The sequence below is a fragment of the Solanum verrucosum genome, unplaced genomic scaffold, assembly GCF_900185275.1.
Source record: "Solanum verrucosum unplaced genomic scaffold, falcon-dt-bn FXZP01000217.1, whole genome shotgun sequence".
Classification (NCBI taxonomy): domain Eukaryota; kingdom Viridiplantae; phylum Streptophyta; class Magnoliopsida; order Solanales; family Solanaceae; genus Solanum; species Solanum verrucosum.
This window is the reverse complement of record NW_026020032.1, coordinates 394759-466847: the sequence shown is the minus strand read 5'-3', so window position 1 is coordinate 466847 and position 72089 is coordinate 394759. Positions and strand designations below refer to the sequence as shown.

General features: G+C 31.7%; 4 protein-coding genes and 1 pseudogene across 4 annotated transcripts; 1 reads left to right on the top strand and 4 right to left on the bottom strand.

Moving 5' to 3' along the window:
* The first annotated feature begins 2883 nt into the window (after positions 1–2883).
* Positions 2884–5432, top strand: LOC125821475 (cyclic dof factor 1-like). Its single transcript, XM_049500893.1, has 2 exons — positions 2884–3191; positions 4154–5432. The coding sequence occupies exons 1-2, from the start codon at positions 3060–3062 to the stop codon at positions 5348–5350; spliced, it is 1329 nt and encodes a 442-aa protein (XP_049356850.1). The 5' UTR covers positions 2884–3059; the 3' UTR covers positions 5351–5432.
* Positions 5433–11358: 5926 nt separating this feature from the next.
* LOC125821423 (transcription factor MYB3R-3-like) lies at positions 11359–13369 on the bottom strand. Its single transcript, XM_049500841.1, has 3 exons — positions 12851–13369; positions 12118–12627; positions 11359–11663 (listed from the first exon to the last, which is right to left on the bottom strand). The coding sequence occupies exons 1-3, from the start codon at positions 13323–13325 to the stop codon at positions 11359–11361; spliced, it is 1290 nt and encodes a 429-aa protein (XP_049356798.1). The 5' UTR covers positions 13326–13369.
* A 29987-nt stretch (positions 13370–43356) lies between these two features.
* LOC125821464 (TMV resistance protein N-like) lies at positions 43357–49894 on the bottom strand (annotated as a pseudogene).
* A 2448-nt stretch (positions 49895–52342) lies between these two features.
* Positions 52343–53330, bottom strand: LOC125821478 (transcription termination factor MTEF1, chloroplastic). Its single transcript, XM_049500896.1, has one exon. The coding sequence runs from the start codon at positions 53297–53299 to the stop codon at positions 52343–52345; it is 957 nt and encodes a 318-aa protein (XP_049356853.1). The 5' UTR covers positions 53300–53330.
* A 12178-nt stretch (positions 53331–65508) lies between these two features.
* LOC125821484 (expansin-A1-like) lies at positions 65509–68088 on the bottom strand. The gene is made up of 4 exons (XM_049500902.1): positions 67947–68088; positions 67588–67722; positions 67183–67495; positions 65509–66347 (listed from the first exon to the last, which is right to left on the bottom strand). Exons 2-4 carry the CDS (start codon positions 67715–67717, stop codon positions 66041–66043), a joined length of 750 nt encoding a protein of 249 aa, XP_049356859.1. The 5' UTR covers positions 67718–67722; positions 67947–68088; the 3' UTR covers positions 65509–66040.
* Between the last annotated feature and the right edge of the window lie 4001 nt (positions 68089–72089).

The following is a 72089-nucleotide window of genomic DNA, read 5'->3' as shown; positions in this document are numbered from 1 at the left end:
ATACAACGTTTTACCTCACACTGCCAAGGGCCGTCTTATACCTTGCCGAGGGTATAGAACCTAACTCACTAAGTGGATCCACTAGTCTATGCTAAAAATCACTAAGGGTTCATCTAAAAAGTATGACTATTTTCTATCCATGATGGCTACATGGTTTATGGAGGCTGTGGGTTCTCTGAATGCTCCCCCATATCGGTGCTCAATACTACTCCCAAAATATGATACTAGCTCCTTATGTTTAAAAATATAACTTCCTGCTGTGGTTTGAGATAATTGCTCAAAACTTAGCTCAAAGGTTATCTTGGAAATCAAAGTTTCCTCTCTTGCTTCATTTAGAAAGCGATTACTCTTTTCTGAAAACTAGCCCGAAGGCTCTTTGGAAATTAAGATTTCCTTTCTTGTTTAAATGTGAAAACATTTTAAACCCTTTGGGAATACATTGTCCCCATATATTTTTGAAGAAATGGACTTCAAACTTTACTCTTTACTCTTTACTCAACTCGAACTTTAATTCTTAAAACAAAGTTAAAACATTTAAAAGAGACTTTTGGAAAAGTCTAAGAACTTCTCTTGACCTTGATCTTCACTGTTTTTGACTTGACTCTTAACTGGTCCTTGAATTGAATTATGAATTCAAGGATTGTGATTTGTGATTGGAAAGATCTTATGATGTTTAGAAATGATTTTAGACGGCTAAACATGAGAAAAGACCAAAAATCAATATTTAAGGGTGGGTCCGCGACGCAGAGGGATATTTAATTTTTGGTTTCGAAAATAACTTTTGAGGAAGAACGGTCCGTGACCGCTCCGCTCCGCGAAATGATTTTTCTCAGTTTTGGGGAGTGGGTCCGCGACGCGGAGGCATGTCCAAATTTCGACCGACTAAATTTCTTCGTTTTCCAGCTCTAAACCCTCTAAACTCCATGGGTTCTTTCCCAAACACTTAAAATTGATGTTCATAGTACATCAGATTCTACTCAAAATCAAACCTAAAATCATGAATTCGGATCAAACAACTCCTCAACGATTTCAACAAATCAATAATTTAATAGAACTTCAACAAACCCATCAAGAACTCAATTTCTAAGCTTTCAAGAACTTAAATTTGCTAAAATAAATAATGATTGGCACATGGGTGAACTAACCCAATGCTATGTGATCTCACATACCTTATAGGGATCACCCCCGACGAAATCCACAAGCTAATCTTGACGAATCTTGAACGTTCTTCTCCTTTCTCCTCTTTTCTCCTTTCTCCAAGCCCTAGCATGAAAATCATTTTTCTAAAACTGACTAAAATTTGACTTTACCCTAATTAAACTTCTAAAACGAACTAATTAAGTTGGATAAGAAAAAGACCAAACTACCCTTTCAAAATCCGGATTTGGACTTTCCTATTTCCAACAGCCCAACTTCCAAAGGGAATAACTCACTCATACAAACTCGGAATCGCGCAAACTCAGCAGCGTTGAAAAGATCATTCCATGATCTTTCTTACCATATCTGGAAGTACCTCTAACTCATCCTGAGCTAGAAGTTATGGCAGTTTGAAGTTGGCCAAAACTCAAATTTTCCTAACTTGAACAAATTTCCAGATTTTCATTATTTCCAAAAATGACTATTTCCAGTTCTTAGCTTCTTCCTAGCTATTTCAAATTGCGAGATATTACATAAATCTCACTCATGAACTTAAACAATGAACAAACACTCTCAATGAATAGATGAGCTTAAAGGGATATGAAGGCTAGAACCATGTTTTCAAAGACCTAAGTCAACCGCGAGCCCAAACCTCCCTACTTTATCTTCACTTCATCCTGATAAACTTGTTGGACTATCGATCATTTTTTCCTTTTTAATTAGATGAATTATATCATTCAAGAGCTTCTTTAGTCCTTTTGATTAGTTGCTTCACAAAAAATTGTAGGTGTGGCAAGGTAACAGTCATGGTTTAAGTGGATTGAGTACATGATGTTTTTCCAATCTTATTTCAACAATTCAGTCCGCTAGTGATATTGTCTATTTTGGATCTAAGTTCGCACGACCTTAAAACACGTCACTAGTATGTAAGGTCAACTTACTTATATATACAATATCTCTCATCTGTTTTGTTAATGTAGGACTTCTTATCCTAAATTGGAGTGTCACAAATACCAATTCTTATGGATTTAGCGTCCTCGTTGAGATTTGTCCTACCACATTGAGTTTGTCTAAACTCAACACTGAGATTTGCCCCATCCTATTGAGATTGTCTAAACTTAGTTGAACTTTGTCTCACATATCACATCGAGAGTGACTCTATACCATCTGTAACAATCCAATCCGCTAATGATATTATCCATTTTGCCTAGGTTGTACAACATTAAAACGTGTCACTGATGTGTAATAAAAATATATTTTCTCTAATAGTTTAAGTTTTTAGATGAGTAGATCACACACTTCAAACATAATGACTTTTGATAGAGAATCCATTTTCATAACTTTTCTAATCCACCTTTCTACAACATTCTTATCCATGATAGTAAAAAAAATTAAAACAGAAATAGATATTAAGGCAAATCTTTATTTTCTCTTTAGTATTAGGCCAAATCTATTTGAGAAAAAAATTGGGAAAGTAGTTGCTGACATGGACAAATAAGAAAGGGAGAAAATAGTACCAAAAGCACTTGCCTTTTTACTTTTGGTTTTGGGTACAGAATCAAAAAAACAGCAAACAAACCACGCAGACCTAAAAAGAACAAAACCAACTCTCCCCTCCCTCAAACCAAATGTATCAAGATTTCTCTATTGCCACATACAAATTTGTGGCTACAAATCCCTCTACCTTTAGTGACGTGTCCACCCCACCCCCCACCTCTAAAACCCTTTTTCTTCTTCATCTATAGTCCTCATAGTCCAAAACTTATAAGACACCAAACATCAAAGAAACAAAACAAGAAGATAAAAATTTGTTCCCATCTTACCCTTTTTCAAGTAACACAAACTACTTTGATTTCTTTCCCCCCTTTTGTGTTGTAACAAAAAAGAAGGAAAATCAAGAATTGAGAAGAAGTGTCAAGAAAATGTCTGAAGTTAGAGATCCTGCTATTAAACTGTTTGGTAAAACAATTGGTATGACACAACAAGAAACCAATTGTGTTTATCTTCATGATGATCATACAACCTCATCCCCTCTTTCAATTGATGATGATAAGGTAAATCTTTTTACCAAATTGTTTATAAATATATCATGAGTTAATAAAAATGGAATTTGGGTCACCAATTTTAGTTATAAAGTTTGAAACGTTATCTTTGATATATCTATTTGACCATAAAATTTGATCAAACTTTTAAAAATATGATCTTTTTAGGACTTGTCTCATTTTTTTTCAAATAAAAGTTCAAATTTTCCAGTTTCAACTTCAAAATCTACGACTAGACGGAGTTTTAGTATTTGGGTGAGTTTTGTTTTATGAAAAGATTGGATCTTTCTTGATACCATAGCTTAAAATGGAAATGTAAAGAAAACCAGTTTTAGGAAAGACCCTGTTTTGGGAATTGTTTTCTCATTATTTTTCTGTATTTGAATTTGGAAATTTACTGTTTTGGGATTATATTTTATTTTATTTTTTCAATTTAGATACCATAGAACTCTGATGTTTGATCTGGTGATGTTAATCAACATTTAAAATATATATATATATGATCTTACTTTCCAAGATATTTTTTTTATATGTTTTTGGAGTTAAGTAAGTTAAAGTTGTGTAATTTGGAAAGCACAAGGATTATATGCCCTGAAATATTCAGATCCTGAGGGTGTAGCGGAAACAGTCTCTCTATCCTAAAAAGATAGGCTAACGTCTACGTACATCCTACACTCTTCAGATCCTATTTGTGGGATTACACCGGGTATGTTGTTGTTATTGTAGTTGTATATATTCAGATCCTCTGCCTTGTAAAACTTTTGTATTTATGGTGATCATATTGTTATGTTTTTTATCAAGTGGAATTGTTAACAACTGCTAGGAGTGGAGATTTAGGCGTAACTGCCCGGATCGTTTGCCTTGTTCAATTGCTTATGCTAAAATGATGAGATCGTCGTCTTTTCAGTGACGAATAGTTTTGATTTGTTGTGAGAGAGCTCAAACTGACCTGTTTTTTCTTGTCAATTGATCAGATCACTTTAGAAGGAGAATTTACACAAAGCAAACAAGATGATGAACTTGTCGATCCAACTGCAGACTCGTCGATTGAACCAGAAACATCATCTGGTATAAGCGATGACATCAAGATGCAGGATGCAGATAAAGAAACATTATCATCAAAATCTATCGAGGAGGAGGATTCGAGTGAGGAAAAGGCACTCAAGAAGCCTGATAAATTGATTCCATGTCCGCGATGTAATAGCATGGAAACAAAGTTCTGTTATTACAACAATTACAACGTCAACCAGCCTCGTTACTTCTGCAAGAACTGCCAGAGATATTGGACTGCTGGAGGGACAATGAGAAATGTGCCTGTGGGATCTGGTCGCCGAAAGAACAAGAGTTCTTCCATTTCAAATTATCCTCTTCAAGCAGGTCGGGTCGAAGCAGCATCTCACGGAATGCATCTTCCTGCTTTAAGGACAAATGGAACTGTCCTTACATTTGGATCAGATAAACCCCTTTGTGATTCAATGGTTTCTGCATTGAACTTAGCTGAGAATTCACATAATATGAATCGAAATGAATTCTATGGATCCGAACGAAGAATGCCTGCAGTTGGGAATGATCAATCAAATGGAACTTGTAGTACAGCCTCAAGTGTAACTGACAAAGAAAGCAGTGCTGGTACTCATGATTTAGCAAATTGGAATAATTTCCAGCCATTTCCTCCTCAAGTACCGTACTTTCAGGGCGCTCCGTGGCCTTATTCTGGCTTTCCAGTATCATTCTATCCAGCAACACCGTACTGGGGCTGCACCGTAGCAAACCCTTGGAACGTACCTTGGCTTTCTTCTGATCAATCATCAGTCCAGAACAACAGTCCTACTTCACCAACATTAGGAAAACATTCTCGGGATGAAAGCAAGATTGATCCATCACAATCACGGAGAAGAGATGCTAATTTGCAGAATAGAGAAGGCGAGAGATGTGTACTGATTCCGAAGACATTAAGGATTCATGATCCAAATGAAGCGGCTAAAAGCTCTATATGGTCAACACTAGGTATCAGGAATGAGAAGATTGATTCGGCTCGTGGTACAATGCTCTTCAGTGCCTTTAATCCAAAAGCTGATCATAGAAATCGCGAACATGACACTTCTTTTGCCCTGCAAGCTAATCCAGCAGCCTTGTCTAGATCACTTCATTTCCGCGAGAGCACACAATGATAAGACTTACAACATGGTTCATGGTTGCCTAGTACCAATCATTGATGTTAGTGCAGCTAGCACCTAATCATGGAAATAGTCTCTTGAAGAAATGCAGTAAAGCTGCGTACAATAGACCTTTACCTTTGTGGACTGGCCCTTCCTCGGACCCTGCGCATAGCGGGTTCTTGTGTCTAGGAGGAGAAGGAGACAGTATGCACAGAGTCTTCAAGTTTTATAGTTTTGCAGTACTATGTGTTACCTTGTACATTGACCTGTAGAGTTATTAATAGATAGAGATAAATAAGATGCAGCTGAAGTTTTTACTGACTTCTCATATTGATAGTTTTATTCTGAATATTTACATTATTTTTATGATACTAAATCTATCATATTAATGGGCTTTGTACTTCTTGCAAAGATTCACTTTCTTGGATAAGGAAATAAATCCTATTACACTCTCCTAATATTATGGTTACTTTCACTAATTATGTTGCTCAAATCCTCCAAAAAGGCCACCAACTTATATCGTATTTTCAAAAAATTGCATAATTTTGAAAGATCTAACACACATCCGATTTCATTTTTGAAAGATCCGAACAACATAACTTATGTTGAAAGTAAAGAACATCAAAGGTTGTTGTATCCGACAAAAGAACATCTATTTCCACAAAAAATACAGATTTTTTGTATTCAATGTTTATATCCCAAAATATGTGTTGTTTCATACAAATACTTATTGTTTAACCATAGTTAAGCGTTATGTGTTCTCACTTTAATTTGCGGCTGTTAAGATTAACTAGTTTGACATAAACACCAGATATATATTGACAAAAAAATGAAAAGATCCATTCTAAACATCACCACCACCAAGTATTTAAACTTCAACCACAAATCATGATAATTTTTAGGGTAAACATTATATTAGGCAGAGCATATAGGGTCAGCAAACAAACAGCTCATTGAGAAAAAGAGAAAATTGACTATAAATTGGACATTTTAGGAAGGAAAAATAACATAAGGACATGTCAGGTCCCCCAAATTTTGTGTAGATAAAGTAGAATTTTTTTCTTGATAGAAAAAATAAAGGTGTCAATGCATCTTTCACTTTCATGGCAAAAAGGATCTATTCTTAATTCCTTACATATGCTAAAAAGGTGGAAAATTTGAGGATAAAGTTCTCTTTTTCTTCTTACTTTTTGGTTTCTTTTTCCAAGTATATAACTTTATATTATAACCAATGAGAGATAGACATATAATATATGGTTTATCCATTAGTTGACAATAAGGTAGATATATGTCATGATTTGAATAATAAACTATACATTAAAAATATTTAATGTTGGACCGGCCAGTTGTATGTTTTCCTGACTGTTCTTTCAAGTTAAGACACCAATATTTTCATTACCCCCATTAGCTTTTTGAACCACATATTTTCTTTAAAAAATGTGTTGTTCTATGGGACCCTAGACCAAAGTGCATGTTAAGCTTTAAATTACTTTTAGTTTCTTGGATCTAATTTTAGTGTTTTTCCTTCATTTAGGACATTTGTTTGATTTTAAAGAGAACCTCATTTAATTAGAAATGCATAATATTTGTGTAAATGAGAAGAAATTTTGGTGGACACGTGAAAAGAAGATGTACAGATGCACCAGTAAGGAAATGTGAAAGATTGACTATAATAAATTGTAGGAGAGATAGAGGTAGATCGAAGTAGAAAGGGAGTGGGGGTGTTGATTAGACAACACATGACACATATTTAACTTATCGAGGACATGATGTAGATAAGAAGATGTGAAGGTCGAGGATTAGGATAAAAAGGTAATAGGTAGTTGAATATTGTTATAGTACTTTTATGTAGAGACATGGTCTAGTCTCTTCTTCTTCATAGTTAGTAATATTAGTTTGTATTCGGGAAGTGTCTTTTTTTCCAATTTTACTATTACATGTTGTTTCATTTGCTTTGCTCATCTTCCTATTGACGGTCATTACTTTACTTCCATTACTACTTTGATGATAACACTTTTTTTGAGACAAAAATCTACCGAAAACAATCTTTCTACCCCATAAAGATATATAGACATAAGATTTACTTATATCATATCCTTCCTAAACTTCACTCGTAAGATTACACTAAATTAACATTCAATGTTTATATCGAAATAAAATAATTTAACCTTTAGAGTAACAATTAAAGAGAGAATATATATATATATAAAATGTATCATTTACCCATAGCTTTTTAATAGATAAATGAATGTACGCAAGACAAATGTGATGAAAAAAATAGAATTTGAGTCCAAGCCTTTCGCAAGGCTTACTCCACTTGTGAGAATTTTGTTTTTTTGAATCTCCTCATTTTAAACTAAAGATAGGTAAAATGTATCAAAATATTTTTTAGTTTTATGATCTTAAATATTTTATGCGTAAAGTTAAAAAATAAAGAATTCCCAAAAAGAAAAGACACTCTTTTTTAAACAGACTAAAAAATTAAGAAAAGCTAATGGAAACAAACGAAGAAGGAAGTTAGAAGTAGTTGTAATAGATCCATATCAACTTCTAATAAAGAAATGGCCCAAGCCCTGCAACCTTTGAGCCCTATCAGCCCATGCTCCAAGACCTACTGAAAGAGCCCAAATTAGACTAGTTTTTGAGAGTCTCACTCACAAAATAATTATTTATATTTTAAGCAAAATACATATTTAAACATAATTTCAAAATTCAAAAATTCAAGTTTCGGGGTGATTGGACACTCACATAAGTTTAGGGGTATAATTAACAACCCCTTTTTCTTTACTCCTTTTAACCATTCAATTTCACCTTGCTTCTTGATTAATTATATTGGAAGTCTGTTCTGACTTTGATATCATGTAAAAATATGAAATTTCGGTTTAACTCAACCAAAAAAAAAAAAAATTATAAGAGGATGATTTTCCAAGTTAATAATAGAAGATGAAAGTACCTATCCTTCACCAATGTGGGAGACTCAACAAATACTTGCACTATGATAGGAAGTACCACTACTCAACAAACCTCAAAAAATAGCTTTATCGCTATATCAATATAATTTAACTATTTTATCCTGAGAGGAAATAATCTTATACATCCGATACTAGGAGAGAGTTTTTTTTTCTTTCTTCGGAAGAAAGAAACATTAGTTGGATTATCTTTATTTGAAACGTATACAATTTGTATTGTGATTATATCATTTCACTATTTTAATCTTCATATTACTAATACACATTGTTATTCTTCATTTATTTCACATAAAATAATATATACACTTTATATAACTTATTTAGGTACTTAATCATTATTTAGGCAATTTTTAAAAATCATACAAAATTAGTTAGGCAATTTTAAAAAATCATACAAAATTAGTTAGCACTTTAGTTTTTTTTTTCTCTTGGTATTGGTGCAAGTAAGGACCTTGCTTGATTTTGTTGCATGGAGGGATGGAGTGGACAACAACGTAAGAATAATGTGTTGCTTTCATGTGAAGACATTACTAGGTACGTAACGTACGTAACATGTAAAATTGCATGTAAAACTAATAAAAACTTGTCAAATATCAAACAACAATCTAAGGGTTCAAAATGTTGGTGTCTTCCGGCGGCAAAGTAGTGGTGGAATCAAAATTTTCAGTAGAACATTCAAAATATGGGAAAAAATAAACACACAAAAAGCTATAGGGGATTCAATATATACTATGATTAACAGTTTCGTCGAAGAGATAAATATATAAAGAATAATCAGATGTGGAAAATGCTTCTTGACATTGTATATCATATTATATATTATGTATATCAGATATATCACATTTAAACTTTCATGAATACCAATATAAAATTATATAAATAAATATGGTTATACACTTCTACTATATTAGTTCATCATTATAGAATATATTTAGCTCTCAATATGAGGATTTTAACCTCTGTTATTTCTTAGTTGCTTAGATTAATTTTAGAAACTTCCCTCCTTTCTTTTTATTTCCTCTTCTTCCCTTGGAAGATTTGTTACTAGTTTGAAATAATTATAACAATGAACTCTTATATTTGTACGTATAATCCCATTTATCCATTTCGGGTGCTAGCTCATAGTTCCTTCATTTTAACTGTTTCTTGTAGTAATTAGATTACAAGTGTACACGTAGCTCGCACCAGCGACGAATTTAGAATTTATAAAATATCACTCTAAGTAAACAACATAACATTCGATCAAATGCTTTATTGTAGCAAAACTACCAACAAATAGTATCATATCAATTCAACGACATATTTATACATAAAATATTTAATTTTAAAACGAAATTATGAATTCACGTACATCATATTTTAACCTATAAATTCACCTCAAGTAGCATAACACATGTCCCGTGTGTATGTAAAAAGATGAAATATGTAAGAAAGATGATTAGGTCAGTAAAAGCATGTGTGTCACAACTCATTTGAAACAGAAAGTTGAAACATGCACATTTTGCAATCTCTTTCACTCACTGCTCCACCAAATTTTATGCGTATTACAGGGAACTACCTGTATACATGCCCCCCCCCCCTCCACCCCACTACCCCCGCACCCCCTTTCACCTTTTTTCACTTTTCATTATTCATTCTGCGGTAATTTATTTGTCTTACTTTTCCGCTTAGTCCGTCTTTATCATAATGTCTTTCACTTTATCCGTTGCATTTTATGTAGAATTATTTGACTTGACACGGTGTTTAAGCAAAAAAAAAAAAATTTTAAAACTTGTGGTTTAAAACAATTCTTAAATATTTATGTAGTTGAAAATCATTTCACTAAGAATAAAATAAGTATTTTAAAGTTAAATTGTTTCTAATTATAGTAAGATGGCCTTTTAGTGGGATGGACTAAAAAGAAAAAAAAATTCACATAAAATGGAATAGAAAAAGTAGCTTTTTAAAAAAATACTTTAATTTTGACTTTTCAGACGTATTACTATGCATTCCACCTTGCATACAAGATATCAGAATCACACAAAATTTGTCAAATTTAAGGCAATAAACTTCAAAAAAAAATTATAGGTCTAAAAGTTTAAAAAATATTTAATTATTTTTAAAATTTTTTGTGTATTCAAATTGGGACAAAGAAAAACTATGTATGTATCTTACATAGTGCATAATTTATCTTAAATACCTTTATCCAAATTCTTAGCTTCGCCACTCATGATACATGTGAGTTATAGAAGCGAACCCTAAATTTGAAGACGCTGGTCTTTGAGTGTACCAATAGTACCTTAGTTCATGGGTGCACTGTTTACTATATCTTAGTTTCGGCAAGTTTTTCAAAACAGATATACATATGATATTTTTCGACGTTAGCGGGTGCACATGCACCCCCTCCTAAAGGTGTGGGTGCGGCTCAGTATGTGACATTCTTTTCCGACTAAATCTGAATTCACATACATGATATATTGTTGTATGATGAGAGGGGAGGGGGGAGGGGTGGTTGGGTGAGGAATTGTCTTGTATTGAACTGTTGGAACAGTTCCAAATAAGCACTCTCATGTTGGTGACATAAAGATTCTGCTGAGGCCAATGTATGTTTAACAGTTACCATAATTGAATGCATAAAATAGCAACTTATATAAAGTTTTTGGTGTTCAGGACCCCTGAATTTCTGCCTGTTTTTTTGGCAGGCTCATGAGAAAAGGATGTCTTCAATTTCCCCACTTTTCTTGCTTTACAACCCCCCCCCCCCCCCCCCCCTTAAAATTTAATTCAATGACCAAAAAATTATGAACTTTATTGTGGTCACACTATTTGATCTCACTACTAAAACAAATGTGAAAAAAGGCAAAGAAGTGACAACACCTTGTTGTTAACAGTTTGCAAAGTGGAGTTTTTTTTTATACTTTTTGATATTTCAGTGTCACAAATTGACACATAATAACAGAATGAGAAAACTAAAATACTTGTTACATGCTCTACTAATACTGTTACCATCTCATTGTAAAGACTCAAAAGGTGGGGGGGGGGGGGGGGGGGATTGGGACCTTTTTCAATTATTCAAATGGCTCCTACTCCAAGAAAGTCTATAAATGGTGGTGTTGGTGGTGCAATTGTGGTATTATCACTGTTGTTGTTGCTTCTTTTGTCCTCTTTTACTAGTCCTTGTTCTGTTGATGATGATGAAATTTGTGTAACACAAGGAAACTGCAAGACATACTGTGATTGATCTTGTTGCATACTATTCATCATCATTAATGAATTAGATGGATGTTGGTGGTGTTGATGAGTAATTTCACTTTGCCTATCCCAAGATCTGCCTGCTTGTTGGTTTAGAATATTCATCATCTCATTCCCACAATGACCTTCAACCAAATCAAGAAAAACCAACATTCATAACTAACCATAAAGAAACATACAAATTTGTCTATTGTGTCAACCTTATGTTGCTCTGACTCTCCAAAAATGATGTCGCACCGTGTCAAATCCTTCAAAAATACACTACTTTTCAAAAAATTAACACACCCGTCGATATTTTTGAAAAGTTCGGGCAACATGAAGTTGCAAAAAGCACTAATTCAACACGCACCCGCACGCACCCGTCGACATTTTTGAGGAGTTTGAGCAAACATAGTTTCAACTTGAAATTGCAAAAAGTTTAGATTTTTATCATGTTCTAAATCAAGATTCACTTTTTATGACTTCAAACTTCTAGAAACTTGTATTTTTTTTCAAGTTCAACCAAATATGATCCAAAAAGTGGGAGGAATTTAATGTCAAATGAAACAATTGTTTAAAGTGAAAGACAGATATATATACCTGCAGGTAATGAGTCAAAAGGGGGAGCACAAAATGGTGAGTATGGAGAATAGAGAGGCACATTATTGGTGCTACTAGGAGTTGCTGCTGCTTCTCCAGCAGAAGCAGCCATGTGGGGTGAGCCATTTGGTCCATAAACAACCCAACCATTTGGACCATCATTATTCATTTTCATACTACAAGTGGCAGCAAAGTGGTTAACAGAATTTTGGCCACTTGAATTTTCTACTTCTTCAACTACTGTAGTTGTTGATCTTCTGTAAACAAATTGTCCCATTTTTCTCCTCCTATAAGCACTTGATTGTTCTCTATATTTTCTAGCCATTATTACATGCCAATGGTTCTTCACTGCATTGTCTGTTCTCCCTGGAAATAGTCTTGCTATCATTGCCCATTTGTTACCATACAATCTATGAGCAGCCATTAATCTTTCCTCTTCCTCTTCACTAAATGCCCTTCTGTTGATTCTTGGATCTAACTGGTTAAACCATCTCAATCTACAACTTTTTCCTTCACACCAAAACAAGAAGAATAAATGAAAAGGGGGCATTATGAATCTTGAAAAAAGATACAACATCTAACATAATGAAAAGGGGGCATTATGAATCTTGAAGACTAAATGAGATTTCTCAGGATAGAGTATACACAGACGTTAGACCATCTTGGGGAGATAGAGAGACTATTTCCGATAATCAACTAGAATCTTGAAAAAGATGAGATTTTTATTTCTTACCTGACCTTCCTTCTAACTTTTCTGCAATAAGGTTCCAATTCTGAGGGCCATAAATAGCAACAAGTTCTTTAAGCTTAGCATCTTCAGCTGGTCTCCAATGACCTCTAGCACAAAGCTTTGATTGTCCATTCTCTGTTTCCTTGCCATTATTACCACCACAACCACTACTACTACTATTATTATTACTGATAAAAGTACTATGCATTGTAATTGGATTCTCTTCATTGAAACAAGAAGCATTAAGATCAATAGTCTCATTATTTTCTTCACTATTTTGGGCTTCATCAAGACTCTGAGAAGAAAAAAAAGACCCCCCTTTATTCAAGAATTGAAAATCCCAAGAACCCCTCCTCCTCCCTTTACCCTCATCAAGACTTTTTGGAGTGTTTATAGAGAGTGAATTCATATCAGCAAAAAACATTCCCATTGAAGTACCCATAGGAGAACAAGAACAAGATGATGATGTTGATGACATGAGACTTTTTGTGCTTAAAGATTTGATCTCTACAACATTCTTGAACAAAATTCAAGAAAATGAGATAAAGGAAGAAACTTGACTACTATTTCTATATCAAGAAAACAACCCCACTGAAGTAGCTAGCAACCATAGAAGAAAAGCAACAAGAACAAGAAAATGATGTTGATGATGACATGAAACTTTTGGTGCATAAAGATTTGATCTTTACAACACTCTTGAACCAAAATTCAAGAAAATGAGATGAAGGAACAATCTTTACTACTTTTTGTATATCAAGAAAACAACCCCATTGAAGTAGCTAGCACCCCATAAGAGAACAACACCAAAAACAAGAACAAAATGATGATGTTGATGATGACATGAGACTTTTGTTGCATAAAGATTTGATCTTTACAAGATTCTTGAAGAACAAAATCAAGAAAATGAGATAAAGGAACAATCTTTACTACTTCTCTATATATCAAGAAACAGATAAAAAGTGTGTGTTTTTTCTTCTCCTAACAGAAAACCTCAAAAACCTCCATTTTTTCACAACCCCTTTTTCCCCTTTGCTTCTTCTCTGACTCTTTTGAGGGATTTTGTTATTGTGTTTGTGTTTGTGTGTGCTTTTGTATGTGTGTTTTGACAAGAGAACACATAACAAACCTGATGTTAACTGACCCCAAATGGTTACCCTACTTATATAAATGTATAATATAAAGTTAAAAACTATTTTCTTGAAGAAACAAATAATGATTTATTCATTTATTTATTTATTTCATTTATATCGACAGCATTATTGCTGCAGCATGTCTGAAATAAGCAAAATTAAAACGTTTGATATGTGTATATTTTAGTCACATAGGACATTTTTCTTTATTATTATTATGTAGTTTTAACTAGGACATTATATTATAATAATAATGTATGAAAAAGGGGCTTTTAAGAATGAGTTGTCGGTCAACTTTATTAAAAATGTAGTACTAATTCTTAATCTCATTTTAAACGATTAGAAAGGACAAAAATAAGACATAACATATGTTTGATGAAATAATAAAAATATAAAATATAATGTGTTTGTTTGAGCATGCAATTTAAAAAAGAAATAACGACCTAAAATTTATGACATTATTAAAGTTATAATTTTGACTTTATAAATTCTAAATTCTAAAATAACAAATTTAAGTGTTACTCCCTTCGTCCCTTTTTAGTTGTCCACTTTAGAAATGGCACACAGATTAAGGCAACAATGATTAGCACAGTGAAGTTATAATTTTACCCTTATGACAACTTTTCACTTCAAAATTACAACCACTTATTTGAATTCAAGTGAAATAAATTGGAGGGAAACAACATACACTTTTACAATTTTCAAGAAGTGTAAATAAGGGTATAATAGGAAAAAATTTGTTGTCCTTTCTTGATTTGTCAAAATAGACAACTAAATAGGGACAACCAAAAAAGGAAATATGGACAAGTAAATAGGGACGGAGGGAGTAATAAGTTATATTCAAATTCTTAGTTTCCATACCGACTTATAATTTAAGATAAATTATATTTGTTTAGTTATAATCATCTCATTATATATATAAAAAAAATCATATAAAGTGGTATGAAAAAATAATTATATCCTCTCCATTTCAATTCCTTTGTCTCGAGTCTTTTCTTTTTAAAGGCTAATACTCCCTCCATTTTCTTAAATTTCGTTCTAAATCAAACTAGGTCATTCTTTTTTAAACAGATGAAGTAACTATTCTTTATCAATTTTATTTTTTTTCACATGACATATTTATAATCATAAGAGTAAAGAATATTTAACACATTTTTTACTTTAAAATCACAGGATTGAATTATTATTTTTTAAATTTCTATCTGTATTAAGTCAAAACAAGATAAATAATTAAAATAAATAATATACTAGTAGTAATAATTATCAAAAAAGCAAAAACATGTCACTTGCACGTGTGAGATTGAGTCAGAATTTCCTAATATTGTTTTTTTGTTATTGTAATTTTATAACAATGTTGTCATAATCATAGAGTAAGGTAGGTGTTGGGGGGTGGGTGGTGTGGTAGGGATAGAAATGGGTTTTAGGCTGTCTCACTCAATGCTGACATGAAAGACTCATATGGGGTTCATAACTGCTAACCTGGTTTCTTACACCTCTAAGACACATCAATTATCAAAATGAAGCTTTGTCACACCCACCCCACCCTCTTTCTTCACTCCAGCTAAACACCAACTCAAATTAAAAACTAGTCAAACTTCCAGCTCAATCTATATATCCAATCAATGTCCTCTAGTTGTTTTTTACTTCTATACAATGTATTATAGGTAATCGTTCATAAAGAGTGAGATTAGTATCACGCAACTTTAGTTTGATGGTAAGAATGTAATATTTGATGAGTGCATGTTACGTTGTAGGTTTGAAATATTATTGTTTAGTACTCTATTTGATAATAAGTAGAGAAGAGTAGAGGGTGAAGTCATTATCGATTGGGTTTTGGACGGTGCGATAGTGAAAGGAATTTCTCCATTATTGAAGATAGAAATATGGTATTAATAAGTTTGGGAACTTTGGTCTAGTGGTAAGGATGAAATAGGTAAGTTGATATTTAAGTGACCAGAGAAAGGTAAAGGTATACACATGACTAGTTTGAATTTTGAATCATGTGTTATTAACATTTAGAGATTTCTCAATTTTAAGAAAAAATTAAAAAGTATAATTAGTACCAAAAAACATAATAGTATTACAATAAAAAACTATTTACACCTTGAACGGTGATCAAGTTAAATTTTTTACTAAGAAGTATTACAATATAGAAAAAATTAGACATACGTAGAAAATTAAGAGAGATAACATATAGTATCTATGTAAAACTAACATAATTAAGGTGCACAGACTCTTTCACTTTTAATGTTGTATTTGTATTGAATTTCAAAAATATATTCTCTCCATCCATTTTTACTTCTTCAATATATTAAAAATAGTTGCCCAATTTTACTTGTCCAGTTTTAAAAAAATCAAGAGATAATTTTAATATTTTATGTCTATTTTATCCTTATTATTAAATACTATTATTTTTTAAAAATCTAACACGTACCAATTAATATTTTTTTTAAATCCACGTAGAAAAGAAACCCTTTAGTAATTAATTTGCTGTTTTAGTACAGTTGATAGCTTTCCCATGGACACATTTGGTAAATTTGGTAAGAGATTAGACTTATCTATATAGACTCATCAGTTAAAACCTTTTTTTTTCTTTTGGATAATCATGTTCAGAATCTTTACTTATTCTACTCTGCTTAAACTTAAAGTTGAGTTGTTTGATTGTTTACATCACTTCACCCTTAATATGAGGTCTTCGAATTTTGGGTACAAACATTTTTTTGTTGGAAGGGTCACTTTCGAATGGACTCTGAAATGTATAATTCGAATTTAGTCGGAGCTCTAATACGGACTTCAGATACTGGGTTGAAAATAAAAAAAGTATTCTAGGTCACAATTTGATACTCTTCCACTGTGCATCTTTACTTGTCTATTTTGAATTTTACACGTTTAAAAAATAATTACTAAAAATATTTTATCAGAATATTCATATTAATTGATGGACATTCTGTCACGACTCAGACCGTCGTGATTGACATCCACACTAACCGTCCGATGGGAGAACCACTACTACAACCCAAACTAAGCAACTAAACCAAAACTAAGGCAATTAAGTTACGAAAGCAAGTTAATTAACTAAACAAATGCGGAATTAAATACCTAGAACGTAAAAGTCATTGTACCAAAACTCTAACAAGATTCATAAGTCTAAACGAGAAAATCATCTAAAGAACTAATCTAAGTCTGAATATGATGGACTAGACAAAAAAGAGAATTTAAGGCAGCCCGGAAGAACTGGCTCACCCTTGAATTCGAATCAACGATCATTGATCTTCTAAACGAGGTCTGTCAATAGCCACCGAAAGATGTCATGTACTCAACAAAAATAAGAGCAAGTGCAGTATCAGTACACAATCACAGTGTACTAGTAGGATCATGCGGCTATCCCACTAAGTGTAACATACATTAGTCAATACAACAATATAATCACACGTACATATCGAACATATACAATATCAACATATACGAACAATGAACAACTTCACGATTCTCACATATCACAGTTAATATCAATCATCATTAGATTTGAACGAATTCATCACAAGTAGATACACAACACAATTCAATGGTCCTCTCACGGAACCCAACTCAATGGTCCTCTCATAGAACCCAAATTCAAACAGTTAGCATACCTGAACGTGGTATTCGATCCCATATTTATGCCGAAACGTGGCAATCGATCCCATAGTTATGCCGGAACGTGGCAACCGATTCAAATTAGTTATGCCGAAACGTGGCAGTCGATCCCATATTTATACCGAAACGTGGCAACCGATCCAGTTAATGTGTCGGATCATGACACCTGCTCATTCAACAAACCATAATCACAATGTATATTCTCCACAATCATACAACAAGAGATGATTCATGGCATACAATTATTCAATTATTCTCATTTACAACAAGTGTGATCAATAATGCAGTATTCACATACATACATGTATCATAATGAAGCAAGAACAAACATACATCACACAATCATAGAATCACAACCATCACCTACTTCGAAACAAGCTTGAAACCCTAAGAAACCTGATCCTTCCCTTTTCAGATTCGTTTCGCTTGTTCTTGGTCAACAAATAATCAATATAATGCAGGAACCAATAAACAATTATTAATTACCCGAATTACCAACAAATCTAACAAACCATAGATCAACCCATGATCCCAATTATCCAATTAAGGGATATTTCCACCATAGATTCAAGATCAAAACTCTCCCCCATCAATATTCACCCCATTATGTTATGTTCTACGGATCGAAAATTGATTCAGGGAGTGAAAAACTTACCTTTAACCTCAAGAATGGTGAAAAATAAGTAGGAATCGCCTGGGGTTCGTTCCTTAGCTCTAAAAGTCGAAAAGTGCATAATGAGGTCATTTAGGAGTTTATTAACGACTTTAATTCGCGTCGGGCCGGCCACAACGGCCACTACCCCGCCACAGCGGTGACGCTAGAGCAGCAATAACTCCTGCCAAAGCAGCATTCTTGAACCAGTGAGCTTTTCGTTTTTCACCTACGATTTTAAGTCTCGTCGTACCCGCCACATCGACCCTAATCCCGTTGTAGTGGCTCCGCCAGAGCGGCCAAACCTAGCGCCAAAACGAAACAGAGAGCTATTTAAAGAATTTCAAAATTCCCTTTCACAACACACTTCTAACTCACGACACTCAAAAAATACCCTTTGCGCTAAGATCGATTTCGGGAGTTCTACTCGCTCGAATTCAGTTTCGTAAAGTCGTACAAATTCTTTAACAAGTTAACCATCTACTTATGCAATCAAAACCATAATCACTCCACCCGATTGTTACCAGATTTCCCTACACCTTGGTGACTCCGATTTTCTTCCAATCTGGACAAGGTTGGGGAAATTCAAATACCATGAAAAAAGTTTTTTCGGCCCCAAATTTTCTCCCGTTGGCATTTCTATAACGACAAACCCGGTCGTTACACATTCTTAGGTCTTGCGAAATAATTTGAAGATTAAGTAATTAATGTTAAAGGTTAAAGAGAAAAGAAAATTATTATGTTTTCTAAATATGTTAAAAGGTGACAACTAAAAAATATATTTTTAAAATATAAGACAAATAAAAAATGATTGGAGGGATTAGTAGAAGATATAATTAAGTTTCCAAATTAGGCATAAGCAAATTGATTATATGAGTGATTATCAAAAGTTGCTACAATCATTTTCATTCTTGTTGCTATATTAGGACTTTAATATATTCTTTTTATATTATATGGGGAATTGAACACTGTGGTGTTGTTGGGATTTGGAAGATTTATAGTAAAATTTTAAGACCTTTAGCAGTCAATTAGTATAATTATTAGCCCATCGAAGCACTTTATATAAGTTAATCAGATTATAACAAGCTAACATATTGAGTTTTTTATTAATTAAAAAATAAAAATATTTTAATGCAATATAGTAACTCTATAGTAATTCCTCTATTCATGTTTACATGTTTATATTCAACACATATTTTTCTTGCTGAAAAAATATTTTAAAAATTAACAGAATAATTTTGGTGATATATCAATATCACAAATAGAAGTTAGTGTGCGGAACCAAAACTTTATTAAAAAGTTCAATTTCTACTCTATATATAAATATAATTTAATCATATAAATAACCTAATCTTTTGTCGAGTGATTTGATTCCACCCGATAATTCATAAAGAGCTAGTAAATTATGGTACTTGTTTCTCCTATGCTAGCTTGATTCTAGTAATCTACTATATATCCCATGAATCAATGATGAAATGTCACAACAAAGCAACCTAATTCATTTGTCTTTTATTTCTTGTTGATTATTGTATTTTTATTTTTGTTTTGTTGATTATTGTATATTGAAATTTGAAATGTATCCGGTGTCTATTTGTATGTAACATCAATGATTAGTCCATCCTTCTTGAACTTTTTATTTAAAGGATTTAAATATATATACTATTCCCACCGTCTCATTTTATGTGATATTTTTCGGATTTTAAGATTCAAACAAATTTATCTTTGACCTTAAGTTTTTCATTATTGAATTATCAATTATTGTGACTTATAGTAATTTTTACGTAGTTTACAAATATATAAATTTCAATTTAAAAAAAATGAAAATTACATGTGCAAATTTCCGATCAATTACTTAAATTGTTTGACTCTCGAAAAATGAATAGTATCACATAAATTGGAACAGAGGGAGTATCAAAATCTCTTTATAATAATTTTATTTATTTGAATTATTTTAGTTGTCATAATGAAATATTATTATAAAAAAAAATTGACTATACTAACATTATACAAAAAAAAAATTAATATTATATCAATACGATTTTACTATAAAAAAAAAAACGTATATTTATGATAAACTATCTTTTAATTTTTTCAACTAGAAAAGTAAAATAATTAATTATTTTTAGTAAATTCTATAAGTAAAAATGGACAAAAAAAAAAGTAACATTTTAAATAATTTAAAATAATAATATAACAATCAAAGCACAAAATTTCTTTGTTACGATTTTTGTAGAAAGATGCAAACAACAAAATAAAAAATATGAATGAAAATTTGTATCTTATAAATTTTACTAATCATAAGTCTTTATATATGCACAAACATAAAATAGCAGACTTCTCCTTAAGAAAATTTACTAGAAACTGAATATTCTACTAAATATGTCACGACCCGAGCCTACACCCTGGACGTGGCTGGCACTTGAAGACCATTGCTGGTCCCCAAGCGAACCCTCATCCTGGCTGACTACAAGCGGAAAACTGATTCAAGCATACAAAGCTTAAAAACTGAAATAAAAGTTCGTAAAACTTAAATACAAACTTTAAGTCCAAAGAAAACTCTGTATAATAAAATATATACAACTCGCCATAAAAAGGCAACTTTAGTCTTTAAAACATTTAATAAAATAAATGATACAGACTTCTCAACTATACTGACTATCTATGAAGCCTCTAACTGATAAAGATGGAAGTCGGGACAAGACCCACGACATCCTAACAACTGATATAACTGAAAGGTAAATGAAATCCTCCGAAAGCAAGGAGGCTCACCATAGCTAACTCGAACTCTTGGATGTATCAACGAAGCTCCTGTTGATGATCCTGAATACCTGTGTCTGCATCATGAGAAGATGCAGGCCAAATGGCTCAGTACGTGGAATGTACGAGCATGTAAGGGAATTCTAAAACATAAACATAAGCTTGAAACTTGATAAAAAGGAAACATATTTGCCTCTTTTCAAACTTACTCAACTCAGAAGTACTCAAGGATAAGGTACTCAAGGATAAGATTAGATAGTCAACTCAAGGATATGATATTCGACTCAAAGATATGATATTCGACTCTGGATGCTCAACTCTGGATACTCAACTTTGAATACTCAACTCAATATGACTGAACTCATTTCAATATAAAGCAATTTAAAACAAGTGCAATATAAAGAAATAAACTGTTTAAAAACATGTTGTCAAATTTGTGTGTATGCAAGGATACAACATAACTCTGAAATGTATATAAAAATACAATAAACTGATGTATATAAAAATACAATAACTTATGTGGGAGTTTCTCTAACCGACAACCATCACATAAGAGCTATAGTGATGATACAGCGATCTACCTCACGCTGCCAGCGCATCCTATACTCGGCCAAAGGTATAGAACCTGAACTACTAATGGATCCACTAGTCTATGTGAAAAGGGTTCATCTAAAAAGTATGACCCTTTTCTACCCATGATGGCTACATGGTTTATGGGGGCTGTGAGTTGTCTGAACTCTCCCCCATATCGGTGCTCAATACTACTCCCAAAATATACTAGCTCTTATGTTTTAAAAACATACTTTTTTTCTGCTGATTTGAGATAATTGCTCAAAAACTTAGCTCAAAAGCTATCTTGGAAATCTCAGTTTCCCTGCTTGCTTCATTTAGAAAGCTATTACTCTTTTCTGAAAACTAGCTCGAAAGCCCTTTGGAAATCTCAGTTTCCGTTCTAATTTAAATGTGAAAACATTTATAAACTCTTTGGGAATACTTAGTCCCCATATACTTTTGAAGAAAAGGACTTCAAACTTTACTCTTTACTCTTTACTGAACTCAAAACTTAAGTCTTTAAACAAAGTTAAAACGTTTGTAAAAGACTTCTTAAAATATGGTTCATACCGAATTATGGACATGAACTACTAAATGCAAGGTTTTCAATAACCATAGATAGAACTCAAATACTTGGAACTCAAGAACTTCAATGATACTACTAATTTCAAGAATGCTCAACTCAGAGGGTTCATGCGGAATTATGAGCATGAACGACTCAACTCAAGGACTCAAAGATACTTCTCTTCTTAAGACTGCTCGACTTATAGGATTCATGCGGAATTATGGGCATGAACAATTCAACTCAAAGACTTTATGGGTAACATGTAATAGTCCCATGCTTAGAAATATAATCTCAAAGGGGATTAGGAACTCAATACTCAAGACTTAGAACTTGAAGATACTACTCCTCTCAAAGATACTCAACTTCTGGAGTTCATGCGGAATTTATGGGCATGAACGACTTGACTCGTAAGTCTACATAACATTATGAAACTCATGTATGTGACTCTTCTCATTCTCTGACTTACTTCCTCAAAACTTAGTTCAAATCGATAGTTGATCTCAAAGGATTCACAATTGAACTCAAAGGCTTTCTTGAACTCTACTCTTAACTCTCTCTTGAATTTGAATTATGAATTCAAGAGTTATGATTCATGATATGAAGGATCTCAATAACAATATAGCTATTCGATAATTAGGAATAGAACTTTTAAAAGAAACATGAATTCAAGAACTCAAAATCAACTTATCTCAAGAATACTCAAATCTAGGGAAAGTATCCTAGATTACTCTTTTACTGATCTGAAAGTAGATGTAGGGTGTGAGGACGAACTAGTCCAACACTATGATAGCCTTACATACCTAGAAGAACAAGATTCTTGAAGAATCTTGAAGAATCTTTAAAAATCTTGAAGAAGAACTTGATTAGAAGCCTTGAAACCCTAGCTTGAAGGTAAACAATCATGAAGACCTTTCTTGAGATTCTCGAGTTAGTTTCTTAAAATCTCTATAGCCAAAAATTATGATTTTCATGAGGGAAGATGAAAATCTGATTGTTTTGAGCTTTTTAATTAGTCAAGAAACTCGTTGATGGCTTTCTTGGAGGTAAAAAGACAAAAACCGATTATTTTCAATATTTTCCCGTCGGCTAATTCGTAACAGCACTGTATAGGTTACTAAAATAGTCATAACTTTTTACTCAGATATTGGATTGACGTGAAATTGGTGGGGTTGGAAAGTAGATTCAATTACCTTTAATTGGATAGGTTATGGCTCACGTAACTCTTAATATTCTAAGAGATATGATCGTTTAAAGTTGACCTAAGCAGAATCTTACTTCAAAACTTAATAAACTTCAAGAACACTTATCAAGAACTCATCAAGAACTTAAATCCATAAATTTCAAGAACGAAATTACGCTGAATAAATCATGATTGGCGTGTGGGTGAAAGAACCCAACACTATGGAAGCTTACATACCTCTTAGGGATCAAACCCATGGCGAAAATCCGCAACAAGATGCAAGAATCTCGACGAACGCTTTCATCCTTTTTCTTTTCTCCTCTTTTCTCTTCTTGAATTCTCAACTAAAACCCTAGGCGTATTTTAGGATTAAAAAACTGAACCTAATAGGATTAGACCCCTAAAATATTACTAAAAACGAATTAAATCTGGTTGAGTAAGGAAAAGACCAAAATACCCCTCTATATTTTCGGCTAACATTCCTTAACTGGACAGCCTATCTTCAAAAGGTCATATCTCACTCATCCGACCTCGAAACTTAGCAAACTCAGCGGCGTTGGAAAGATAATTCAAATATCTTTTCTACGGTAACTGGTAGAACGCCTAAATCATCCTGAGCTAGGAGTTATGGTCGTTTGAAGTCGACCCAAAACTCATACTTAACTTAACTTGCAAAATTCCAATTTAATTCTTTTTGGAACTCAAGGTGCTACATCTAGTGACCTTAACACTTAAAGAAATTTTAATTCCTCGGTGAAATCTCACTCACTACGATGAACGGTTCGAGTCTTAGTTCGAAAAATTTTCTGGGGTGTTACAAAATCAATTAATAGACTTCTCATATAACTAAGGATAGAATTAATTACTAATTATTTTTTTCCATTTTACCCTTAAATTAATACGATCTTTTAAAGTTTAAACAAATCTTAAAAATTGAATTTTTTTATTTTTTTTTGTAATATAGCGATAAAATCCGTTGTTTCAACTACTACAATAATGTAGTAAAACGTATCCGCACCGGGTGTACATACCAATCCAATATATGCATGCCATGTATTTAAATTTATAGTTCATTTTACTAAACCTTAATTAATTATCATGTGTTTTACTTCATTAAATCACATAATAATAGAAATTGCATTAGTTTGGTGTATACATCAGGTGCGAGTAAGTTTTTTCATTGTATTTCATCGCTTCCCTTTTATGTAAAGTAGACCGTCAATTTAACAGATTATCGATGTATTACGTATTAATTAAATAAAGCAATAAAATACAAGTGAAAATTTTACCCACATATTTATTTTAGTAAAACCTAGTGGGAGACGTTTTGGTAGTATAATAAATGAAAGTAACAGGAATGTACAACATTTTCAGTGATTATTTCTTAGTCAAAATCTTTGAAAATCTCTGACTTTATATTGGAAACTACCCAACTGAAAATTATCACCAAGAATAAAAGTCTTTATAAACATCACCACCCATTTTCAGTTACTTCCAACTTCAATAAATATTGAGTATAGTATTTTTAGGGTCCCATCTTTTTTATTAAGATCACTATAACGTATACGCAAATTATTTTGTATTAATTACCATGTACTTTAGTACTACTATATATCAATAAATAAAGTTCAGCCAAGAAGGGTTCTTTATTTACCCTTCAAACACATACACAAAATTTAAAAAAAGTGAGGGTTTGGTTTTTGATGAAACACTTTTTTTTTCTATGCTATAATTATTTTTTGAATCGCGATAATATACTTTGCTTAATTTTGTAGGTAGGATTTGAAAAGAACAGAACATACACAAATATTACTTTTATTGCATATGACGTAAAGAAATTGTTTACGAGAGAAACTCTTGAAATCATTGTATTCCTCTAGTGACAAAGGTTGAAGCACACATTTTATTTTCAAGAAATATTCCAAGTTTTACAAATATATTCATGTCTCTTCCCATTACAATTTATGTATTTTAATTGCTTTTTTTTTAGTCTGCTTCAAAATAATTTATTTTTTAAAATTACAGTTTACCCTCAACAAGGCTTTTAAATAGGATGTGACATATTTATATTTAGAACTATAAGATTCAAATAGTAATTTTAATATATTATGGCTTTTTTTAAGACACAATAATAAGATTTTCTTTATATTTTTAAGTAGTCAAACTAAGATATAGAAGTTTAAAATGGGGAGTATGTTAAGCATCAACAGCTTATTCATCATGACTTGGACAGAATACTTTAAGACTTGCAACTAATTAGTACACCAGTGAAAAGTAAAATTTAATAGTGGATCGAATAATTTACGTAAAAAAATTATATGGTATACAAATGAAATATAGAATATTAAATTTGTAGTATCTTTATCAAAATTTCTGGTTTTTGCTACTATTTATAATACATTGATGTCATGATGATCAAAGGAAAACTTTGGAAATTAAACTTGCAATACATTTAATGTTTTTAATATACACATAAAAGACTCATTCAAGAAATGGAAGGTAGTTGAATTGCCACAAGAGGAACAATTAATAGCATTTCATTTGTTTCATTGGTAATATATTTTTCAATAAAGTTCTTTTATAGAGGGAAACAGTATGGGGTGGGGAGCTTGGGGAATCCAAAGGCATAATACATAAACATAAATATAAACATGATCTTTAACTTGATGTCAGTTTATAACTATGATCTTTAATTTTGTGTATCCACAAGACTTAAATTTGTATAAAATTGAATAAATAGACACATTCGTCCTAAATGGCACCCTACGTGGCAATTTTGTATCCAACGCGGCGTCCTACATATATTATGTCATGTAGGACATATGTGTCTACTTGTTCAATTGTATACAAGTTTAAGTGTCTACTTGTGCACACTCAAAGTTGGAGGACATAGTTGTCCACTAAAACCAAATTAATGGTCATGTTAATATATTATGCCGAATCAAAAATATCCCTCGAAGTTTCTTATTTTTCATAGAATGTCTTCAAAAGTAAATTGCTTTACAAATTTCAAGAATGTAAGTCACACGAAAAGGGTAAAAAAGGGATATAAAATATGGATATACAAAAAATCTATATCGAACAAAATTTTAAATCATGATTTCATATTAGATACTCAAACGCAAGGTTAGTACTGAGTTATACTAGTGCACAACTTCACCCATCATTACACAACATATAACTAATATGTCAAATCTTATTCAATTGTGTAACAATATGGATTAAAAGTTTAAATGGTTAGAAATATCATAAATTAATTTGTTTAGTTATATCCTCAACATGCCCTCTCATCTTATGTGTTGGGTTACTTCGTTTTCATAATCAAAAGCATGACTTTTTTTTTTCATTAGGTAGCGGTAAGACTTTAACCAATAATAACATATTCTTGCTTCGACACCATGTTAAGGTATTACCATCTCAAAAAATTTAAATATTAACTGATCTATTTAGATTCATTCATATACAACAAACTTCAAATAAAAAGGAGATCATAATTGAGCGGACATGCGACTCCCTTTGCACAAGCTACTTACTTTGTCTAAATCATGTCTCGACAAATGTGTAGAGTGTATTAATCATTGTGCGGAATGCCTTTTAAACCAGTCAATCAATGATCGGAGTACTATGTATTTTCTTCCTTCTAGTCGTAAGTTATGCGTGATCAATGCTAGAAAAACATACTTTCTCTGTTTTATTTTATGTGAAACCCTTTCAATTTTAGTCTGTTTCAAAAAAAATGTCAGCTTACTATAATTGAAAAAAATTGAACTTTAAAATTTCTCTTTATACCCTTAATGAAATGATTTAAGTCATAGAAATATCTAAAGATTGTTTTATGCCACAAACTTCAAAAGTCTTTTCAATTATTTTTATAAATAGCGTGTCAAGTCAAATTACATCACATAAAATGAGATGAAGAAAGTATTGTTTTTATTTGTTTAACATTATATTTTCTAACAAATTGGGCAAAGATAGTGTATGTGGTGGGGGTGGAGGTGGGTGGGGTGTGGCATATGAGAATATAACATTATTGTGATGAGGTAAAAAGGAAAAAGATGATGAGATGATTAGTTATAAGTGAAGACAAAGTTTGATGTAAGGATTCAAGGAAAAGATGAGGAGGTCCATGCGTGTTTTTTTTTTTTTTGGATTTTGATTTTGATTTTGATGGAAAGGACAATCTTTGTGCTATTTGGTCTTCAATAGCTTGAGTGAAAACGTGTGGGTGCCCTTTTTGACACCTTATTTAAAGAATTATTTATTAGAATTGTGTATTATTTTCAAATGTTACCCCAACCTTAGACAAGAGAATATGTTGTACTATTATACTTGATTTTTTATACTTTCCTATCAAAGGCGGAGTCAGGTAGGATCGATTGAGGAATTCATCTGAATCTCTTTCAATGAAAAAATATATATATTACTATTTTATATAGTTAAAATTATCATAAGCATATATAATGAATGTTGAACTTCCTCCGACTATTTTATATTTTGAATCTATTTAATAAAAATTTCGACTCAGACATTATTTGCATCTACTCATTGGTAGTTGTGTTATTCAAAATCCGTGATTTTTTGTTTTGTTCCTCTACCTGCCTTGTGTCCTTACAATACACTCGTGTGTGTCCTCTGACCTCACACATGCACATGTATACTTGCCCACTCCAATCACTTTTTTGTTCTAGTTGATTAAATGGATACTTAGTGTGAATTTAGATATAATCGAATTTTAATATACATGTCAAATAACATGTGAAAAATTAAAAAGAAAAAAGATTGAATGTATGATCATTTTATCGAAAAGTAAATGAAAATAATTGCATATATACTTTAATATGATATTATGTTTGATCGAAATGTTGTGATTGAATCTCATCGTCTATACGTCACACATTATAATAATGATAAAAAAGAATTTTATGTGTTTGACCTGTAAAAAATTAGGTTTGAACATGAAGAGGCATGTTTAAGACAGTAACAAAGCAAACCTTGTTCAATAGGAGTCAATTAATACTCTTATCTTTGAAAAATTATATATGTAATCGGCTTTCGACTAAAATAATAGTATAAGATTTCTAGAAATGATCGACATATATATATATAATAACCGTTATAAGAATAATTCCTCTTTCCCAAAGAAAATGACCCATCGATTTGGATTTCGGAGTACGAAAATTATCCCATCTAATTATTTGTGCATTTTTTAACATTATTGGTTTCATAGGAAATTAAAGTAAAATTTACGTACTCAATCAATTTACTTTACTGGTCAATTTTAAATTTTGCATGCCTTTTAAAAAAATTGTGATTAATAGAAGTATTTTATCATAATATTTATATTAATTAATATATAGTCTTAACTCTTAAGTCTTAAAAAGTAATATCGAGAATAAATAATTAATAATGGAAGTAAAATATAAGAAAATTAAAAAAATTCTCTTGATATGCTAAAAATAAATTTTATTTTTAGCATAATGAACAAAAATATGGGGATGTGTGTGACAAAACCGGTTGTTTGATAGTTGATTTGAAGGTGAGTTGTATAGGTATTAAATTTTGTATAAGTAATATTATGTTTAATTGCTAATAAAAAGTAATTTATTCATAAATAAAATTAATATAGTGTTTGACTTGAGCAATTTAAAAATTCACATAATTAATACATGTAAAGGTTATGAAAGAATTTATATATTATAATTTGATGCATGATAGAAGATGGAATAAATAATACATGAATAAGTGAACTCTGCATAACCAATCTCTCTACATTAAAACGACTCCTTTGGGGTTGTTTGATAGTTGGTTTGGAGCAGTGGCGGAGTTCGAACTCAAAACTCCTTCATTCAAAGAGAATGAATTACCACTACACCAAAAACATAGACTTTGTTAAAGTTGTCCAACTGTAAATATATATTCTTTAAATGAAAAATTTGACGAATATATGCATAATTTCAACCACCTATACCAAACGACCCCCTTTATCATGAACATGAAAGAAATTAAAGTATGTTATATAGTTAGAAATAGGTCCACACCATATAATAATGTATGACTAGTTCATGGGATTCTGGTCCTTGGAACTACATGAAATTATTAATTAAGAGGGAAGGATAATGATGTTGAAAGAACTCACACAAAATAAAGACAAATGTCCCAACCAGTAACATGGGATTGCCAAGAAATAGCTTAAAGGATGTCTCCAGAGTTAAAAGTGAAAAGGACTAATAAGCATTGGGGATATATCAAGCATGGAAGTCTGTTAACTTTGTCCTCATGCCACTAGACCAAACTTAAACCAACTAGTCCTTACCCAACAAACAACATTTTTGGTTGGATGCTTAATTATTAGAAATTTAAACATTGTGAATTTCCAATTGGAAGAATATGTTGTGAATTTCATATTTAAAAATATATTCAAGTAATTTTATAAGTGGAGTCTAAAGAAGATACGATGTACACAAATTTTATTTCTATTTTTATAGGATAGAAAAATTGTTTCCGATAGATCATCTCGATTAAATACTTATATTTGTTTTGTACAAATGTATTGTGTTACATTTCAAAATACTGGATTTGTCAAGTTCGCAAACTCAATATTGAATCCGCCACCATATTAATTGGGGATCAATACTAAGACTTTTCAATCTTGCATTGCTCCGGCTCAATGTAATCATGCCAATGTCCAAATCAGTGTCATTCCCTTATTTTATGTTGGCATCAATGCCACGCTCACGTGCCATTGTTAATTAAACCTGCACCTTGTCAAGTCCTCACCAAGCTGCCTTGCCCTCAAGTCCTTGGTCATCACTTGCCACTTCGAAATCAGTCCTTGGTGCCATTGCACACACCTCAGCTTTGTCAACAGTCCGTCGCCAACTTTGCCTTGCATGTTTGTTTCCTTGGCGTATGCAAGTGACAAGGTCAACATGCTTCAAAACCTGATCAACGTTGCCAACTAATTGAGTCACTTGATCAGGGGTCTAATAGGAGTACACTATCAATGTGTAATGTCACTTCTATAACTTATTTTTCATAATGAAATCATTTCTCCTTTTGAGAAACTTATTTTTTTTAATGAAAATATTTTTCAAAAAATTTAATCAATCGAACTTGAAAAATCAGAAAATATTTTCTTCCATGCCGAACACACCCTTAAGTTAACATTTTTGGTTTCTCCAATTGAAGCAAGATCAAACATGGGGCAACTGTTGTAGTTATAAAGTTGACAGAATCTAATAATTTTGATTTAAATTTAAATTTTGTATTAGTGCTCATATAATTATTTAAGTTTGAACCTAACAAATTAAATTAAAAAAAATTATGATACATAAAGTAGTCAAAAGTACTTTAGTCACAAAATTTAAAGCAAATATAGGAGCCAAAGACCAATTTAATGAAAGGGGTTAAAATAATTGCAAACATATGAAATAAATGGTCGTGCAATAATTTAAGTTCCTTCCTCCAATGTAACTGTTGTACAAAGGACAGACCATTAATGTATTTTAATGAAATAAGAGAAAAATACAGTAGAGTCAAAGATAAAAGGAAAGAAAATGGAAACCACTCCAAAATTGCATGGAGATTAATAAGGATATATAGCAAGATTTGGACATTCATTACACAATCAAATGTTGTTTTTAAATTAACAATAGATAACATAATTCTATTTAATAACATATTGTATTCATTATCTACACTGATCCCGATTAAATTTGGATTCACATCAGGAAGTCCCTCATTAAGGGGTAAGGAAATTCAAATCCAAAACCTCTGAATAAGGAAAAAAGAATATTTACAACGCCATCACAACTCTGTTTGGTTACGCAAACCTTATTACTCCCTCCGTTTAAAAAAGAATGACCTCTTTTCCTTTTTAATTTGTTTAAAAAAGAATGACCTCTTTCTTTTTTTGGTAACATTTTAGTTTCAGCTTTCCAAGTGGCATGTTTAAAGCCACAAGATTGAAAGACAATTTAGTACATTTTACATAACTTTAATTTATGATCACAAGATTCAAAAGTCTTTTTTATTTTCTAAAATTCTGTGTCAAGTCAAACTAGGTCACTCTTTTTTAAACGGAGGGAGTTCTAACTTGTGAAGTAGAGAAATTATTTCCGAGAAACAAGATGATGTGAAAATTAATTTCTTTTGTATCAAAATTTTCAAATGAGATCAAACATTGGGCCAAACAAAGGATTTAACAAGACGTAGCTAACTATATAGCCTGGTAGGCCAAAAAGTTGGCACGCATCATGAACATTGAAAAAACATTATTACTAGAATTATCAAAATAAGACAAAAAGATGGGCAGTATTACAAGTCAAAAAAACAGTAACCTGACAGAAAGCCGTTAGGAAGAAGCACCAAATTCACAAAAGAACACTAAGCTAACACACCTGTGGTGAGTATTCGCCGATCTCAATTTATATGATATTATTTAACGTGACAAGGAAATTTAATTAAGAAAAAAACTCTTATAAAATTATGATTTAAGATAAATTTTTGATAATTAAGTGATTATAATTCATTTTATTATGATTAAAAAGAGATTTTGAAAGTTAACTTTATCCTATTTCTAATAGGAGAAAAAATGACATTCTTTTAAAACAGATTAATATCACATAAATTAAAACAAACAGAAATAATAAATAGACCAATATGATTTGTATTGTAGTGATGTGATTGTTTTATGCTTAACTAAAAATTATAGGTTCGAATCCTGAATATGGAGAAAATGTTGTTTGGAGCATCACCCCTAAATGAGACCTGCAATATCCGATCCACATTTAATCCGGCTTTAATGCGGGTTTCAAACCTCATAAAAAAAATAGTAGTGAGAAGCTAGTTGAAAAATAATAGAAAATAGGCCATAGAGTGTTGGCTAGTAGTAGAAGGAATAGTGCAACTATTACTAACAATAGTACAACTATTGAGTAAATTTATCAATGAAATGAATATTTGCTATGGTTGTGGGGTTTATGTGTTCCTCTATGAAAACCCTAAAGGACCCTAATTTCTTTCTTTTATACACATTTAATTTATAGGTGGTGGGGTGGGGACATGAACTTGATAATGTGGGTTTAGTTTTCCCCATTTCTTCATCTACCACTTTCTAACACAATGCAAAGGGCTTTGCCATACCTTAAGACATGTCAAATCAATCCATTGTGAAAAACTTTGACAAGACTTCTATTAATTTATAATATAATTTGTGCATGCATGCCAATTTACCATGTATCATGCACCTATCTACTATTCTTGATCACCATCATGACCTAAGACAAATAATTCAGAGCCAAGGTTATAAGACTTGGGATGTCTTGGTACAATTATTCTCTTTAACTTTTGACCATAACTACTATTTAGTTAGATCACATTGAATTCCATTTATGTTAGTTACAAAAAAAAATACTCCATCTGTTTAAATTTCCATGTCTTTGTTTGACTAACATGAGTTGGAGTTTCAAAAAGTAAAATTTAAATTTTATCATTTTAAATTTAAAAAAGAGAAAATACATAAATTCCTTCCTGAACTTGTCTGCACAATTTACTTTAGCACTTTAACTATATGAGTGTTTGTTTACCCCCTAATTTAATTTGAAGTGAATTTAATTACTCGTTAAAGGGTGACGTGGCAAAATTTGTATCACCAACTTTCTATAAGCATGTGAGACAAAAAAAAATCGAAAAACTGACACATGTCATCTTTTTATTGGATGACATATTTAATAACTTATTTTACTAATTTTTAAACATTTTATTTTTCAATTAACTTCTCTTCTCTGTAGTTTTTTTTTTTTGCATCTTCTTCTTCCTTTCTTTTTCTTTTGTCAAGACTCTTTCTCTTTCTTATTCTTTTCATTCAGTTCAAGGTAAACATTTACTCATTTACTCAAAACAGTAGCTTTTTTCACATTTCTTCTTCTTTTCTTTTTTGTTTTTAATCGTTTCTTCTTCTTTTTTCTGTTTTTCTTTGACAAAATTTTTTGGTAATTGATTCATTGACACCATTTTCAACATCAAAAAAGATTATTAGATCTATAAGTTTAAAGAGTTATCAAAAAAAGAACCCGATTTCCACTAAAAAAAATTCAAAGATATTATTGGCAAAAAATTGATTGTGGAGATTTCGTCCAATTTATTGATAAATTAACATTTTTATGTAAAAAAATTTTAAATTTTCGAGGAAGGTGGTATGATGTAATTAAAAACTGAACTAGAATTGCAATTGAAATTTGAATTATAATTTGTAGATTGTGGGGTAAATTCATCGATGGGTTTAGTTTTTGGCTCAATTTTAGATATAATCATGGTGGGTGTAGGAGTTGTTGGTTTAATGTGGAAATTGATGTCTACAAATGGAATATTGAAACCTATTTTCTTACGAAAAGAAAGAAAATTGGAGAAGTTTTTTTTTTATTTTTAATAAAGAGAAAATTATTATATAATGGAAGAAGAAAAGTTGAAGAAAATTTCACTATAAAAAGAAGAGTTGTTGTTGAGAAGGTGACAAACATTGGGAAAGACAATTAGTGATGAAAAAAATATTATTATGGAGATTTAAGTAATTATGGACGAATAAAAACGCGTGTGACTCAACACCACCGTGCCTTCAACTGGGCCAGTGATGGGAGAGTTGAAAAAAAAACACTTAAAAGATGTTAAGAGGGGTAGTTAAACACCTGTATAGTTAAAGTGCTAAAGTAAGTTATGCAGACAAGTTCGGAGGGGATTTTATGTCTTTTCCCTTAAAAAAAATATACTATAATGTACTATCATGTCTCTAAATTTTGTGGTGTTAAACAATGTTAGGTAATATTTTTTTAAAACAAGCTGAAAAGAAAGTATAATAAATTGAAACAGAGGGAATAATAACATAGTAAAGAGGTATGAAAATATTTGCAATTGATCACCATTAATAATCAACTCAAAAACACATTAATTAGCCATTTCAAATAGTTTAGGGTGACTATTTTAATTTAAGTAGAAGTAATAGTTAGAGTCAGGAGAGCATTTTTGAGCTACTTAACTAATGGTATGTTGTTTTTGAGTTACATATTTGTGGCAATGGCATTTTGTGCAAAAATAATTCAGAGATAAAATTGACAATAATTCCAAAAAAAAAACAAAATAGTTAAGGACTGTTTGGTGGATGTATTAGAGAAACTAATATAAGTATTAGTGTATTATTAAGTCTTTTGTTTGCTATCATAACCTAAAAATGAACGTGATGACATTCGTCTATTTTCACTAAGACAAATCAATCAAGCCAAAACATGGCAAAGAAATTGATACGGAGACCGTATATATACATTGCAAACAATGATATTTGTTTTAATATGATTATTAATGCATGAAAACACATGGTTAATGATAGAAGCGCCTTTCATACACCAAACTATACAATGAATAAGTATCTTAACTAATCTCATTATTATTAATATCGACATCACTAACACATTGTATTCAATACTATTCATACATGCTCTACCAAACAACTCGATATCGAATCGTGAGATGACAATTGTGATGATGAGTGGTTGTGGGTTTCAACAGTAGTAAGACTCTTGAGTGAGTCTAAGAAGACCTATATAGGTAGATGAAGAAATTGATAAGAATTAGGTCATCATCACACAGAACAAGAAAAATTGTACACTGACTTCCGTGAAGTAGCTAGCTATCCAAAGATGGAGTTAGATTTACAACCAAATAATACTACATATAGGCTATAGCCTATATATATAATAAAAAAAAGTGGTTAGAAATTTAATATCTCTATAAGTCAGTAAAAAAAGTAATTAAGTACCATTTTGCAGTGCTTAAAATAAAACATGACCTCATTCTAAATTTACTACACAAATAGTAAGTAAAGGTTTGTTATTTCACATCCCCCTACTTTTTCATGATTTGGTGGATCTTAACTACTCTCATAACCAAAAAATTTCTAGTTATATAGGGGGGTTATTAGCTTTAATTTTTAATATTTTTTTCTCATTACATAGTGAAAAAAAATCATGTTTTATAATTTAATTTTTTTTATTCATTAACAATAAGAAAAATCTCTTTTTCTTAGTAATGATTTTTCTCTTGATACCACTAGACTTTAATTTTTTATTGTGGATTTAAGTTACGTGCATAGATTATATAGGTATTAAATATTTTTTTGTATAAAATTGGTGTAAATTAACTTGCGACAACAGTAATAAAATTAGAATTTTCATCAAACAAGACAAAATATAAAGAGACGCACATGAGAAATCAATTTTCCAGCAAAATGTGTTATCAGAGGACACAAATGGTTCCTCTATTCGTAAGAAGATGATGAAGCTAGTTTAATTGAGGATGTCACTTTCTTTAATGTATACTAAATAAACAAAAGCATGACACATGTTGCTTTTCCCCTTTCTAGTTCATTCCCTTTTAGAAAACAAATCTACTTGAAAGCATATTTTAAAATTACATAGGTTAATGTAGAGTCATTGGTGTCCTCTTTGAGATGAAGTATTGATAGTCCCTAAATCAAAAGGGATGAGGAAAAAAGGGTTGAGAAAACATTCTTGAAAGGTGGGATATATGAAAAAGTGTTAGCGGAGAGGCCACTCAACTATTTATCATCTTTGTCAAATAATCAGTTTCATGTAACTAAAATCATATACTTCTTCAATAATTTATATAACATACCGTTTGATTGAGCATAAAATTTAATGAATAAGAAAAAACTTTGTTATATTTATCAAATTGTCCTTAACAAAGTCATTGCAGTGTTTATTTTATTTTTTCACAACAAAGTATTAAGTCAGATCTAACAAAAATATAATGAAAATAATGTTATTAAATAATTATCAAATAACGAAACCTGACATTTTTTAAGAACAAAATAAAAAAGAAAAAATATCACGTAAATTGAGACAAAATATAGAAAACTTATCTATAGTTGCTTTATAAATAAAGTAATTGTGATATTTCTATTTTACTTTCTTGGGATAATGTTATGAGTGCATGAAATTCAACTTTTACTCATTTCTAGCATTTTCATGTATACACACAAAGTGGGAAAACCTATTTACATAATATAAAGGACCTAATCTGAAACCTAGCTAACTAAACCCTAGCTATTACCCATGGTGCTCTTTTCATCAATCTATCAATCTACTGTCTGTTTGTGATATCTGACTCTTAACAGTACTCCCCATTTGTACTAAATAGAATTGTCTGCAGGAGAGTAGTGAAGAGACTGAGACACTGTTTAAGTTTAAAAAAATCTAGTACTCCCTCCGTCCCTATTTACTTGTCCATATTTCCTTTTTTAGTTGTCCCTATTTAGTTGTCAATTTTGACAAATCAAGAAAGGACAACAATTTTTTTCCTATTATACCCTTATTTACACTTCTTGAAAATTGTAAAAGTGTATGTTGTTTCCCTCCAATTTATTTCACTTTAATTCAAATAAGTGGTTGTAATTTTGAAGTGAAAAGTTGTCATAAGGGTAAAATTGTAACTTTACTGTGCTAATCATTGTTGCCTTAATCTGTGTGTCATTTCTAAAGTGGACAACTAAAAAGGGACGGAGGGAGTAACAATTACTACTAAGGGTTGTTTGGTTCGTAGAATAAGAGATAATAATTTCAGAATAAATGATAAATAATTTCACTTCGTGTTAGGATATCAGGCTAAGAAATTCGGGATACTATTCTCTCATGTGTCAATCGCTAGTGCATTTAGGACTCTGATCGGCTCCTGGCTTAGCTGGAGAGGCCTAGCCTAATTTGAGAAGTGTTAATTCAATTCTGGTAGATATAGTAGCAAACCTAGATGTACCATAATTATGAGTCGTAATTGTTGTGAGGTATAAGGTACAGTGGTGAAGGAACTAATGAAGTGATTTAGGAAGATGAAAAGTGATTTTTAGCCTTTGGGAATGAGACCCTTCGGTTTTTTTCGGTTTAAATTTATTATTTCAACACTTTTTCTTGGGATTTGAACCTTGAATGCAAGGTCAATCTTTAAGGAGATCTACCACTGCACCACACTTTGCTTCTTGTTCATGAGGGGGTTCAAAATTAATATGTCTACATAAATATTGAAAATTACCTTATATATAGTGTATTTTTTTGTCGATGGGTTCAGGTGAACCCCCTTGACACCCACGTAGGTCCTCCCCTAATTAGGTAGTCATTGGATTATTTACTTCACTATTTTTTGTCATAATAATGGAATTAATTATCTCATATATTACACGATGGAATAATCTATTCTAAAATAACTTATCCTAAAATTAGTTATTCTGAAATAACTTGTTTCTAATCAAATGAAACTTTATAGTGTTAGTTTTATACCATTTCAAATGAGTAATAATAATGACCCCAGGATTAAACACCAAAAAGACACGTAATACCCTTCTTCAAGACACTTCTCTCCAAGTTGTCCTTTAAAAAGTATAAGGTTAGAATTGAAAAAATAAAAATGCATCCTAATTAATGTAAAATCAAACACATATATATCCCATATTTAGTCTCATAAACCAATCGTACTTATCAAAACCAAGGTATATTCACTTAATAACTTGTTCATCAACCAAACATTATTGTGATTGCAATTCTGATTCACGTCGACTTAATTATTTACGTACTATAATCCTATCATTGTGATTCCAATTGATATAATTAACTTGTTCATCAACCAAACGACCTCTTAAGAAAAAAAGGGCATTCTTGGAATATTGAATAAAAATAGTACAAGAGGTGTAACTATATACTGGTGACAAAGAAATAATTCTAAGTAACTGTCCATGGGGCTGATGATATAATATGGTGTCAGTAATAAACAAATATAAATATGGAACAGAGATTTTTTTTAATTTGTTTTTGTTATGATAATTCTAGTAGTTGGGGGTGGGGTGGGGGTGGGGTACCTGCAATGCAAGAAGATGAAAAAAGGTACAGTCTTTGATTTCATTTTGAGATTTTCTTTCATTGATTGGGGTAGGACATTGCTTTACAAACAGAAAGGAATCGTCCTCACATACATCTACATTTTAAAAAAATAAATTGAAAGTATAATATTTTGACGGAACACATCGACAGTCTTTTGAATTTGTATTTTATGTAGCAACAATATTTTGATTTATTCTTTTTTTCTAAATGGTTTCATAATTAGATCTTGAACGGTTGAACCTCTTTCATATGATGAAAATTGTTCGTGTATTGAGCATTATTTGCTATGTACCATTCATGATGCTGTCGTAGAAACGACTTTATTTGAAAACGATACAATGATGATGCAAATACATTTCATACTTTTAACCCAATTCAAATCGGAGAAGCTTATTCAATGATTATTTGAAAACGATTCATTTCATACTTTAATCCAATTCAAATCAGAGAAGCTTATTCAATGATTATCATGCTTTTAGTCCCAAATTTTTAAAGATTGTTTTTTCTACATAATTCCAACAAAGATTAAAAAAAGTTCGAACAAATAGCAGCTTCCATGTAAACATTATTTCTTATATTCCTTTCCTATTTATGTTAATAATCTTTTCTTTTTTGTTAATCCAAAAGTAGGGGTGTTCACGGTTTGGATAAAAACCGATCCAAACCGAAAAACCAAACCAAATTGGTAAAATAAAACCGATTTTATTTGGGTTTGGTTTGGTTTGGTTTTAGATTTTAGAAAACCGATAGTATTTGGTTTGGTTATGGTTTTATTCGAAAAAACCCAAAGAAATAACCGAACTGAATCGATGAATTATATACATATATTTTATTAATATACATACTTAATATATTGTTTTTATAAGCAATTTTAAAGATCTTATACATATTTTCATTAAAATTTCTTTATAGTAATTTACTTATTGAAAGCAAAAATGCCTAAGATGAAACATTTATCTTATTGATTTCATGTATATGAGTGTCTATGACAATTCTTTGTGGGATTGAAAATGTTATTGTCTCTTCCTTCTAGGCCAATATAGTGAATTTTAAAGCTTTATTGATAGTAAATTTAGTGATCGAAAGTTCAGTAATTTAAGTCATTATAACTATTTTTCGTTTTGAATGGATTGTTGTCACTTTTTTCACATTTTAAATGAATTGTTTCTTTTATTTTTGTATGATTAATAACCGAATAACCGAACCAAACCAAACCGAAACCGATAATCACCAAACCGATAAATGTATATTATATTTGGTTTGGTTTGGTTTTGATAATTTTAAAACCAATTAAGTTGGTTTGGTTTTGATTTTGACCAATAACCGATCCAAACCAACCCGTGAACACCCCTATCCAAAAGAATGATATATTTTTATGATTATATAATTTGTCATTTTACCAAAAAAAAATAATTTAATTTTGTCGTCTCAGATTAAAATATATTAAATGTATCAAAATGTTTACCGTCTTAAATTATATCTTATGTGAAAAATTAAAACTATAATTTCAAAACAGGAAACAGATATTCTTTTAAGTTCGACTAAATCAAAAACTAAAACAAACCCGATTCACATATCATGTAAATAATTGTAATAGAATTTATAATTTTCATTTTATCTTAATTTATGATCATATATTTTTCTATGAATTGCTTTAAATCATAATTTCTTTAAAAAATTATAATTTAGATATCGTGTTAGTGTATTATATCACAAATATAATAAATTACAGTTGAAATAAAATGACAAAAATGAATAAACAAATCTTTAGGCTGAGACGCAGATATGTCGCTCTCTTTAAGGAGATTCAAGCTCACTGCGGCATAATCTACACCGATCCAGCAGTATCACTCTTGACTTGTTCCCTCCAGGATACAACAGCCCAACAACGTCTTACAACTCAAACAACTCCGAATTAGTTGAAGATTTCAAAACTCCACGAGAGAACACCTTCTTCAACAAATAATTACTCTCTTGTTTGTATAGTGAATATAGTTGAAAACTTAGAATATTTTTTTATGTCTCAACTCTTTCTTTCACTACACTAACCTCAATATAAACTTTTCACGTTTTCTTACACTATTTCTCTTCCACTTTATCAATCCAAAGGAAGACCACTATTTATATGTGATGAATTTTTCCTTGAAATAGATAAGAAGATAATGGATAGTAAATTTGATAAGTGAATGACCTATAAGTTACATAGGTTACCAGAATAAAGAGGTAGAATAATGGGTGGAATTAGTTGTAGATCATGGCAATAATAATTACAAGAGTTAAACCAAAGTAATGATTACATTTTTGTCAACTTATGCCCACTAATATATGCACTTAATATTTTTATTTTAATATTTAAATGCATAAACACTAACTTATCGTACCCAGTCAAACACAATTCCAAAAAAGTATAAAAAAAAAGATTAGGTAGATGTCCCACGTGCGTTAGTAATTTAGTGTCAAAGAGACAGAAGCAGACCCAAACGGTTCGTCTGGTTACGTGTTGGACATATATAAGACAGTACTACTACACCTTTGTTTAAAGCTGATTATTCATTGCCCTCTTTTCGTATTGATGTTCGATAAAATTTGAATTTACGAATATTTATTTTTTATGTCAATAGTTTTAATAGAATTTTTTTTTTTTTTATTAAAGATGAAAAGATGATGAACGCTCCCTAACAACTAGTAGTAGATGAGATTCTTCTATGTGATGTTGTGACAAGTGGCATGTATTGGGATGGAGAGTATTATTATATATGAGTTCAATTGAAATATGTGTTAGTTTTTTTATATGGAATAGAAATAATTGAAATTTCCTATAAAAATTTAATTTTGACCTAATAATTTTGAAAATGTAAGGAGTTGAACGGTAAAAACATAAAATTTGAATTTTGAATTTATGTAAGGTGGGGTCATGAATAGGAGGGTTAAGTGAAAAAAAACTTATGATCCAACTTAAATTTGAACTTATTAGATATTTAACGATCAACTATGTTATTGAAAAAATTATCAAAAGGGAAATGACATCGGGTGAGAAGACAATTGAAGACCGATCATGTTATTCCAATTAAATATGAAAAGGATTCGAAAAGGAAAGCAAAATCATAGTTATATGATCAACGAATAAATAAATTGTGATCACAACACAAAGACTACTTAGGATAAGAAAGTCCCTCATAGTAAAACATAGGAGAGCCATTGGATATATAAGTATTCATGCTTATATACTAGTGAAACATTTTAAAACAGTGCAAATTTATGTTCAAAACAAACAATATCACTAGCGAATTAGATTGTTACAAATAGATGTGAAGCCAATTGAGAATGAATACAACCATATTTTAAGGGGTGAAAAAATAGAGAGGAAGAAGTGAATCCAAATATAAATTCTATGGATCATACAATTAAAATAATGTAATTAATATGTCAGAGTTGTTAGTGAGCATTACATCAGCTAACTCAGAACTGAAAATATTGTCCTTTTTCCCACTGCAAAAATAATTTTTCCTATCTGCACATAGATTTTCCATATCTCTATTTTAACAATACTCCATATTCTCTATATCATGCAAAACGGTTACTATTTTTTTACATACACATAAGTAGCATAACCTGACAATGTAATATATTATGAGTATAATTTCATGAGTTATGGTAGTTTAAGTGTCATATTTATCGATTACTAATACTCCACCGGACTCAATTTATGTGATTTTATTTGTTTTGACACGAAATTTATGAGAGAAAAACTTTTGTTTTAAAACAAGTTATAAATATTTATGTGGCTAAAAAATTATATCATTAAAAATAAAATAAACATTTTAAAGTTAAAATACTACGTATGGTAGAAATTGTCTTTGCGGAGATCTAATTATATAAGTATCATTTATATTGTTAGAGCGTAGGATTTCAACTCAACTTAATATATTGTCTAGTGCAATTGAGGTGTCAAATCCATTTTGAAATTTACGAGCATCTTTCTTATCATATCAAATAATAATGATATGTGATGTCGTAAGGTGTTAGATTAAGTTCTCCAATGAGTGCAATTCTTATGTTTAGTTGTCATCGTTGAGTCTAGAACTCTGAATAAATTGTCCGTAATAAGTCAGAGGAAGGATCATGATAATGTCAAGTCATCATGCCCCGGAACCTATCTCAATGAGAATAAAAGGATGTCTACATATTGTGGATGATTTTTCTTCACCATTTATGATTTTCCTCTTGAATTTACGGTAGCTAGTTAAAAGTGTTTTACTAGGGAGAGGAATTAGACTATCTCCTCATGAGTGAAAGGCCCTAGTAAAAGATATATTTCAAAGATATTATTCATATACTATATTATGATAATGAATATACCATATTAATTCGAGGTTTGGAATGACCTCGTGCTAAAGGAAACGTTTCATTTTCCATAACAAAACAAATAATACCATGACTACAAATTTAGAGAGACACAAAAAATGTCGCCTTAATCTGCAAGGAAAATGAACTTTGCTCCTCTGTGCGTTGAGTTAATTTCTTGAGTTTTCACACCCAATTAGCTTTAACTAGATACCAAGGCTAAAGGATGAGTTTGAAGTCTATTACATATTTTGTAAATTAGATCAACCAAAAGACATTAGACTGTAATTTTTCGAGTAAATAATTCACTCCCTTAAAGCCCATAACTCAAGAGATCATGATATATTAACTACATATATTACAGACACAAATCTTTTAGCTTTAACTACTTCATTTCCTAGCAGAAAGCCCACCTTCTTGGGCCTTAAAGCCCAAGAGGCCAGCAACGTTGATACTACTTCAAAAGGCCCATAAGCTATTGCATACCCAAGTTCTTTTGATTTTTTTTGGACCAGTTACTTTTAAGCAAATGGAAAATGTGATTATATTTTCAAAATAAAACTTTAAACTATTGCATACCCAAGTTCTTTCGCGAAATCTTAGTGTCATCGATATTGTCATAGTACCATCTTCCGTTTCTCAAACTATTGCACACCCAAGAAACTAAATAAAAGTATTATTATTATTATAAATAAAAGGTAAAATAACTAAAACCTCTTAAACTTGTCAATTGGCTAAACTTTCATTATGTTTATTCAAATAAAATAAAATCACAAGGGATCATTTGTTCATTTTCCCTTTTCACAACTTCCTAAAGCACAACATTTGTTCGGTAACAAGGGATTGACAAAAATATGTTTAATTGGCTTAAGTCAATTGGTTCCAACAATGTGACATTTGAATTACATTAAGTGGAAACCCTATGACAGGTACCAGACACTGGATGAAAAAACAATGTAGTTGCTCGATCTGAACTACTTAATCCACGTGCTAGATTGATCATCCGCAGTGTATGCACAAACTACTTCTACCATGTAGATTATCCACACTTCTTTTGGACAGTGAAACTAGGTAATCTGCTCCAAAAGAGATCAATCATGAGGGAGGACGAACCTCAACTTCACCTCGTTTTTCCAACCTCCCTGCCATCACATGAGAGATATTTGTATTTAGAACAAAAATTTCCTCTATTATAATAACCACAAAGAGCATCAAAATGAACTATTAATAACAGAAAGCAAAGCGAGAAGTTTAGATACATATCCAGATATACACCTCTACTTATGACCTTTGTTTCTTAGAAGAGGAACAACTGGCTTCTTCATGATGTTCACTATCGTCGTATCTGATCCTCCTTATCCCAAGGGAAAGTTCTGTTGATGGTTCATCATTGGTCTCAACATGCTCAGATTCATCTTTATAGAACAAACGAAGTCCACATTCCTCCAATTCTTCAGGAAAAGATAACATAATGTGCCCATAGTCATTTGGTGTTTTACCATTTGCGTTAGATGTATCCCATAAGCCAGCAAAAGGTACCAAGAAAAACTGAATCTTAGAATATATATAAAATTCTGAATGATTGGATAAGACAAGTTTCTGGGTGATACACGGCATCCCTTCAGAACTAATAATCAATTGAGCCGTGTTTTGAATTAAACGTCCAGAGTAACATACAGCAAATCCCAAGAAGTTATCTGATACATACCAGTTTTCAGGCAAATTGACTGAAACACTTTTATCCATTCCCTGATAGTGGAACCAACTAGGGATATTACTCCACTCACTCGCAAACACTCTTAACGACAAGGAATCTGAAGCAGAGATGTCATGCTGGAATGATGAGATATTTTGAAACAGTGAATTACAGATCAAATCATTGCGCCAATCTGCACATATTGTATCTAATTGCGGTGGAAATTCTGGCAGCCGTGTAAGCCTCGTGCAATCGGCTAAGTACAAGAATCGAAGAGCACCAAGTTGGGCTATGCTTTGAGGCAAATGCTCAAAATTATCTCCCTCGAGATGCAACTCTTTCAAAGAGGATAAGTATCCAATATCTTCCGGAATTCTTCCATCTATGAATTTGGAGGAACTAAGCTCCAGGATTTCCAATGAGAGTAACCCGCCATTAATTGGAGGAAACACAAAGTACACTTCATCTTCTCTTACATAATTTGCAAACTTCAAGGATTTAAGCTTGTTCAAGCGGACAATGGAAGAAGGAGGTCGTGAAATTAGAGTACAACTAGCATCAAGTTCCTCCAAGTTTTCTAAATCACCTATCTCTTCGGGCAAGCTTTTAAGTGTGAAGCAGCACGACACATCTAGCTTCACCAAGCCTTTCAACTTAACAATGCTGCTTGGAAGTGCTTCAAGATTTTTCATGTCACTCAAATCTAGCTCTGTGAGAAGAGTTTGGTACTGAATAGATAATGGTAGTTCCCTTATCCCACTGTTTACTGAGAGACTCACTAACTCCGGCTTCATTGTACCGAGGAATTCTGGAAATTCCATTAAACTATAGCAATCTTGTAGATTCATAGATTCAAGAGATTTCATGTTAACACATGGAAATCTCCTAAGCTTGTTACACTAATTCAAATTTAACTCAATGAGTTTTTCGCAATATGCTAGGGAATAGTGAACCTCTTCAAGCTTACTACAGTTCTCCAGATACAAATACTCCAAATTTGGCATCCCCGTGAAATCTGGTGTTTGAACCAGGCTTTCAGAAAATATGAGATCTAGCTTTCGTAGAGACGGCAAATGTATATGCTGCTATTCAAAATAGAGAAAGAATGATCTTTGTGTTTAATTTACCCCTTAGACCAAAAATGAATAAAGACATCTGAATTATGAGAGTCTTAACACAATATTTTGAGTGAAATTGGAAAATGTTTTATTTTATTTTTATATGGAAAATCTTTTTTTTTCTTTTGGTGAGAGTGTTTAGTTGTCGGTGTAGATCAAATATTAAGAATATGGCATCTAGACAACTATTAAACGGGGAATGAGTTTACCCGATGGATTTTATGTTTTAAGAGTCATGTGGATGTTACTTGAGTTTAACACTGTTACTTTTAAACGGATTTTATTAAGGAGATTAAAAGTACTCCACTTTAGCAAAATGAAGGGATTAAAAATGTTCATATTATATATATTTGAAGGCCAAAATGAACCTATTCCTATAGATATGGTATAGTTTTAGTCCAAATCCAATATATGAAACCTTAATCATCATTCAAGAAGATAGTAGTACAGAATGAACTCCTTCGATAAGTATTCATTTTGTCCCACTACATAAAACCTAGGATGAGATTCATATTTTTGTAGGTAAATATTTGAATGATCAAATTTTAAATTGAGCTTCTTAGTTAAAATAATGAGGCAAGCTTTGAAAAAAAAGACATAACGATATTTTAATTTTAATAGAAAAGGGACTAAATTGCCCTTAAACTATCAGAAATAGCTCCATTTTATCCTTCATTGCTTTTGATATACCAAAAATACCCTTGCTATTATTTTTTGGACCAAAAAATGCCTCCAAGCTAATGTTGTCCACATGAGCATGTTAGGGCCATTTAAATAATAGAAAAAGCTGACATGACAATTCAATATGACAAAATAGGGTTAAATTGCCTTTGAAGAAATTGCTTATTTAATTTTTACATTTATATGACGTTGGGTTTCGTCGTATCAATGAATGATTCTTACCTAATCTATTTTTTTAAACTCGAACTTAACTTGATTGTTTAAAAGTGTATGTTACATTAAATCCAACAGAAAATAGATGGCAGGGTGTTTTGGTTGTCAGAAGCAAATGAAGGATTAATTGAGCTATACTTGTTAGTTTAAGGACAATTTTAGCCCTTTTTCATAGTAACAATATGAAAACTCAATATTGTATAACATATATTAATTTGAGTTTATGGAATTAATAACTTATTTCATTTAAATACAAACACCATAATTCTAGGACAAGTAACCATAGAAAGTAGAAAAAAGGGGAAAATATACATCTTAACTATGTGATCTGGAGTGAATATACCTTTTGTTAAAAAAATAAAATGATGCATATATAACATGAACGTTTAACAAATAATGCATATTTATTATTTTCATTAACAATTAAATTTTAAAAAATTTGAAGTTAGTTTTTTAATTTCTAAACACTCACATGGTTTTTTAAAAAATTACTCACTCAATTTTTACCCCTCTAGACCTAATCCAACTAAAGAACCTCATCCCTCTTTATTCAGACCTGACTCAAACTCATCTTATGTTTGAGTAGAAGATGGATTGGGTTTTTATTCATTTGGGTCGGGTCTAAAGGGAAAAAAAATGAGGGGTAATTTTTTAAAGCCACATGAAATTTTTGAATTTTAAAAATCAATTTTATAATTATTATTTTTAATTCAATAAATACAGACTTGTTAACGGAAATGGTACATATGCACCATTTGTTAGAAGACAGAGTATATATATCATTTTTTTAAACAAAGGATATATCAATTCCAAATCGCAAAGTTGAAGGGTATTTACCCTTTTCCTTAGAAAGTAGCTTAAATAAAATGGTACCTCTGTTTCCTTCCATAAATAATGCAGCCTACTCCAACGAAGTTCAAGATGAACAAGCTTTTCTGGTTTAAAATTTTCTGGCAATGACTTCCAAGAATAGTCATTCCAGACTAACCAACGCAAGTTATTGGACAGGTACTCAATAGAGTCATCATGGTGATTCGAAGAGGGACGTGAAGCAAAGAATTTGATAAGACCATCAACTTGTAATATCCTAAGACTTTTCATTTTTTCCATTGCCTCAATATTAAAGCATCGTTCTTTTCCATAGTAACTAAACCAGATTGCTTCCACTGTCATGGTCCCCTGATAAAAAGATCATGAGTCAACTAATCATAACTTCACATGTTGCTTACAAGAAATATTTTGTGCAAATATTTATATTTTCTAATAATACTTTTTTTTGAGAAGTTCTTTAGCATCAAATCATAAAAAATTCAATGTACTGATAGAATAAATATTGTAATTGGAACAATACAAATAATTGTCATCTTTTAATTTATTTATTTTTAAATCAATGATTAAGTGAATTCTTGGTTGAGGATTGGTATGTTATGATTTGACCCTTCTTACTTGTATTTTTTTATGTGAGGATTTTTATAGGATAAATATGTGGGTGATATTAGCTTTAAAAACTATTTACTTATTGGTGTGTATAACATGCAATCTTAAGAAAGAAACTGGATAAAACATATTAAACACTAATTCATAGACGATTAGCTATGTTAGGCAATTGATGTTACTTTTGCTTCTTTTATTAAAAAATAAATAAATAAAGTAAAGTAAAGAGCTAAAATGACGTACCTGTAAGAATATGAAGCAAGAGGAACAAATAATTGGAATTGACTGGCTTATACGTCTTTGAAATATAAAATTAGAAATTAAATATTATTGCATTGTTTAGCTTACTTACTGTATAGTCTATCATCACTTTTTTGACATCTTCAACATCCCATATTCTGCTACGTTTTTTCGGAAGCTTTTGCATTTTCACCACATATCTACCCATATCTTCAATCAAATCATGCATTTCAATCCTATCATATTCAGAGATGAACACAAGAGATTTATTAATCAGAACATTCAATCCGTATTCAGCTCCAAAGTCACAACTCTCAAGAATTTGCATGACTTCTTTTCTTTCTTTTCCACGGAAGAAACATGCGATATCTAGAAATATCTCTTGCTCTTCGGGCTCCAACCCATCATAACTTATTTTGAGTTTTTCAACAATTTCTGAATTAGAGTTTTTCTTTATTTGCTCTACAGTTATTCTCCACAAAGTTAGACATTTTTTATGCAATAAAGAACCCCACACCTTGAGGGCTAAAGGAAGGCCTTTAGCGTGATTTACTACCTCCAATGAGAACTTCTTAAAACTCTCATCTGGATCTTCTTTTTTAAAAGCATGCTTATTGAATAATTGCATAGCTTCATGATCAGGTAGTGTAGACACTTCGTATATCGCATCATCCTTCTCTATCAAATGTTTGTTTCTAGTTGTTACAATGACTCTACTGCCATTACCAAACCAATCAACATCACCTGCTAAATACTCCAAATGCTCACTGTGATCTATATCATCAAGCACAATTAGCACCTTCATAGAACAAAGTATGCTCGGAATCATGCACTTCCCATCAAACTTATTATTGACGTAATCATCTTTTTTTCTTAACAGTTTAGAGAGAAGGGTGTTTTGTAAAGAATAAATTTCATTCTTTTTTGCATTTTCTTTAACATCTGCAAGAAAACAGGAAGCTTTAAATTGATAAGATATAGCATCAAAAATAGCTTTTGCTATTGTTGTTTTACCGACTCCGCCTATTCCCCAGATCCCTAAAATCCGAACATCGTTGATTTCCATTTGAAGTTTGGATTTTAGTTTCTCTAAGTAATCGTTTATTCCCACAACATCTTGCAAAAAAGATAAAGAATAAGCATTTGTGCGAAACTTGGAAGAGATGCAGTCTACGATCTGTTGGATATGCTCTGATTCAATCCTACATAAAGAAGAAGATTGTTAGTTTAGGAGGACTTTTATGTATCCTCTCTAATTAAATTGATAGAACTATGCCTTCTTAACAATAAAAATGTATATACTGTACCATCTAAATAATAATCAATGAAATTATATTGTGTTTGAATGGAAATTATTCCATTTTTTCATTTAAAGTAATTATGTGTATTCAACTAACCCGTCACGGATATCATATCCTTTTAGATTTGCGGCAACAGTTAGGGCATTTCTCCATCTTTGCACCTTCTGCATCCCCTCAACATCATCCTTATACTTTAATTCATGTTCGGCAAATGCGGCTCCAAAGCTTTCACTTTGGTTTCGAACATGTGATGGATCCACATCATAGAAGATTGGTATGACTGTTTGTCCATTTTCTTCATCTTTGCATTCCATGATCTTCACTAGTTCATTCAAGCACCACTTAGATGTAGCATAATTCTTTGAGAAAACAATAAGTGCAACTTGAGACTCTTCGATAGCTCTCAAGAGTTCTTTCGGAATTGAATCTCCATGTTCTAGCCTTTTATCATCTTGAAAAGTGCTTATTCCCCTATTTTTCAAACCTTCGTATAAGTGACCCGTAAATGTTTTTCCGAGTGTCTTCACCTCTGAAACTTAGAAACACAACGTACTTCCATCGAGGACAATACTTTGAATTACTCGCAGAAGAAGAAGAAGAAGCCATAGATTCGATGAATTGTCTGAAAAGAAAAATATTTTTTTATGGATGAGATCAATTGATGATATTTTGGACAAAGTCTGTGTACTGACAATTCAGACAAGGCGACGGAGGATATGGCTGTGGCTGTTGTCCATTCACTTTACAAATGTGGAAATGGCCTAGAACCTGATATTTGTTGGGTTGGATCTTCTAGATTAATTGTCTGAAAAGAAAAATATTTTTTTATGGATGAGATCAATTGATGATATTTTGGACAAAGTCTGTGTATTGACAATTCAGACAAGGCGGCGGAAGATATGGCTGTTGTCCATTCACTTTACAAATGTGGAAATGCCCTAGAACCTGATATTTGTTGGGTTGGATCTTCTAGATTAATTTTATGTTGTTTTGGTATTTTTTATTTGGGCCAAAGTCCTTGTACTGAATGTTGGTTTCAGAAAGTTAAATAAAAAGGCCACAAAAATTTGATTAAAAAACAAAGGTCCGAATTTGAAATATGAAAAATATCTCAAAAGTTAAATTAATATGGAATGGAGGGAGTAGTTTATGAATATTTACTTTTACCCTCAATATTATAAAATTATAATTTTACGGATGATTTGAAATGAAGCAATAGTACTTTAATGCTCACGCTTAATTCAATCAATTTAATAAGAGTTAAATGACATTCATATTCTCCTTCATTTATAGGCTATAAATGTTTTTTTCCTTTCTTTTCCTCCTTATTTTCTGGTTTATTGTTTACATATTAATAATAAAAAATACTCCCTCCATTCCATTTTATATGTCATCCCTTTCTGTAAATAGCTGGACCACAATACTTGTCATTTTATAAAATTTATGCATAAATTACCATATACATGTATGGTATAAATATTTTTTTTGGCAAACAAGAGAGTGACGATCAATATTAATGGTGTTATTTGCTCACAAAAAAAAAAAAACATATGCAGTATATATATTTGAGTATGTAATATAGCTCCTCAAAGCTTGTTCTAATAAAATGTAGTATTCCATAAAATCAATTATGAGAAGACTTCATTATGTGTTCAATTGGAACAAAACATAATTTGAGGTTTAACAGAGGGCAAAACACTACCCCAACTTTAACGCTCAAATATCAGAAGAACATGACTGGTAGATAACAACTCTTCCCAAGGTTCAACAGCAAGGAGGAAACTACAATAGAAACCTTCAAGCTTCGAAAGTACATGTTTGATATTATAGAAGAATGCCCTAGACATAAGATTTCGAGTATCTATAGAGTCAGATAACGGAATACCAACAAGAATATGTCAACAACAAAGTATAACGATTTTCTACAGACGTGGAGAAGCACATCTTTCAGTAGAACCAGTCTGGGATCGAGCTACTTATAGAAATGTAATAGTTGCACAAATCTCTGGCCGGCAGAAAGCTGAGCAATGTCAAACGAGGTGTTATAGAAAGGAACAGTTAAAGCATGGACATATGTTATTAATTGCTTACTACCCGTTGTTGAACCATTGTTTCAGCATGAGAAAAGAGAATGCAACAGAACACTCGCATAACAAGTTTCTAGCATACTTCAATTATTCTAACGTATAACATAGTCATTCAACCATTAAACTTATGCATCATCGCCAATGCCAATGAACTAACCCTTGCAAAGTTGCAAGCACACTAAAATAGTATCGTTTCCATTCCAATTTTGTATGACACTTCCCTTTTGGGTCATCCCCAAATATTTACTCATCAACTATTCAAAATTTTGAACTTTGATCTGATGGTTTCTGCATTCAACTAACTTTTCAACCAGTCTAATGTAGTCATATAAAAAGAACGGAGTAAGTATTTATTAAGAGCCTTGGATATCTAAAGAGATGAATCCTAACTTCAATAGTAAGGACAGAGAAGTGGTCACTGAGTCTCATTATTATTGTATACACAGAGCAATGCCTGTTTTAAGGCCTAAAATCTCCTACCACACCAAGAAAAATCACATCCCTCTACCATAGGTGTGGCTATAATTATATCTGGTCGCAACTATACAAAGTACAGAACAAAAAACTGCAATCTTTGAGAAGCAAATTACTAGATGAACATGCATCTTCGAGAGCAATACTTCAACACGATAAATCATCCGTGGATGATATCCGTTATAAAAAACAAGAGCATATCAGAATTTGAATCGCATTCCACATGAAACAATAAAAACCATGTATAGAGAACACCACATCATGGATAAAAATCAGTACTTAAACAACACAACACGAGCATAGCAAACTTCGAATTGCATTCCACGAGAAACAATAAAAACCATGAACAAGACCACATCAAGGATAAAAATCATTACTTTATCGCAAAAATGTACATCTAACCACAATGAATATATGTTAAAACATTTAGTATTAACTCTAATGATTCTCCAACATATACAAAAATCGACTCTGCTCATAGAAAAGAATTGCTTACTTACTACAATTGCTTATCTTCCACTATCCTCAATCGCATTTCAATCAATCTGGCATTGAATTCCCCATCACTAACCTTCAACATCTCCGATAAAGATAACGAAAACCCATGCTCCATCAAAAGCCTATGCCGAGGCTTAATCTTCCTCTCCAAACTAAACGAAAAGTACTGAGGAAACCTCTTCAATTCCCCTATATCCCCATTCATCTCCTTCAAAAAATACTCAACTTTCGGCCTAAAATTTTTCTCAATACTAAATGTCAACAACCCAGGTGACCTCAAAACCATATTAACCACATCATCGCGTTCGAATCCCAAACTCAACATGTAATCAATTTTAGGGTTCAATGTTAGCTCAACACTGGAAACAAGCAAAACAGTGGTTTGACAAGTAATCCGATTCTGACCCACAAACCCAAATTCCTTCAAGAATTCAAATGTGGGTTTCAATTGATCTTCAACACTACAAACAAGAATTCTCGGACATCGGATAATGGATTTCCGAATGTCGTGGAAAGGGATAACGACGTCGTTTAACAAGAAATCGAAAATTGGGTAAAGGTGGATATAAGGGTCGGAGGTTAAAAGCTGAGGATGCATATCAAGTATTCGACCAATTGCCGAACGTTCAATTCCCATTGAAAACAGACATATTTCAACAGATCTGATCGAATCGAGCGTTGCTGATCGAAGATGGGGGTTTAGTTGAAGGACTTTTGTGGGATTGATATTGAGTTCTTGAAGATAGAGTATTTTCTCCCGGAATTTGAGACCACAGTCAGTTGAAGTAAGGGTGGGTGGGGTGGAGAGGTGAAGGGATTTGAGTGAGGTTTTTGTGGGTTTTGGAGAAATTGAACAAATGGGTATTGGAGAAGAGGGGTTTGGGGTGATGGAAGAAAAGGGGATTAGGGTTTTGGGAGGGTTTATCCATGTTAGCATCTCAGGTAGAAGAAGTGACATTGAAGAAGAAAGGACTCTGTTTGCATGCTTTGTGTTGGAGTTTATTGAGAAAGATGATGACTACTTCATTAGAGTTTTTCTTTGAGTTTGTGTTTTGTTGGGTAAAAACTACTTCTATAGCCTATCTCCTTATCCCTATTGTAATTGTATATACCAATTTCTTATTTTATTTTGAGCTAATTGCTAAAATAATCCACAAAGTATTTTGGTTACGTCAGTTTTATATCTGAACTATTATATGTATAAGTTTTCTAAGTGAATTGTTGAATATTTATCGAAACACACTTTGATTATCAGTTATTCACTTTTCCTATCTGAACGGTAGTAATATTTCAAGTAGGAAAAGTGAACAACTGATAGTTCAAGTATGTATTGATAAATATTTGGTGATAGACTGATAGTTCAGATTGAGAAGTCCACACGCATGATAATTTAGATATGAAACTCAAAAATTAGGATACACCTATCCTTCGACCTTTTATTTTTGAAAAAAAAAATACTACTATGTAAGTGCCCTTTCAACTTGTCACTTACGCAATTTAACTTTTGAGAAAATTAGTATAATTTACAAAAAAAAAAAAACTTTACGTAATTTAGTTAATAATACCATGAGGCCACAATACCTTCCCAACCTCCAAAAATTCAAACTCAAAATTTTATCCACAACTTTGGGAAATTGCAAACTATATGTGAACGTGATCACTATAGCAAACTGTCAATTTACAAACAAATTTTGTTGTGATTCATGATGTCTCACCAATTGAGGATAATAGATCATTACTAGATCTATCTCTCCACAAAATTTTCAGAAGATTCCATCTTGTTGTTCAAGAGAAATCAGTCAACAAAGTTTGACGAAATTTTGGTTTGTATGATAGTGAATAAAATTGAATATTATTATATATGAATGTATAAAAACCACTTGTAATTTTGTATAATATTGTACATCAAGTTTTTAAACATTTTTTGTAAATTAGAAAATGGAGGTTTTGGTAGAATATTGTATACTATATGTATATTATTGTATATTTGATTACATACAGATTATCATCAATGAATTAAAAAAATTCCAATATCAAATCCTTGAAGATAGTAAAGCCCAACGTTCTTCTGTAGGATACATTCAAAAGGCTTGAAGATGAGTGAGATATTTGAATGAAAAAAAGGATTGATAGCCCATTGTGAATTATGAAGAAGAAACAGATACCTAGACAACACTTGACCAACGTGAGTATTGGCATGTATATGAAACATATACTCTTATTTTATGAATGTATTAGCATATATTTGATATCAGATACATGTATCTAGATAACTGTATCTACTTATTTTTCTCCTTAGAAGTATGTATTATGCACAAATACAGTGTATACATCATTGTATACTTGATACGTAATACTACAGGATAGAAGATACATGTATCTAGATAAATATGTCTTTTATCTTGTTCAATTTGATATTGTGAAAGACAAATGCATTGTATAGTACTAGAAATTGATACATACATGTATGGTATGAAACATATACATGTATGGTATAAAAAGAAGATACACAAACATACTTATGTATCAAATATCCGGACAAGAGATGAGAGAGGTGAGAGGGAAAAGGTGTCACGAACTGTATCTCAAATATAACCTCTTAGCGAGTGACATACAATGTATATTTGATTAAAATAGGAAAAAGGCAAAAGAAAGAGGAGCCACGAGAGAGGCGAGAGAGAAAGAAAAGAGGAGCGACACGATCTATAGTTATTTAAAGTAGAGCAACTTTCACATATAGCAAACAAAAAAATCATACTTGTATACTATAGCAAAGTTTGCATAATTATGCTCCATAGTAAACATATATATGTATAATTCGATATACATATACAATTGAAAGCTATGTTTATTTCGCTATATATATATATATATATATATAAATAGGCAATTGTATAATTCGTTGGCTCCTCTTCAGATTTGTATAATCTCGCTGGCAGGCCATTTGTATAAATTGTTGTTAGCCTCTCGTTTGTATAAATTGTTGACAAAAATATTTGTATATCAAAAATCGCTCTCTCTTTCGCTTTATACAAACATAAATTATACATTATATTTGTATAATATGTGTTTGTATAAAACGAGAAAGAGAGAAAGACAAAAGAGAACTGGGCAGGGGAATATTTTTATTGTATAATTATAATTGTATAGGATGAATATAATATATGTATTTGCATGTGTATATACAATTTTCTCTCGCTTTATACAAACAGAGACGCAATTTATACAATTCTTTGTATAAAGCGAGAGAGGCGAGCACAGAGGGAGCGAGCGAGAAAGGGAGAGTGGCGAGCGAGAATTTGGAGGGAGAGAGGCGACTGACAAACGTTTGCTACAGGGCACAATTAAATCAAAGTGTGGTTATACCATTTAATTTGAATTAATAGTTTGCCATTATGTATAATTTTCCCTTTAAAGTATCATTGCATAACGTAATTCCAAAATATACTATCGTATTTTGTGAAATTTCCCCTATATATTCCTCTTGCGTAAATAAACAAGGAAAACCAGGAGATATAAGACGAGCCCAAAGTTATTGGGCCTCTAATGTGGCTTGTGACATAATGTCTAGCCCAATATCTATATGTAAGTTTAAGGAATTTACCAAGTGAGACAAAATGTCTCCACATTTCAATTTTTAATACTTATGAAATATAAAAGAATAACTAAAAGTATAAATCAGAAGTGACATAGGAAAATAAATTCATTGAATTGAATAGGACTAGAAATTGAACAGTAGCTCTATGATAAAATTATTATCCTATGGCAATTCTAAGATAACTGACTTAATGAGTTCGAATTTGAATCAGAACTATTGGGTTCATATAAACTTAATGTGCATATCTCCATAATTCATTATACTCTTTACCTACCTAAGTTATCACTGAATTGATCAAATAATTATTCCTAATCCACAACTATCTATATTTGTTTAATGAATTTTTAAACACATACGCAAAATTCGAGTAAAAGCAACTACATTTCATCCAAATTGTATGGAAAAAGAAAATTGTGTCTAGTAATTGGCTGCATCAATATGTAACACATGATTAAATCATGTGCAACTAGATAGCTTTTTTAGTACTAAGCGTATGATTATTTCACATCGAAAGATAAGAATTAAGATGCATGAAATTTTTTGTTTTCTTTTTATTTCTTCCAGAATTTTTCCTTCTCATCTTTCACATCACAATATTATATTATTTATAATATATAAATTTTAGAAAAATAGAATAAGAAGAGAAGTAGGACAAGTAAGATGAGCGATAAATGCGGCGAAAACACATGTGAAAATGTCCAAAAAATATGACATCCCCAAAGATCCCCTATATCTCTATTTTCTTGGCCCCATTAATTAGCTCCCATACAATGGAGTTCGAAAAGTTGGAGACTGAGTGCCCGTTTGGATTGACTTATTTTAGGTGCTTTTAATTTAAAATAGCGTTTAAGCAGTTTTAAAGTGTTTGGGTAAAGTTAAAAAGTGCTTATAAGCACTTATTTTAAGGAAAAATGACAGAAATCTCATCTTTTAGTTTACTTATTACCATTATCCCCTATAAGTTTTATAAATCTCCAAAATCCTTCATTTTCGCACATCAGATTAATGTATCAGGCGCATCAGATTAGTGTATCATGTATACAATGTTCATCAGATTAGTGTATCATGTATAAAATGTAATGTATCTTACTTAACGATTAATGTATCTCGCGCATCAGATTAGTATATCAGCCCTTATATTATTGTATCCCTTTGAGGGATTTCTGTTATTGTAAACTTTTAAGGGATAAATTGTAATTTTGCCTTAAAAGTATGTGATTTCTGTAATTTGCCCATATTTTAAAGCCAAAATAACAAAAATAAGCCAAAAGCCAATCCAAACAGGCCTTGAGTTAGTGTTTGATTATAGAAATAAATATATACTTATAGAATTATATTATATTATTGTAAAATCTCACTTATTTCTCAGCCAGAATTGCAATTAAATTAATATTTAATGGGATATTGAGGGACGTCCAAACTAATATGGGGTGAAAGATAAATTTATACGAGTTGAAAGAGTTTTGGAATAATATATGAGTAAACCTACGGATGAAATTCTTGGTCCTTATTCATTATAATGGAGCCTCGAAAAGCATGTTGAAAAAGAAGATTCTTGGTCCTTATTCATTTTCTATCGCATATTAAAAAAAAATTCAATATAGATGACAACGAGCTAGACAAAAATAAAAGAGATCAAACATAAAAATAAAGAGTAAGCTCGTCATTCATTTTAACGAAGGAGGATGAAAAAAGTGTCATCTAGCCATTGAAAGGATGTTTCTCCGGTCCGATCCATTCCACTCGTTTAATATAGCCAAAAAAATATAGCAGCTTCAGACACGTATAACAAACATGTCTCACGTCAATTTCATATATACTTATCTTTATTATCTCTCAAATCGCTTTCATTTTAACGAAGGAGGATGAAAAAAGTGTCATCTAGCCATTGAAAGGATGTTCCTAATCACCTAATGTTAGAATAATTATCATGGATTAATGTTATTAGTGATAATCGAGCATAAAAACTTAAAAGATGTGATTTTAACTTGAGAGTTTTCTTATTAAATGTTCAAGCACTTGATTTTGGCTATATTTGTTAGAGAAGTGATTTCATGTTGGTCTTTTTAATGTAAAAAGTATTTTCTACGTCCCTAATTACTTGTCCACTTTTCATTTTTTAGTTGTCCCTAATTACTTGTCCATTTTGATAAATCAAGAAATGACAAAAAAATTTACTTATTATATCCTCAATTAAATGATTAATTACTTTGATCAATATGTAGGATTTTTCATTTACTTCATAGTCAATAGGGGTAAAATGATAAATTTATTGTGCCATTAATTATTTTCTTAATAGATATTGTATATCAATTTAAAATTGGACAAATAATTAGGACAGAAGGAGGAGTACTTTCTAGTATGACCTCTTTGCCAATATTTAATCATCATTAACTACATATTAATAAAATAAAGTAGTAAGAGAGTGTTAATGGGATATTGAGTCACTAGGCTCAAAACACAAGAAGAGAAAAGAAGGGCAGATGGAAGAAGATGAGGGGTGTTTGTTTGACTAGTCATTGTCAGCCTTTTCAGGGCATCACGCATACCCTCAATTCTTCCCAATTTTCAAGTTTGAATACTCTGATAATATTCAATTGAAAATAAATAAAATAGATATAATATGTTAACATGACTTTTAATTTTGGCAGAACGCATAAGCGGCCCCTTGAACTTGTAAGGATTTTTCGTATAGACACCTTAACAAGGACTCTTTCCTATTGAACACTTAAACCACTCAAAAAGTGTACCTATCAAACACACCTGACTGACTTGGCACTTATCGTGTGAGGCACTCCTTTTGAGCGCGTGAAGTGAGAAAAAAAAAGCTGATGTGTCTGATTGGCACACTTTAACATATGGTCAAAATCTTCCCCTTTTATTTATCCAACCCTAGATTCTTCCCCTTTATTTATTTCTCATCTCTTTCTTCTCCACATCTCACCATTGTTGCTGCTACAGTGGAGATAAAAAAAAATTCTTCATTCGTCTTCTTCACAACGAAGGAAATGTCCAATTTGTCGATTTCAACTTCTTTAGATGCAAATGTGTTCTGTCGATGTGGGGTCAATGCTGAATTGAAAATTTCATGGACACAACTTAATACAGGACGTCGATTTTTTTGCTGCAAAAACACAAAGGTAAGCTTTTTATCATTATTCTAATCTGGTTAAACAAATCGTTGTCAATCGCTAATTATAGTTTAATTATTTAGATAATTTATGTAGAGAAAAGGTGGATGCGATTATTTTCGATGGTACGATGATGAAATACCACCTCAAGCAAAAAAGATCATATGGGGTCTATTGAAAAGAATCAAATCCTATGAACAAGAGAGGAAGCAAGCAAGAAAAATCAGGATCATATGCGTTATTGCACTCGTGATTTTTGCTATATGGAAATATTTATGTTAGTAGTCTTAGAGTGATTGTATTAGTAGTCTTGTGTTTCTGTTGTACTGATTTTGGAAGAAGGAATGGAGATAAGTTGTTCATTAATCTATCGTATTGTTCATTAATCTATTGTATTAGTAGCCTCAAACTTGCTTTGTTGAATCAATTTAGGAATCCCTCGCGGAGAGGGAACGGAGTGCTCTGCCTGGAATTTGATTTCATGAGCCAAATTATAATTCATCTCCACGTCGCAAAGAGGATACAGAGATGCCTTAAGTGACATTCAAGCTTCTTCCTTGCTTTCTTCACCTCCAAAGAACAATAACCATACTAAGTGAACAACCAATAACATTAAGCTCCAAACAAGCATGAATGATTGACAAAAAATTCTTGGCATTTCCTTGTAAGAAAATCCACATTTAAACCACTAGTTATAGTGTACATCAAAAACATCACAAAACATATTAAAGCAGTCTTAGTATTGTTTCCTGCTTGCATTACAAATTCAAATAAAACAACCCCCAAGTGTACATCAAAAACACCTAAAACATATTAAAGTAGTCACACCCATCTGTTCTTGCTCTTGTTGCACTAGACGTTTGCAGATCCACTCCCTTTGGACTTACTCATGCGTTGTAATTGTGGAGTGGTGACAGCATCTTTACCCTTCCATTTCAGTCCACGAGGCTTATAACCAATATCAATATTTGTTGGTGTTGCACACTTGAAAACAGCTGGAGTAACAACTCTTTCACCTGTTGTACCAGGCTGTATACAAGAAACTAAACTAAGTGCCTATTATAAAAGTGGATTATAAATAATTGAAGTTGGTTATACTCTTACATTTAATGTTTGTCTGCCACTTAGATCATCAGTGTAGATGTCAAATCCCACAGTCTTAGGCCTTTTGTTTCCTCGTGTTGATGTTGATGCTCATTCTCTTCCCTTACCTCTTCCTGCTTGTTGCCCTCTTGTAACAGTTGAAGTATCATCACCTCCTCTCCCCCTGCCTTTTCCCCTGCCTCTTCCCCTGCCTTTTCCAGCTTGTTGAACTCTTCTAACAATTGAAGTATCATCACAGATAGAAGTTGATTGTTGGCCTGAGCTAACATGTTGTGATGTTCTCCAGGTTGGTGGCTGGCTAGAACCTACAGGTTGGCCTGAGCTTGGTGGTTGGCTACAGCTTCTTGGTTGCCTTGAGCTTGGTGGCTGGCTAGAACCTACACTTGAGCTTGGTGGTTGGCTATAACCTGTAGGTTGCCTTGAGCTAGCAGGTTGGCTTGAGCTTCCAGGTTGACCCATTTCAGAAGATTTAATAATGTAAATAAGAAGAAGAAAAATTGTATTGCATTTTATCTATTTAATTGAAGTAATTAAAGGTTTGCTTGAGTATTACCACATATTTGCAGGCTTTATTATTGTGGCCTTGTTGATGACACTTGGAGCAAGTCATTTTTACACCTCTCTGGACAACTTTCCATACTTCTTTCTTGGCTCATCCTTTGACTTTCTTCTGCATTTTGGTGGTCTGCCAGGCATTTGCTTTGGTTCAGGAGGCTCAATCACTATATCACTAGTGTGAGGCCACATTTTCATGTTAGGTATTGGCTGGATAAAGTAATTATATGCCTTCATGAAAGTATCTTTTCTATACCAATGTACAACATGATCTTCAGGGTCTTGGCCTGCATGCTGATAAGCCAAAACAGCATGTTGACATGGTATGCCTCTCAACTGCCAGGTTCTACAAGTACATGTCTTCTTTCTGATATCAATAATATGCCTATAATGACCATCTAAAATTTCATATCCAAATTGGCCATTGAACCTAACTTGACAATCTCTAGCATAATCTTTGTTTTCTTCAAGTACTAAACTTGCCATAGGAGAAATGTCTGATATCCAAGTGTCAACAAATTTTCTCATTTCAACATTTCTATCCATTATCTTATGTCTAATTTCTTCTAACATGGTGATAATTGATTTATGTCTAGCAGCTAATATCCAAGAATTAAATGTCTCACACATATTATTCTCAACAACATCACACTTAGCATGCTCCTTAAAATATGCTTTACACCATGTCTTTTTTTCAAAATGTAACAAGTCTCCACAGATCTTATTACCAAGTTTATCAAGTTTATCCATTTCATCTTGAAATTTTACCTCAAAACTTGATTTTGCACATCTCCAGAATTGTTTTCTTCTTTCTTCTCCTCTCCAATTCTTCTGCCAATTGGACCAGATGTGTCTAGCACACATCCTCTGCTCACAATCTGGCAGTAACTCCATTATGGCTGCTACAAGACCCTACATATCATAATAATTGAAATTTATGACTAATAATAATTAAATAAATAGGCAATGAGATCAAAATTAAATAAAATGAACATTAAACTAACCTTTTGCATATCAGACATCACAGTCAATCCATGTCCAGTGCCTAAGTTTAGATCTTGTATCAAGAAGTTGATGAAGAACCTCCAACTGTGCTTTGTTTCTTGATCAACAACTGCCCAAGCAATTGGAAACATTTGTTGATTTCCATTCCTACCAATTGCAACTAATAATTCACCCTTGCAAGCACCCTTCAGAAAACATCCATCAAAACCAATGATTTTTCTACATCCTTCCAACCAACCTCTCTTTAATGCATCAAAACAAACATAAAAGTAAACAAACATATTCTTTCCTGGAGTAGATTCCATGTCTGTCCTCACCCAACATGAACTACCAGGATTAGTCTGTTTTATCATGTCTGCATAATCACACAACCTTGCAAACTCCATCTTCCAATCACCCATAAACTCCTTGAGAATCATCAATTTTGCCCGATAACAAAGAGTTCTTCCAACATACAATCCTGTCGTCTTCCTCACCAACTCTTGAATTTCCCACAACTTTATATAAGGTTGAGAAACTATTCTGTCCCTAAACTTATTTGCAATAAAGTTAGATGTACACAACTTGTTTTTGGTTGTGGTAGGGCACTGATGAACAGGATAGTAATTCTTAACAATAAAGTCACCAGAGTCTTTGTCTAGACTAGCATACAACAACCATTTGCATTTCTTATGCTGACATTTAACTCTGACTCTATGTTTTTCATTAGGCCTCAATTTTAATTTGACTTTATATTCCACAGCATACTCTGCCACAGCCTTTCTAAATTCTATGGCATTTTCAAATACCATACCAAGCTCAAATATAGCAACTACACAATCAGGATCAAATCTAACCTTTTTACTTTTTCTTCTAGCTGGTAAATCAACACCTTCCACAGCTTCAGGATCTAATTCATCCCTACTGTCATCACTATCCAGTTCTGAACTATCAATATATTGCTCATCTCCCCCCAATCTTCCTACATACCTAGCAGTCTTGTTCCTTCCAATGTCTTCAAATCCTCTATCAACACCAGCTACTCCAAGAATTATTTCCTCTGTAGAATCAGGTTTTTTCCTCTGCAATTTGGTTCTTCTTTCATTTCTAAAAGTTCTCAACTCTTCATCAATCTCTGAGTCATCATCATCTGGAATAGCAAACTCTTGTGAATCATCACTAATATCCCAATCTGTTTCAACACCTTCAAGATCTGATGTATCATCTACACCAACTTCAACATTAATATTCTCAGATTGGGTAGCTCCTTGTTGTAACCCTTCATCCACACCAACTTCAACATTAATATTCTCAGATTGGGCAGCTCCTTGTTGTAACTCTTCATCCACATTAATATTATGTGAGTTTTCTACCCCATCCTCATTAATAATTTCACCAACTGTTGGCCCACAAAGATAACCTGTAGGGACCCCATCTTTAATAATTTCTACCTCATCTATAACATGTTGAACATACAAGTCCAAAAAGTCACCATCACCTATGTCTTTTATAAGGTTTAGTAAGCTGAAATCGTTATCCACTAAGACAAAGTTATTGGTTGTAGGGTCTTTAAAATAAAACCCACCCACAGTAACATACCCCAGATCTCTAGTATAAAAAAGCAATTCCATTAAAGAAAAGTGGTCTTTATCGATACCTACATATTCCACTTCACTTTCCCCTATGTAAGTGAGACCTCCACCAGATGTGTCTTCCACAAATTTACCACCATGGTGAAAGCGAGTTACTATAATAATATCCATAAGATTCCCTAGAAAAAAAGTCAAATAAACCCGACAAATTACTGACAAGGAAACCCTAAAAAATTCAAACTTTATTCAGATATGTACAAAACATCATCACTGTAGTAATATACAAAAGAGACGCTATATTTAAAGGGGAAATTGATAGCAATAGTCATAAAGATTCGAAAATGAACTTACTTCACAAGATTTAACACAAAATCTCCTTGCTTTCTCGAATCTGCCCTAAAACACAACAACAAGAATTATTTTATTGAATCGACCACGCCGTAGGATGAAAACATGAAGATTATTGATCAACTTTCTTGAATCGACCACATATTGAGCGGGAATCTTGAAAGAATATCTAGGGTTTTTTGGAACACGTTTTGGGGATTTAGAGAAATGACTGAGGGGTTGGGTGTGGGGTTGGGTGTTTTGTGATGTGTATTACCACGTAGGATTAGATTTTCCACATAGGAGATGTGTAATGTCACGCGCTCCACCTTAAAACAAATGCCTCACACGATAAGTGCCAAGTCAGTCAGGTGTGTTTGATAGGTACACTTTTTGAGTGGTTTAAGTGTTCAATAGGAAAGAGTCCTTGTTAAGGTGTCTATACGAAAAATCCTTACAAGTTCAAGGGGCCGCTTATGCGTTCTGCCTTTAATTTTTTAAAATTTACAGATATTTAAATTTATATAAAATTAAATGAATAACATACATCTTTTATATGACGTTTTACAAATTAGTTCAAATGTATCTTACCTGAATTGTTATATAGAGCATCAAAGTTTTTCCAAAATTTGAATTAATAGTGTCAAATTGTATCACTTTATAGGAGTTGATGCATTCAATTTTTTTCAAAAAATAAATATAATTTTATTGATAAATAATATGAATACTTACTTGATTCTTCTCTTTGCATTTTCTCAATAATTCATGAACGGTTAATAATGTATATCTCAAACATAGATTGGTTGAACCTCTTTGAGATTTATTTAATCTTCTTGAAATATGTAACTTTAGAGAAAAAATCAGGTTATATCTTAATTTTTCTATAAATATTTCATGAAATTATTAAAATTTCAATATGATATGTTCAACTAAAACAAAACTAAATTCAATTATCTAAATGATTTTCATATAAGAAATAAAAAGAGTGTCACGTACCATTGACCATAGGCAATACCATTAATTTCTAGTTGAGAGCTAATGTAGCTTTCAAGAATAGGTAGATACGCATTTATTGCTTTCGAATTATATAATATAAACATTTGTATTTTTATTTTTTTACCTCTTAGAATTAATAATAATAAGCCATAAAAGCTATGGAATTTCCTTGAATGTTTGCTTGTGAATTAAATATAGGAGCTGTTCTTTTAACATTACTATCATCAGAATGGGAACAAACAATCTTTTTCCACACAATTCAATGAAATTTCCAGGAAAGTTCCAACTATTTGTGAGACCTTCCAAAGTTTTTTAAGACATATGGATTTTAAAAAAAATGTTTTAAAAAAAAATTGGAATTATAATAAAAACAACTTAGTTTATTTGTGGAAGGACAATGTCCTCCACAACCAAAGAATCTTCTTTGCAAAACAAATGACTAGTGACAAGAATCTCAATCCACACAAGTTGAAATATTGGAACAAAATCATGTGTATTTTCATCCTTCTCTTTTTCTTTTGTAAAGTTTCATTGTTTAATCCTCAAATTAATGGATACATAATTTTTAAGCATTTCCTAAAAGATGGTTTATCATAATTAGTCAGAAAGTTAGGCTAATGACAGTTGGCTTTTAAATTTGGCTGCTACTTTAAATGCACTTTAACCCTAGGTAGTTCGTGGCCTATTTCAATTGTTTTTTAATTTTAATTTTTCATGTGACATGATTAATATCAGAAGATTAAAGAACATTTTGGCTAATTTTATAAATCTTTAGTTTAAAACTTACAAGATTCAAAAATCTTCTTCATATTTTTTAACTACATGTCGAGTCATAAATCAAACAAACAAATTAAAACGGAGGAAAGCATTACAAAAAAGTTGAATACATAAGCATAATCTTCTTGAATCATTACTAGTTAAATGGATCTTTACACTTTATAGTCTCACACAAACACCAAGTCCATCTCCAGCTACAGGCTGAAGCTTTAAAAAAAAAAAGTTACCAAAAATACCCCCACACCCACCCCCCACCTACCAACTGCGGGTGGTAAAAGTCCACCACTGCTTTCCACTTCTGCCCTTCACAGAAGGAAAAATTACCAAAATACCCCCAAAAACCAAAAAAAAAAAAAAAAACCTACAAAGAGTGGCCTTCAAGAATTAGGGTCCCCAAAAGTAAGATACCCTTAATTCAAACAAAAATGAAAAAAAAGGACAATTTTAAAATATGCCCTTTTTTCATTTTTTACCTTAAAGACCACACCTTTACCACCAAAATACTTCTATACTAATATACTAAATAGTCACAATACTAATACTAGTGACCAAATCAGTATGCATCATATAATAATACTAGTGGTATTATACTTCAAAAAATTAAAAATCCCATTTAACTAAACTTTGAGATGTTTTCAGTGGAATTGAGCACCAGTATATGTCTGTCCAAATGACCAGTGAGCAGGTGCAACATTGTATGAGATCAAACTTCTACCATCACCTGTTGTAACCTTAAATGAAAGTGTTTGTCCATTAAGGTTGTTGTTGTTTTGCCAGTTTTGTCCCCAGTTTCTTGACATTGGCTGCCAACCAGTTCTTGATCCTTTAACAGCTACTGAATGAACATCACCACCACCACCAACATTTGTTACTAGTACTAAGTTGAAGTATGAGTGTCCATTGATTGTGAACCTGATTCCTCCCCTTCTTCTACAGGGTACCCTGTAATTTATTTGGACAAAAGATTAGTTAGAACATGAGAATTCAGATAGTCAACGTCAACCAAATGAATAACTAAGATTGTCAAGATTAGTCATAACATGAAAGTTGAGGTAGTCAACGAACTGATTTACTAAGATTACCAAGATTGGTTGTATAACATGTAAGTTCTATAGTCAATCAACAAATTTACTAAGATAACCAAGATTTGTCAAGATGTGAAAGTTGAGATAATCAACCTACTAAGCTACTGAGATTATCAAGATTGGTCATGGCATGAAAGTTCAGATAGTTAAACAACTGAGTTACTAGAATTTCCAAGATTGGTCATGTTATGTTTTTAAATGGTGTTAAAAGTTTGTAACTTTATTTCTTATGCTATTCCAAGTTTTACCAAAATCAAGAAACAAGTAAATGCTAAAGAGCACAATTCAAACAAGTAAGAGACAAATGGGAACAATATTTGTAACTTTATGTATCTTCTACTATTACAACAACCAAGATAGAAGTAAATGCTAAAGAGTACCATTAAAAATAGCCAAATGGGAAACTTCTTGTGATAAAGTTAAAACCTTTATCAAAAGGGACCACACCATGTGGTTTCACCATTTCATTTTTTAAGCATGCACAAAGTAAATTAAGGTCATTTAAAAGGGACCATTTAGAAATTTCAAACCTTTGGCTAAGTAATTTAGACATGACTAAGGTTTAGCATTTGTGAAAAGACAAAACTCTCCTTACCACTCTTTAAAGTACTAAAACAACATCATACATAGCAAGATACAAACCAAATGAAACAGCTAGTAATACACCTAACATATTTTTACCAAGAATTTACCTTCTATAAGACACAGGGACAATTCCAGCTTTGTAATGAGCAATGTGTTGGAAAATGGGCTGAGAGAGGTCAAAATGGTGAAGTGGAGGATTACACCAGCCCCCTGCATTATTAGGGAGGGCATTGTTTGGTGGGCAAAAATTTGTAGCTGTAACCACAATAGAACCAGGCAAACACCCTTGTCTATCATTCACACATCTTAATTCAAAACAAGAACCACAGCTCAACCCATTGTTGAACATAGCAGTACTTAAAGCTGCTGTATTTGTACCATACCCTTGACTATAAAGGTTCCCATATCCACAAGCCCCACCTATTCAAAAAAATCAAGAATCAGCACAAATTTTAACCTAAATTTACTCAAAAATCAAAACTTTTGAGGAATTTAAAGAAAATGCTGCATACCCATTGTTCCAGAAGCATCCCCACCCCCATAGAAAGTTGCATGAGCATTAATCCAACCTCCTCCACCATAACCATAAACAGATGACACCATTGCAAGAAGACCAACAAAGCAAATCCCAAAATAAGCCATGTTTCCTGCATAAAGATTACAACTTTTTAGCATTACATTCAAGAATGATAACAAATCTTGAAAATGGTGTTCTTCCAAGAAGAAAAACTGTTAATTAAGCCATGCTTTTGCATAAAGATTACAACTTTTAAGCATTTTCTAAGGTATACATTCAAGAAATGTTAACAAAATCTTGAAAATTGTGTTGTTCATTCTTGCATTTTCAAGAAAAGAGAAGAAAGACTCTTACTTTGGAGAGTGAGCCTTGACTAGCAAGAGAGAATGTAATGACTAAGCAAAGGAAGAGTGAAAAATGGGAGTTGGATGTGGAAAATTGAGAGGGATTTAGGGGGATATAAATAGGGATTGTAAGGGGTGTTTGGCCTTTAAGCTTGTGCTACAGTTATACAACTGACTGACACTTTTCTTTTAGGCTGTTGAGGGGACCAAAAACTGCCTTAGAGAGGAACCATTTAATAATGAGTTTTGGTTTAATTTTTTTTGAGTTTTTGGTGGTGTGAATGGAGGGTCATTTGCACTTTTGCTATCTTTTCTTTTTTGTTTGACCATCCCGAATTTATATCAAAGTTTGATTAGAATTTAAATTTATGTTAGAAAGTCTGATATTAGAGGATAAGACGCTCTCTAACTAAGATGATTTCATATCCAGGGGAACTCAAATTCGATACATTCAGTAAATGATCAAGGAATATTTATCACTCCACCACAATTCTTGTTGGTGCAGTTTTGCTACCATTTTTGTGGTTTTTAATTTATGATATTTGTTCACTATACTAAAAATAGATGTTTGCATATCAAATGAAAAATATGCAAGTTCAAATTGGACAAGTAAAAGTGAATGGAGGGAGTACTTCCTTCGTTTCGATTTGTATGTTTGTTTTTACATAACATTGGGTTTAAGAAAGTAAATAAGCAGAGGCGTATCTAAAGGGGGGTCACCGGGTTCACGTGAACCCATGGTCTCCTCCCGAAATCATATATAGTAGTGTTATAATTTTAAGAAAACATTGAAAAATAGATGCGTGAACCCACACTTCAAGTATCACATAATGCGATTATGATTGGGTCTCCGCGAGGTTAGAAAGTTGAATTTTATATTTATCTTGTTTTATTTTTCTTTCTAAAATTAGATAACAGTTCTCTAAGTGGTAATTGGTATATAAGAATTAATTTTAGACCTATAATTTTAAAATTTTAACGATTTTTAGTAGTAAAAACCTAAATGTCGAACCGATCAAATTTATATCATAGATCAACCTTTATATAACAGTGCACCCATCATCTCAAAATTCTGGATACGCCTCTGTAAAAATAATAAGATTTTTGAATTTTGTGTTTTTTAACTAAATATATGTAAAATATATCAACATATCTTTTAATCTTGTGGTGTTAAATGTGCCAGGTGAGAAAAAAGTAGAATTCAAGAATTGTTAGGCAAAATTTCTTATTTAAAACCGATCAAAAAAAGTAAGACAAACAAATTGAAATGTAATTTTTATTATGTTATCCCATAAGTTATGTCCGCATGACTTCAATTTCTAAAAAGCTTATGTTCCATTATACATAAGTTTGATAGCTAAAAAAACACAAATTAAAGACTAATATATTCGAAGGACAAATATGAAAGACGAATTTATTTGAAGGGTTAAATTGGTCAATTTTATGAAAAATTAAAGGGAAAAATTCTTTATTTTATTCTGGGCCTGGACAATATTGGTTTAATGGGCTGAAACCGCGTGAATCTTTGTAGGTTTGTGCTATTTTGTAATAACACCAAAAATTCCCAAAATCCAAGTAGGGTCTTCTGTTTTTTCCTCTGTTGGTTAAAATTTACAACGTTTTGAATTTAATTTAATACAAAAATTTTAAAAATAATTTTTTTAAAAAAAATATTATGATATTAAATTAAAGACATGCTAAATGTACTAAAATGTCTTTAATTTTGTGATTTTAAACATATCATATGATTATTTTTTTAATGTATCTTAAAATGAAAATAGGATAAACAAATTGTTTAATGATAAATTTTTATATTGAACGTCTAGATGACTTGTCAAACATTTTCTAAGGACGTGTAAATGAAAAATACGAAAAGTATTTTGAGATCGGACAGTACAACCATCTAGGGTTTTGTCCATACAAATTACTAGTAAAAACTTTAATAATGAGAATAAGTGTTGCATCTGCTACAAACACTGGAAATTAAATACTATATCAGCCTTTTCAGTTAAAATTAAAAATAGAATAGAATAAATTCTACTGCTTTTTCTAGTGGTTAGGCCATTTATAGCACATTGAATTAAATTAAAAGTGAGTGAATTAAATAGTAAGATCTTTTTTGGTAGCAGAATTTAATAGAAATAATTCACTTAAACACTAGTACAAATTCATATTAATATTATTAGTTTATTGTTTCTCCACATTAAATAGCAGTTTATATGATGGCTCCAAAAGTACATTTAACCTCCCTACCTACTTAAGTAATAAGCTTTATATATCCATCGGAATATTTCATTTAGACATCGAATTAATTTTGGTGTCAATTAAATATCTTAGCTTCAAATAAAATGTGTCAATTCGACAATTTTGAAAGAAAAAATTGCATATTTATTATTTGTCTATGAAATAGTTAAGTTAACATTTTCTTATAAAATGAGACGGAAGGATTATTAATTAGGAGTATTGAATTTGAATTTTTGAAATAGTTTTTTGGCTACTTTTACAACTAGATAGTACATTTTTGGGGATTTTGCAACACGTGAATCGACAATCAAAGATCTTCTATAATTTTCAAACATGTCGTGATCTATTTATTTATTATATTTCAGTGAGGTTAGATGATATATTAAAAATGAATTAATTAGCCGAAATTATTGGTCTAGACCCATTTTATATGTGATTCAAGAGTGTTACTCATGCAAAAGAAAAAAACAACATAATAATTGTTGGTATAATTGTACCATTAACTTGTCAATACAATTATACTATTAAATTGTTGATTCAATGATAATTAAAAGTCGATAATTTAAATTTATGACACTTTATAAAAATTGATGGTTCAAATTCGTGACCTTTTACTATTTGACCACGATTAATAATTCAAATTTGTGACACTATTATTTCAATTGTTAGCTCTTGTTTTCTATCTTAACTTTTTTTAAAATATAGTTTCTCATTCACACCTTTAACTTTTGAATTTATACATAAAAAAAATTGAATTATTTATGAAGGTATAGTAGATTGATGTGTAATTATTATTATTATTTAAAAAGGCAACACATGTTTAAGAAAAAAACTTTTATCAAGTCTCATAAGTCATTCTCTTCATATATTGAATTGAGATACCATAATTTATGCTTTTTATTTTTTGCTTGGATAATAAAAGATCACACAAATTTCCAAAACCTTATCCTTTTTATTTCTTTTTTTCTTTTGGTTGGATGATAATAACCTCACATAAATTCCTAAAATTGTCAATTGAATTGCACTTTTCACGTTGAGGAAAGATTGTGACCTCAAAAAAATTGACAAAACACAATATAATGTTGAGCCGGACCTGAAGATGAAGTTGTAATTGATTATATTTTTATACTTAAATACAACTTTTTTTCAATTTTTTTTTCTATTTTTTTTTTAAAGTGAATAATTTTTATGACTTAACGGATCGAAAAATAAGGAAGGAAGGTGGTTTTCATGAAATCCGGTTCTTCTGCAAATTGGTGGGGTTGAAAATGACAAGTTGAAAGTTGAGGGATTGTGCGGTAATGGAGGAAATTGCACATGCTCTTTATTTGTCTCTTTACTCCAATTTACCAAATTCCATTTGGATTTCCCTTTTTTGCCTTTTTGTTTTCTTACACCACATACCATGTTAAAGAATCCTATATAAACAAATTAAAGTTATTTGGAGTCGTCTTTGGTAGAGCACTATACGAGGATTTTAGTAATTCAGTTGGTTGATCATAGGAATTGTCACCTTATTAGAGAGAATCAAATTCCCTACTTTTCTTTATGGTTTCTCATGATGTATTTAGTTTCCACGTTGGAGCTCAACTAAATCCAGATTTCTGCCAGAATATCCTATATTGGAGAGGGTGGGGGGGGGGGGGTAAAAAGCTCCCTAAAAAAAGAGACTATGTACCCAAGGAAACTTGAACTCGAGGACCTCGGGTTAAGGAAGATTCCCTACCTTTTATTTCTCCTTTCTAGTTGTAGAGTCAGAATTTTCACTAACGAGGTTTAAAATATGAAAAGTAAACACACGAATAAGTTAAATGAGATTCGAGATCTACGACGAATTTTAACCATGTATAAATATTAGTTTGGTTTTCTGCGGAATGGAATTCGAAACTCTTGAGCCCTTACAAGCTCT

Excerpts from the sequence above, each read along its gene's own strand:
- LOC125821478 (XM_049500896.1), bottom strand. The coding sequence starts at position 53,299 with ATGTCACTTCTTCTACCTGAGATGCTAACATGGATAAACCCTCCCAAA.
- LOC125821484 (XM_049500902.1), bottom strand. The coding sequence starts at position 67,717 with ATGGCTTATTTTGGGATTTGCTTTGTTGGTCTTCTTGCAATGGTGTCA. Across the intron at positions 67,496-67,587 it reads GGATGCTTCTGGAACAATGG|GTGGGGCTTGTGGATATGGG; the intron begins GTATGCAGCATT and ends TTTTTTGAATAG. Across the intron at positions 66,348-67,182 it reads GTCCCTGTGTCTTATAGAAG|GGTACCCTGTAGAAGAAGGG; the intron begins GTAAATTCTTGG and ends AATAAATTACAG.
- LOC125821475 (XM_049500893.1), top strand. The coding sequence starts at position 3,060 with ATGTCTGAAGTTAGAGATCCTGCTATTAAACTGTTTGGTAAAACAATT. Across the intron at positions 3,192-4,153 it reads TTTCAATTGATGATGATAAG|ATCACTTTAGAAGGAGAATT; the intron begins GTAAATCTTTTT and ends TCAATTGATCAG.
- LOC125821423 (XM_049500841.1), bottom strand. The coding sequence starts at position 13,325 with ATGTCATCAACATCATCATCTTGTTCTTGTTCTCCTATGGGTACTTCA. Across the intron at positions 12,628-12,850 it reads AAAGTTAGAAGGAAGGTCAG|GAAAAAGTTGTAGATTGAGA; the intron begins GTAAGAAATAAA and ends TTTGGTGTGAAG. Across the intron at positions 11,664-12,117 it reads TTTTGACTCATTACCTGCAG|GTCATTGTGGGAATGAGATG; the intron begins GTATATATATCT and ends ATTTGGTTGAAG.